Source organism: Copadichromis virginalis, linkage group LG16, assembly GCF_057382275.1.
Source record: "Copadichromis virginalis isolate Kocher_CV1m ecotype Utaka linkage group LG16, C_Virginalis_male_GT1.1, whole genome shotgun sequence".
Taxonomy (NCBI): domain Eukaryota; kingdom Metazoa; phylum Chordata; class Actinopteri; order Cichliformes; family Cichlidae; genus Copadichromis; species Copadichromis virginalis.
Genome location: NC_140633.1, coordinates 25,523,122 through 25,595,210, shown reverse-complemented (window position 1 = coordinate 25,595,210; position 72,089 = coordinate 25,523,122). Strand labels below are relative to the sequence as shown.

At 37.8% G+C, this 72,089-nt stretch overlaps 2 protein-coding genes across 8 annotated transcripts; both read right to left on the bottom strand.

Moving 5' to 3' along the window:
* Positions 1-23,634: 23,634 nt before the first annotated feature.
* Positions 23,635-45,444, bottom strand: grb14 (growth factor receptor-bound protein 14). 5 transcript variants are annotated; one of them, XM_085434070.1, is made up of 14 exons: positions 45,162-45,444; positions 44,186-44,303; positions 33,923-34,079; positions 32,471-32,592; positions 32,270-32,344; positions 32,009-32,146; positions 28,559-28,669; positions 28,340-28,435; positions 27,915-27,977; positions 26,355-26,471; positions 25,978-26,047; positions 25,816-25,903; positions 25,437-25,530; positions 23,635-24,887 (listed from the first exon to the last, which is right to left on the bottom strand). In XM_085434070.1, exons 1-14 carry the CDS (start codon positions 45,347-45,349, stop codon positions 24,741-24,743), a joined length of 1,584 nt encoding a protein of 527 aa, XP_085290196.1. In that variant the 5' UTR covers positions 45,350-45,444; the 3' UTR covers positions 23,635-24,740. The 5 variants fall into 5 exon arrangements, with proteins under 5 accessions (XP_085290196.1, XP_085290199.1, XP_085290198.1 ...); XM_085434073.1 differs by lacking the exons at positions 44,186-44,303; positions 45,162-45,444 and adding exons at positions 37,836-37,923; positions 38,103-38,247; XM_085434072.1 differs by lacking the exons at positions 44,186-44,303; positions 45,162-45,444 and adding an exon at positions 37,836-38,081.
* A 2,812-nt stretch (positions 45,445-48,256) lies between these two features.
* cobll1b (cordon-bleu WH2 repeat protein-like 1b) lies at positions 48,257-70,073 on the bottom strand. 3 transcript variants are annotated; one of them, XM_085434068.1, is made up of 14 exons: positions 69,676-70,073; positions 69,361-69,441; positions 57,260-57,448; positions 55,125-55,329; positions 54,814-55,039; positions 54,617-54,661; positions 54,422-54,516; positions 54,005-54,241; positions 53,746-53,875; positions 52,123-52,333; positions 51,953-52,038; positions 50,425-51,824; positions 48,807-48,950; positions 48,257-48,725 (listed from the first exon to the last, which is right to left on the bottom strand). In XM_085434068.1, the coding sequence occupies exons 1-13, from the start codon at positions 69,714-69,716 to the stop codon at positions 48,843-48,845; spliced, it is 3,054 nt and encodes a 1,017-aa protein (XP_085290194.1). In that variant the 5' UTR covers positions 69,717-70,073; the 3' UTR covers positions 48,257-48,725; positions 48,807-48,842. The 3 variants fall into 3 exon arrangements, with proteins under 3 accessions (XP_085290194.1, XP_085290193.1, XP_085290195.1); XM_085434067.1 differs by lacking the exon at positions 69,676-70,073 and having other exon boundaries at positions 52,123-52,330; positions 69,361-69,500; XM_085434069.1 differs by lacking the exons at positions 69,361-69,441; positions 69,676-70,073 and adding an exon at positions 63,319-63,401.
* Between the last annotated feature and the right edge of the window lie 2,016 nt (positions 70,074-72,089).

The window sequence follows — 72,089 nt, the reverse complement described above, 5'->3', positions numbered from 1 at the left end:
TTTTTTTCTTTCTGGGAAGGAAAAATGCTTTTCCACTTCTCGGCGCAGAAACAAAGTCTATGCAATGATTTAAGAAATTTAAAACAGCATTCCTTTGTTGCACACATTTTTAATTTACCATCATGCTGAGTAAAGACACCTGCAAGTTTTGTGTTGGGAATCTTTCTGTCTTTAACAGGCCACATGTAACAGCATTCATCCCTCTGTGGCTGACACCAGCCTTTCAGGGAGCAGGTGACTTGTTAGTACTCTAAGCAACAACGGGAACAGATGTGTCCCTGACAGTGGATGGATGGTCAGGGTCCATCTGGTCAGTGCAGCCCTGGACAGGAATGATGAATACAGCTTCATCAGTGAATAGCTGTCATCAATCGCATAGCGTAGCGATGGCCGGTGACAGCCACACGCCGGCCCTGGGCCCCAGGTGTGGTGAGGAGAGAGCTGGCTGGCTCTGGAATGCAGGTCAATCAGGCAAGTCTGAGCCAATGATACATATTGCAATGTAAAGTGCATGCATTACAAAGCGGATAAGTGCATTGCTTAGTTGGAGTGCAACGAATCTGCTAGTTCTTTGATGCATATAGGCAGACTGGGTCACAGATTTATTTCACCACAGGGCTGTTACTGAGCCATCGAGCTAAGGACGAGTACCAGGCGTCTAGACAAGTCATGGCTCTACATTGTCTTCCCTGGCGGTCCCAGATGAAATGTGCTGCATCCTTGTCTGCTTCAGCGCATAGACATGGAGAGGTACTAAAGCACTGACCTTGCTCCAGACCATTCTGAATATGTTATGGCTTTCGGTTCCCTTGAACTGTCACAACTTTAAATCGACCACTTCTAATGGTTTCATACACTGTATGGTAATATCCGAACAGAACTCGTACTGTACCTCCTTGCAGTGGTTTTAAAAAATAATTATGTAATAAATGATAGTTGTAAAAAAAATGTATCGAAAAATTGCAAACATACAGAGTGGATAATGTTTCCTACTTAAAGCACAAGGAAGTAAAGAATGAACACTGAACATAAAGAAAAGACCTGAAACAAATCCCTCTACACAGAAACTTGAATGCTCATTCATTTATTTATTTTTTTCAGTCACAGATTGATAGTTATCTTTACACAGCTGTCACTGATGTTAGATCTCAGTGTGAGGATATAAATAGCCTGGCCATGTGGCACACTGTCGAGGAGAGGGCCTAAACACAAGTGCACATATGAATGGCCTATTAGAGAGCAGAAGAGTAATACATATTTATTGGCACATTTCACCTTTACTCTTGCTGAACACAAGGCTCAGCTACTTCTAATGCCTTCACATGTGCTGAAAGGCTCAATCATTTTATCATAACCCAATTGACAGTTATACAGTTAAATCAATACAGACTTTAAAAAGCCTTTTTTCATATGTTGTTTGTTAATATTGAAACGTAAGCCTCTCTTGATCTTATGTATATGTGTATATGTATAAGGGCCTGGTTTGTTGATAATTGGGTTTTCTCAATTATCTAAGTATTTATTCATTTACCTAATGAGATTTGTGTTTAACACATGCACTGTCCGTTTTATTCCCAATGAAAATACTCAAAAACCACTTAACAGTAAAGCAATTGTCCGAAGCAACAGCACACTCTCTATTACATTACAGGGGGAACATATTTTCTCACAAATATAAGAATTTTACAATTAGAAACCAACAAAGCTGATATTAGCAGCAGTGACATAATTCATAGGATTTTCACCCAGGAGAACAGGGTTTGACTCCTATGGTGGTGGTTTTTCCACTTTTCAGCTACTTTAATGTTATTATAACATATACCAAATGAGGTCAGGTAACTGTTGCCCAATCCTGCTTTGAAATGCATGCTTGATGTTTTTTTTTTATCTTAACTGAATGATGTCAATATATAATACAGATGGCAAAATGCCTTAATAAATTACTGTTGTGTGATTACTAAATTATATAATGAAGACATTTGATTACAGTATAAAATACATTGCTTTGTAATGTTTTATGTCCATCGATAGATAGATAGATAGATAGATAGATAGATAGATAAATGACAGGGGGTTGCCCATCCTTTTTTATTCCCGTGGTTTGATTCTCTTTGAGCAAAGAAAGGTGGCGTAAGCCGGCAGAGAGCCTGTTTTGTACGTTTTAGCTGCCCTGTCCTTTCCTCAGCAGGGTGTCTCTTGGGAAAATCAAGGGGAGGAGAAGGCCATGGGGGAGGGAGAAAACATACACACAGGCATTACATCTCCAAAGCACATTGAGGTGTCGGTTGTCTGATGCCGCTTACATTTAATTAAACCCCTTCTCTTAACATGCTAGTTTGGTTATTATGCGGCTGATGTGTTGTATTGTCTTCCTCTGTTTTTCCCTTCCCTCTTACAGATGCTGCAGATGACCATCTCAACAAGAATCACTCTCATGTTTAAAGCTACACTTTGCTTTGTGAGGCTCCTTGGAACTGACATTAATCCACTTTTTCTTCTATAGACTGACAAGAGCATGGAATGGAGGTGTCACACTTGCAGACAGTGGAGGGGGCAGTTCAGCTTTGACGGCCCTGCTAAAGTACTGCAGCTGCCTGTAACAGTCAGAGCGCTGCAAATTGGAAATCCAGAGGAGATCATCTGTAAAGAACACGTCTACCAGTGGTGTAGGATACAGCCATATCAGAGAGGGAAGATGAGAAAAAGGCACAGCAAAGCAAGCAGGCTGTTATAAAACAAATAAAAGCATTCCGCTCATTCTTGCAGAATAGAAAAATAATTTTGCACATAAGTGACACTCAAGTCAAGTCAAGTCAAGTTTATTTATAGAGCACATTTAAAAACAACCAAGGCTGACCAAAGTGCTGTACAGTAAATACAGATAAAAATACAATAGAACACAATTTCGTAATAACACCTCGCTGATAAAAATAAAATAAAAATATATAAAACAAATAAATTAAACCTTTCTAAAAGCCAATGAAAAGAGGTGAGTTTTAAGAGCGGTTTTAAAAGTTTCTAGGCTTTTGGAGAGTCTGACGTGAGGAGGTAAACTGTTCCACAGTCTGGGTGCAGCCACAGCAAACGCCCTCTCTCCCTTTGTCTTTAATTTATACCTGGGAACATCTAAAAGCATCAGGTCGGCTGACCTCAAAGATCTCCTGGGGCGATAAGTTCTAAGGAGTTCTGACAGGTAAGAAGGTGCAGTGCCATTTAAAACCTTAAAAGCCAGCAATAAGATTTTAAAATCAATCCTAAAGGCAACTGGGAGCCAGTGGAGAGAGCAGAGAACCGGAGTGATGTGGTCTCTTTTTTTTTGAACCGGTCAACAGGCGAGCGGCAGCGTTCTGCACCAGTTGAAGGCGATGTAGACAGGAACGATCTAGGCCAGCATAGAGGGAATTGCAGTAGTCTAGCCGTGAAGTAATAAAAGCATGGACCACTCTTTCTAGATCGTTCCTGCAAAGGTAAGACTTGACTTTGGCTAAAATCCGCAAATGATAAAAAGATCCCTTAACTACAGAGCTAATTTGTTTATCAAGTTTAAAAGCATTGTCAAAAATAACACCAAGACTCTTAATGGAAGAAGTGCAATCGGAGGTTAGGGGTCCCAAAAAGTCAAGAGAGAAGTTGGGATCTTTAGGAAGCCCAAACACAATGACTTCAGTTTTGCTTTCATTAAGGTGTAAGAAGTTAAGAGTCATCCAAGTCTTAATGTCAGACAAGCAGGAGAGTAGCGGCTGCAAAGAAACATTGCAGTTCAACCTCAGAGGGAGGTAGATCTGAATATCATCGGCAAAGATGTGGAAGGACACATTATGTTTACGGAGCACATCGCCCAGGACCAGCCATTCTTGCGCTCATCAAGAATGTGCGGTTCACATCTTGCTGATCTTGACAAAGACATTTCTTACGTTCGCTGGAGTCTATAGTTTTGCCAGGATCCTCAAGTATTTATTGGAGCAAATAGAACATGTGGAGCAAATTGCATTACTTAAAGCAATTTGACCAGGTCAGATGCAAAGATTGACTACACGTATTAAAGTAATTCTTTTCTTTGGAAGGAACATATTGGCTTCTTAGCAGGAATGCTCGTTATGAGTTCATTCAATCACTGACCAGTACCTTGGGATTTCTGAGGCTTCACTTTTCTCTTACAGTATGTTATACAGCTTGTTGGCTTGATAACAGGGTCAAAAGTGTTGCTTATTCATACCTCACATCAGTAAAACACACTGCATGTTAGACTTGTTGAAAACAAAAGTGTAAAATTTTAAAAATTAAAAAAAAATAATTTTCATTCACGGATTTATAAAAATATTTAACAAACAACAATGACAGTTTCCAACAATTTCCATTAAATATTTACTTTAAAAACAATTTAAAAAAGTTTTCAATAGAGGAAATCCTTTGTTTCTAGCAAATCTATTCTGTGGTTTGATTCCCTGTGTCTTGTGGACCACCAGCTACAGTGACAGCTTTCGTCTGTGATCTAGGTCGAGATCTTTGCTGTTGGGTAGAATCAGTTGAATCATTTGGATGCCTTGCTTATCTAATGGTTTGGTGATGGCAGAAGCCTTCAGCTTGCATTAAAGTAGACATCAGCCTACAAGAGAGACTGGCCCGGGAGAGAGAACTACAGTACAAACTAACAATGGCAGCTCCAGTTTTTTTATATTTATAGCGCCCAGCAGGTGTCAGCCACAGCAGTCTCTCTGCCCCCTTTGACACCCCATGGCTGCTGTGTTCCACCATATGAAAGAAAAGCGAGGGGGAGGGTGGGCAGCTGCCGCCTGGGATTAGGTACCTGAATCCAATCTTGAGGAGCATTGGGCTCCAGTGGCGTTAAAGTGTTTTCTGGAGAATTTCTCATGTTCCCCACTAGCTGATTATTTCCAGATTTTAGTTCTGCCTCAACGGAGATGAGCTCCACACAGTTTTGCCAGTTGTGGTTAAGATGTAGCTTGACACTCACAGGGCACAATCAGATGAGTTGTGTAATCCCACTTAAGGAAGAACGTCCCACATGCAAAAAAAAGAAAACAAATCCTAATATTAGTATTTGTCAACACACCTGAGTACATTAAATGTTAATATTACATTTGAGGTATATATGAAATAAGTTAGCTTTTTTTTTTACCATTCATTTCTTCTCCAACCAAAACAAAAAACAAAAAACAAAGGCTTTCCTCTTCACCCCTCTTTGCCTTCGTCTTTCAGTGTCAGCACAGCTCTGTCTACTCTTGCTCATTAACCTTGCTTGTTCTTCCACTTCATAGCCCAGCTAATATGACCCCCCTCTCCCACCCCCTAACTCTTAGAAGACCCTCAAACCCTTTGAATAACCAAAGGAAAGGGGGTAGTTTTGCAGTATTTTGAAGCAACTTCTTTCTATGTTTTGTTTTAGTTTGATTTCATCCTGAAGTGTAATTACACAGGACCATTTCTGGGAATGTGTTTACATAGATTTGTTTAGCTAAAACTTGAATCATAAGACTGCATGTGCTGTGTGAACTGTATTTTGGCATTTCAATTACTGACATTATGGCAGATTGCATCCATTTGAAGAGGTATCTTTACATAGTATTTTTCAATACAACTGCAGACGTTTTCACGTGTTAAAGGATGAAAACCACAGCTATTAGCAATGTTAAGTGTCAAAGTGTTTGGAGTGTTAAAATTAGCTAGCAGAACTAGATTACCAAAATAGAAATACACAAATATCGATTAGAAGACATTTGCATTTTTGAAACCTTTTTGAAGCTTTTCAACTACATGATAACAAAATGTCTTATTTGAAGAGAGCTGAGCACATGTTGATGACAGTGCAGCCTTTTGTCATTTATCATTTTATCACTTACCATGTGGATTGACTTTATTATTTTACCGGTCTCATTTGATAACCAATCTTTCTAAAAATAGAACGAAAGTAACAAATAATTTTAAGCAGAGGTTTATGGCCCTACATCTATCAGTTTACCTCAGAATATATTTTGATATATGACAAATAATTACATTTGACCTTGGTAACTTGCCGCATTGATCAAAAGTTCGTGACCATTCGAGTGAACTGTGACTATCATTATCATTTTCTAATTTCCCCAATAACAAAATGTCTGTTTTTTGCTTGTCTGTTTTTCTAATTTTTATGTCTTTTTGTTTGTTTTATTTTGCATGAGCAAAATGTCCAACTAGGGTGAGCAGACAAAGAGTATAATGACACCTATAGGCAGTTAAACAGTTCTGTGTAATTGCCAAGCCAAGTGATTGTAAAGGAAACTCTAAGTAGGTGTAAAACGTCATTGCTCATGTGTTGGGTAGCATGGCAACTGCATAACCTAGACCTGGGAGCTGTCATTACAATTAACCTCTTTCAGCTTTTTACATTTAGAAAATTTCTTATTGTGTAATAAGCTATAGCCCTTTCACCTTTTGAATTCATTAGCATGTCTTTCATTTTTACATTTGGTTTGTTAGATTTACATACATGCTGTTGAAAGATCAGACACCTGGAATAGAAAATGTGACATACTCATGACACAATTAAACCTTGTTAGACCTTGTAGCTTTAAATTATTTCCATTACCTGAGTGTGACTGAAAGCAGAATAACAAAAACATTTTTTATACACAATTAATTTGGCAAAAAACATTGGTGATGATTGCTATAAATCCTAATTATTAGTAATACAATTATTTTTCATGACATCCTGGAATCTTCCTGTCCTCACTTTAGTGTCAGCTTCAGCTACCTGCAATTTCAGTCAAACAGAGAAAGTAAAACAGGCAAAATACCTTACTGGCACTCAAATTAAATATAATTATTGTAGCAGTGGGAAAACATTATATTAGCCCTGTTTAGCCAAGGCCAATTTTGTCTTGTACTACATTTACAATTCCTCTAGTTGCCAGTGTATTTTTGTATTTTTAATAAGTTTAATAATTTGTGATTTTAACATAAAACACAATCAGAAACCTTTAAACGCCTACAATTACTTTGGTCCAAGCCACAAACTAGAGAATGTGTTACAACACATCTATGGAATGAGCCATCGTTCTTGATGAGTGGTCACATTAATAAAATAGTTAGCCCCACTTGTACATTTCAAGTTGTACAATACATATTGCTGTAGTGTCTTACTTCTAATGAAATGAATTGAAGAAATGCTCAGTGATCTGTCCAAGTGCTAGACAGACCACCTTCGCATTCAACTGCCCAGTAAGGATAAGTTTAGCTCTAGCTTACTGGTTTTGTTTAGAAAATAGTTTTAAATCTACATCATTTGTATTCACATGCATTACTTCGCACTTACAGTTCATCATTCAAACATTGTATAAAATAACACTTAAAGAGCTCCCTGTCATTCTTTTAGAAATAGGAAAGCCTTGAGGAACATTTGTGTTATTAAAGGAGCTTTTCTCACTTTGGGGTTTCCCTGAGGAACGTTTAAGTCTCAATTTAGAAGAAAATATTACTGCGGAGCCTTTTTAAAAGGGGACTCTTAATAATTGCCAAAGTACACTTGTGTTTCATGGGTTTTTTTAAATTAAATTTTTGCTTTAGGCATTGAAGTATAAATAAATACCACAGTAATAACTATAGTGTTGAACCTATATGCATAACTGCTGTTTTTGACCGACAGGTGCAATCAGTAAAAAATTTCAAAAAGGTGTGCAGTGGGCGCATCATCCACTGTAGACGTACACAATAAGCAACAAGTGAACACAGTAAAGGGCTGAGATTCATCAAGTGGACAGAAATATGACTTTTATCTGCAAAAAAGCAACTATTTGCAAACTATTTCAGCACACCAGCTTAAAAGGTGCTAAAATACTGATCGCTTACTTCACATACTTGCAAGAATTTATAGTCTCATCTCACAAAAAAAAACCCACTTTGAAGAAACATTAACAATACTATTTTCTTCACACAGCTGGCTGACACAGTCAGTTATTTTACATATTTGCTGTAGAGCTGAACACTAATTTGATATCGCAGCTTTAGCGTTAACCATTTGATTTCCATGTCATATGTTCTTTTCCATGAGCCGTTGACTCCCACACATTGCTTCATTTTCTGTTGGTAAGTGTGCAGAAGATTTAATTGTTTGTTTGTTTTTAGTTTTTTCTGTCACCCATTAAGGCATGTATATATTGCATCAGATGTTTGTAAGACAAGTGGTGGAGAAAATGGATGGATGAATGCTTGGTTTTAGTGCAATTTAATGTAATATAACTTCAATGGTTCATTAGATTGAATATGTGGTGTATACAAGAATAATATTGACCTCGAACAGTGAACACCTAATAAATTCCAACAAGCTAACATTTATTTCAGTGTCAAAAAGGATAAAATGGAAATTTAAAGCCTGTGATTGCATTTTCATAACACATATATTTTGTGAACTCTATGTCTTTTGGGATTTTTTTTACTCACTGTGAGTGTAAATCTAGTTTATATTAATTCAGACTGAGTGCTAAACCTCATCAGCACGATTGAAGGTTTCCGTAACGAACATGTTAACATGTAACTGTTGTCTTATAAAAGAAGTTCTCCTCTTTGAGGTGTCTAGTTAAATGACTTGTCTGAACAATGACAAAAGAATGTAATTAGTAGGTACTGATTTGTGAAAGTCATATTGATACAGATGACTGAGTCAGAAATAAGATTAAGGAGGCCAAGACATCTATACAGAGCTTTAATTCTTGGCTTTCATGAGCATTAACAATATGAATGCCAAGAATTTAAGCTCTTTGATGTCACTCTTCATTGCAAGGTGGTGGCACATTCAACACAGTGAAGCATCAGTGTTCTTTCTAATGATGACAGAGGAGGCCAGGATGCCAACAAGATCCAGGGGAATTCAACAAAAATCCCCATTAAAAGGTCTAATAATTAAAATATTGATTAATTAGTCTTACATTGATTTACAGTCACACTATATCAAACCTTGAGTCTCTAATTACCGTGCCATTATGCCACAGGCTGACCTTCTCATTTTTTGTCACATGTAATGAAAAAGAACATTTTTTTAACTGCCTTTTAAATTTTTGACCTGTAAAATTTTAATGGGGAGTACAGTGGGTGTCGAATCTGGATTGGCAGTAAAGTCATGGGTGGCTAATGTCTGTGAGTCTGGTTAAGTGGCTGTACACACCGGGAGCTGAAACACCTCTCTAGAGGGATTGGTCAGGGTTACTCTGTTTAAACAAAATTGCATCCACCAGTCTCTGCAAAGGCACAATGAATAATTACACCAAACTTGACTTTTCTAGTGTTTCAGTGCACTTTTTTCCCAAAGCATTAAAACATCTATGAAATATTCCCCGAAATGTTTTTAAGAAGCATGGAAATGAAGTTATCAAAGTTCTTTGATACAAGCACTTTTTGTGGTTGGCATTTGGTGGTTATTTAATGAAGAGGTGTTGAACAGGAATTGAATCCTATTTTCCACTCCATAAAGTCAGAAAATGGTACTTCAGACACTTAGGAATCCTAATTTTCCTCCTGAAATTGGAAATGTGTAGACATGAGAGTGAGGTGCAAATCATCAACAAAGTTTTGGTTGACCAGTGGAAGGGTGCAGTGCTGGATTCAACTATCCTCAGTTCCATCTATCTATCGGTATGGGACAAGTAATGCTACGCAAAGTAATTTTCCCCAATCGGTATAAAATATCAGTGAAGTTTTGCTTGTTTCAGAGTGTACTCCACAGATTTAGCATTGCACTCCCATAACATTTGTGGACTCGGGGTGGATTTTATATTTAATTAATGTAGGAGAAGTGGAGTCATTTTTTATTCCTCATATTGTTCCATTTTATCAAAACTCTGCCGCTGGACCACCAACAGTTTGAGGTGAGATGCATCACAGTTGTGTATTCCTAGTAGTTACTGATGGAGCCATAATGCTTTTATACACTGCGTTGAAGTGTTTTACAGTAGAAATGAGGTCCAGCTACAAAGGTCTGCTAAACTTCCAGCTAAATTTTTTTAAATCCAAACTTTGACTTAAATCATTTACACAACATCCAATAATATTCAGAGTATTCAACATGAATATATTTGTCAAATGGGTGTTGTTGTTTAATACACCTTATTTCCTTTGACTTATGTTGGAGTTTCTCTGAAAAACTGCATTAAACTTCACAATGATTGTATTTTAAAAGTATATTTGGCATTTTTAGATTTTTACAGAGCAAAGCCATTTGAGAAAGAAGTAAAAAGGAATTACTTCAAGCGCCTCATGGTGGTAAGTGTTTGACACGTGAGTTCAAGACTAGAAGATCTTTTCAAAAAGCAAAAGGCTATAGCAACAATTGAACCACCATCAAAGCAGACAGCAAACCAAACATAGCGCAGAAGATAATCCTCACTCCAGTGAGCCATACAGGATTGCAAGACTTAAACGGAATCAAGGGGTGGTTGTTTATTTACCTTAATGTGACTTATCCACATGTTGTCAACTGTAAAAAAACAAAAAACAAAAACATAAATAAAAATTCTAGTCGTAACAGATTTTCATAACCACCCATTATGCTAATACATCAGGTCTCCCACCAACCTCCCATCCAACTTAAAATGCTTCAGAGCAGCCTGTTTATAAGAACCGCCAAAATACAGTTAGCTGTAACCTCAGATAAACAAAGCAAGAAAGGAAGATGGAAACATCTTTTTAATGTGACACACAAAATGTTCTCCTCTTTATAAAGGTTGATTTAAACAAACAACCAAAAAAAGTCAAATGACAAAACCCCTAAATCACATCAACTCCATAAAAAAAGACCGGGGTAACATAAATGATATTTTTTAAATATTTTAATGAGATGTGAACAGTCAGTAATACACCTCTATGATTTTGCTGAATCAGAACATATATCCTCCCTACCTTTGTTTGCACCCTGTATTTGCATTTCAAAGGGAGCCCCTGGGAAGCTGCTTTGCATATTTACATCTGATTAACAACTTTAAATTAACATGTCAAAATCTAAAGAAAAAAAATGTTCATCACTGACAGAAGACTGCACAGTTTTTGTACAAAATAATGGAACATAAGAATGAACACAAACTGTGATTATAGGCTGTATGGAATTAGTGTAAATGAAAACTAGAACTCCTAGCATTATATTAATTTTATATTTTTCTAGTAGAGTGTATATTTGAAAAAAAGAAAAAGAAAAGAAAATCAGACAAGAGTATTGTGGATGTTGAAATTTTGAACACTGCATGAAAGCAAGTAAGCAAAATGAAGTATGAATAGAAGGATAATATTGCTTTCTTGTGCAGTTGTTTATAAACTACAAATTTAAAACTGTAACTGAACTATTAACTATTGGAAACTACAAATCATGTGGAAAGGACTTAACCGCTCCAAAGATGGCTCTAAAGCAATGCTTTAATTATTTAGCTATATGTTTTATTTCATGACGTATTCCTCCAACACTCATTCAGATTTCATGACCATTCCTTAGTGGTCCCATTATTATGTATTTTTTACACATCTGCCCATAATGGTGAATTAAAAGGAGGGTGAAAGAATGGTCAAGCCACCACATCATTAAAAAAAAACCTTCAAAATCTAGCATTCAGAGGAAAGAAAAACACAAAGTTCACAGTGTTAAGGTAAAGCTTGGTCGTGGTTAGGAAAAAACAGGTTTTAAATTTCTTTGTTCTACTGAGCTCTCTATAAGATATAAAATATGAACTAACTATGTGATTATTAATTGGACCCATTGTAATTTGAGGATTCTGGACTGCATATTGTTGGCAGCTCTCCATGGGGTCTATCTGTGCAGGAACGTGTCGAGGGGGTACCAGCCAGGATGCCTCAGCCATTTAGAGAGCAGCTTGCCACTTGCGCATCAGCATACAAATGAGTGGGGTTAAAAAGGCACGGCTCCTCTCAGAGACAGCCCTCCTTCTCCAGCTCAGCTCCAAAGGGTCTCCATGGACTAATTTCCAAAACCATCTCTTAATGTGGGCTTGTGTCAATCACCTGAACAGACAGCTTTATCCCCTGATATGGAGTAGTCACGGAGTAGAGCCTAGCAGACCAAAGAAATACAGTATTGCTTTACAGTAGCAGTCAAATAAAAAATAAAGAAAAATATTTAATGCCAAATAGATTATTATTAAAAAACTATGTAAAAAAATTGTAAGAATATGAGCTCTTACTGCATAGTGCATACTATCATGTTTACAACAACATTTGTATCATAACTGTCTTCTGTACTAATATACATTTAGTCATTTTTGTCATAACTGGCTGTGTGATAACATGGACACGCAGTGCATCACAGTACAAAAGAGCTATACATAGAAGTCGACAGCAGTAGGCTGAATAGAGATACAGTTATCTTCCCTGATTCACAAACAGCAACACATGCCACTTAACTCCTAAATACAACTTATCTCACACTTCATCTGAAACCCTTTCACGCTCTGGCTTCAGTGAACATTGAATAGCCGAGAAACCGTCCCTCATACCGAGTTTTGCTTTTTGTGTTACAATCCAAGATGACATACGACACGAGAAATGATGAGAAAACTGTGGGGAGGCTTACTGTAGATTGATTCTCCCATTGCTTCATTCTTTTCTAGTTAGTCTTTTATTGGCTACAAAGGTAGAGTCGTTGTGAAGCTGAGTGAGAGAGGAGTGAACCAGCCTGCCCTGCTTAATCCATGGGGCATTGAAGGAGGGTGATCACTTCTTAAGAGCACAAAGGCCTACAAGGAAATCAGTGCAGTCTATGAGATCCCAAAGCTGATTTAAAGGGGAGATGTCCCAGCTTGGGCTCCAGGCCTTTAGCAAGAATAAGGCCATCCGGTACAATAACAATCCAGGGCTCCAGAGGGTAGCACTATTCATGGTCAAATAAGAAGATTTCAGGTATGGATGGAAACCCTGTGTCCCTTATAGAAATAAAGATGTTTGCTTCTTAAGAAAAGAAAAGTAGATCTGAATGATTCACTTGCAGCATCACACACAGCATTTCCAGATTTGCTTAAATCTGCTGAAGTAATGTAGTTAGATTATATGGATTTGGGGTGTATACTGCATAATACAAATTCAATTACATGTACAGTATGTTCAGGCAAGAGGCAAATTATGTGTAGTCATTTCTCTCTTTCTTATAAGGCGGATCAGGTCTATCTTTATCCAAGCATCAAAATGAAAACTTACATCTTCCATTTAGCAACAGAAGATAAGGTTTTTCTTTGTCTGACTGTATGATTAAGTGAAATACATGGCCTTCAGATGTAAAAAGATTAGTGACACAACTGTTAGCTTTACTGCCAGCGGCAGTTTTAGGAGATAATCATTACTCTGGGTTTTCCTGAGGCATTCCTGTTTTTATTTCAAAGGCACTGATTGCACTTCGGAACGTTTATCTACCTGATGATGTGTATTCATTCACACAAAGTTAACATTATCCCTGGTTTATCATCTATGTAATTTATTGAAACTAACCCATGTGGACAAAACCAGCTTTAAGGCAAACACACAACGAAGAGGACAAATTTAGTCCATTCTTTCACAGTTCTAAAGACCAAATTCAAAATTAATGAAGCAGATCTCTGATTTTTAGTCATTGTAAAAATGTCATTAATGTTATTATTCAGTCACCTCTGTGGTTCTGAATTTATATTATCGTCCCTTCATCTGTTGAATCTTGATAGTATGCATTTCCATTTTCGCCACACATCGTGGGACACTGAGAGCTGAGAGAGGGACACCCGGGATGCTCTGTATGGGAAAGGCATTAGTGAGATCAGTGCACTGCACAGGGTTTTCTTTTCTGTCTTTTATTCTACCCATGTAATCCAGAAATTTCTCTTTAACATGCTTTTGTTTGAATTCAATTTTGTTTGTCACAGTATTTGAAGTGGAAGCATTCACACTCCTTTACTTGTTGCATGCTTTCCCTTTCACACTTTTAGCACATAGTGGTAAACTGTAGAATGCACAATCTATATGATTAATGAAACTAGCATTTGGTGCTGTAAGAAAAATTTAGGAAAAGTATTTTTAAAAGCTATATAATCTCTTAAAACACTATTTAGTCACACATGTATTAAGACAGTAGCTTACACAAAAGTAATTTTTGAAAACATTTTCTGTATGAGAAGTGTTATGTGCTTAACATAACAATCCAAAAGCTGAAACCTTTAGAAACTCCAAGTGCAGCTGTTCAACACAACCTACTGCATCACCTTTAAACATCATTACTCGTCTGGCTCTCTACATGTCTCTTTATTACTTTACAGCTCACCATAGTTACCATCGGGACATTGTGTGGAGAACATCTAGTCCAAATGGCCTTATAAATTTGAATGAGGTAAATACTTATAGGTCAGGTGTTTGTTAAATGTTTCTCTTTTTGTTGAGTATGCATTTTTATCTTCTTTTTTTTTTATGTTTTCCAGGTTCTCCATCCTTTGTAAGTAGCAAGGTCACATTAATTTTAACTGTGAAGTGATGCACATTAGAAGAACTGAAAAGATTTTTTTCTTACAAATAAAGTATTTTTTAATATAAAAGGAAAAAAAATTATATCATCGGTGGAACTTCTTTGTAAGACACTTCACGGTGTCAAATGGACAATATTAGAAATGGATTATAGACTTTGTGCTAACAAAATTCTGGAATATACTCGGATATGCTGTAGGTTCACCTACTTTAGCTTTACTAAATAGCCCAAATCATTTTGTGACTCTGTAAGATGACCCCTTGAGCCAGTTTTTCACACTTTCAGGGTAAATCTCATTAAATCTTCTAAATATTAATTAATAAATTCTGCTCAGACAGGTGCAAAATTATTTGGAAGTTTGGTTGTTTTACTTCATTTGAAACATACATCGTCACCTTTTGAACAAATGAAAAAAAAAGTTGTGTTTGTAACCTCAGAGAACAAGCATACAAGAAGATCTGCATTTGCAAAGTATGACTGATACTAACTGAAATTTGACATTTGGCACAATTTGCAATTTACATGTAAGTAGTGCTTACACTTTATCTTTGTCAAAAAGGCCCCTGTGCAGCCAAAAACAGACCTGCATTAACTATCATTCTGAGTTCTCACGAGAAGCATTTGGGGTTTTAAGCTGTACGTTAAATGTAATAAATGAATCATTATCTTTGTAATACGTAGGCGTGCAGATGTGCAATACATGCATTTATTCTGATTTGTTCTGACTCAAACATAACAAAATATCAGCAATGGGTAAAACACGAATATGTTCACATACCATTATAATTTAAGGGATCATTTAGAAGTCCCTGCACTATCCAGTTTCCAATGAGTGGTATTTAACTTTGACAATGATTAAAATATTCAGGAGTGCCAGAAATCTACATTAAACACTTTAAATTTGAGGACTAATTCCTTTGGCAGTGCTAAAACGGCGCTATCCTAACCTCAGCTTGCTTATTTCAACTCAACAACTGCTTCATACAGCAGATGTGAGCATGAGAAACAACCTGCTGTGGAAAAAAACACAAACAAAAAGCATTAAATTATTAATTTTGTGGCTCTCCAACACCTATAGAAAAGGTAAAGAGTACCCATAGATACTTGATTGGATAGAAAAACCCACATTTTGTTTGTTACAATCTCATAATCTGCACATCTCAGAAGGTAAATTTAACAGCATAAAGTCATGAATTTGTCATCTGCCATAAAAATGCTGACCAGGCGTACAATTTTCAAAGTTCTGTATCAAGTTATTTTTGGTGTGTACAATACAGAGCTGGAAGGGAACAGCGCCCTATACATGAAACAGCTTTGTAGCCATACATAACTCTTGATATAGCAGCACCAAGAACACAGTACGTTGTACATTAATTGACGTGAACATCTCTATTTCCATGTTTTAAATAACACACAGTAGCCAAAAATTTCAAAAGCAGAAAGTCATTCCCATTTATTGTCATAGTTAACATTCACAATACGTTGTATTTCTCATCATGTTCTTTGCTCAAACCTGCAGCCTTTGGGTCCATTTAACTTTCAGGTAAATAGTACTTTGAGAAACTAAAAACAAACTATTATAGACTAGACCTCCGTCAGTTACACTGAGGGACACACAAACATGTATTGGCAAAGATTATAGCCAGTAAATTTTTATTGCCATATTTCAGCCGTTGCAGAAATATGAGAGCAATTACTCCACCACCATGTGAATTGACCACCTCTGCAATCCATTACATATAAATGTGTTGTGATCCCTGTGTTCAACAGCCTGTTATGGACAGAGATGCATTCCTTTCCTTCTAGTGTGCAGACATGTCTGAGGTCATGGCCATTTTGTCCATATCCCATTTCTTGGTGTATCTTTAGCAAGCAAAGCAAACCATGTGCTGTAGCTCAGATTGAAGCCTTTCTCTGTTCTTGGTATATATGGGTCAAAGAGGAATCTTTTGAAAAACAGGAAGATAGGAAAACTGCCCAGCACTAAATGAAAGGGGTTTACAAAGCGGGAACTATTCTTTTAAATGTCTGACCAGAGCGAACTGATAGTCAGAAGAAATACTCTAAGTGCAAATATTGCTACACCTGCTACATCACTTTTGTACCTTCATACACACAGAAGCATCTGGAAGGCAATACTGGACTGAGATTCAATTAACTTGTGTTATAATAAGGGGCAAAGACTGGGAGTTAGCAGTACACAACTAAGGTCCAGAGGTATGATTGACGTTCGCCTTCATTCAACCTCAGCGTGAAAGGAAGCGCTAAGTAAACAAATAGCATGCAATCAAAACATTTTCTGTGTATCAAATTGCCCAAAAAAACCCAAAGATTATTTGGAAACATGAAATGATGTTTGCACAGGATTATAAGGTACCGTTGCTGTCTGCAAGATCAGAGCTGGAATGTGTATGCATTGTGGTTTGTTGATGAATTGAATAAGTCTGCGAGCTGTGCTGTAAATCTTTGAGTTGAAGGACGAACAGTATCTCATAAGAGTACTGGCCGCTATCTGAGGGAAGAGAAAGCCTCTAGGCGATGATAGAGAGGTAGAGGGGGCAGTCGAGGGGACAACTGGTAATTTCAACAGTATCTTATTTTGAATATATTTCTTTATGGGGAAAAAACATTGCCCCTGTTGTCTTCTCTTATGGCTTATTATTTGCTTTTAAAATCAAAATCTGGTGAGGTATAGTGAGAAATTATGATGGCCTGTCATAGAATATAACCCAGTGAATTGCTGCTGATTTACTGTATTGTTGATCATTTTTGTTACAATAAATAGTGTAATTTACTCAGACAACAGTAAATGCTTACTTATCCAACTAATTACATCAAATAACAATTTTCATAGTTGCAGATGAAAACAAGCTTTTAGTTCCGGGCTTTCCGAGGGTCGTGCTAAGACCCCGACTACTTAGTTGCAACCCTTGCTAAATGACTGACAGTGTCAAATCCTGTCTTGAAGTTTTTATGTTTCACTTCACTGCACATATGTCAGAGAATATTTTGATCTTAACACCACTGCTAAGAGGAAACACTTTGCACACAGCATAATGAAAACTTTTAACAAAGCATCACTTGAACAGTAATTCCAGTGAAATTTCAGGCAATAATATTATGACAGCATTGCTTTCACTACTAAAAGGGTAGTAAAAAGTAAAAGGCAGCCACTAAGTGTGTAAAATAGATTCAAACACTATACCTCCATGACTTTAGCTTTAACAATAAAGCTGTCAGTCAGGTAGTGCAGGTATGCAGTGTAGGTCATAGCTAATCAGTGGGTCTGTGTTACATATATCAGTGCTACTTTAATTGTCCCAAATTGCTGTAGAGCTTATGGGAGAGCACCTACCCCAGGAAGTATTGATCAGCTTTAAAGTGGTGATTAGTCAGCAAAGTCTCAGCGCTGCAGACTAAAGGAATGGCATCACCAATTTAAATAGCATGACTCCTATTTAAGGTTTTATTGGAATTTATTTAATCTATAGTCAGTTACATCTTCATTTTATTTGTTTGTCCCTGTACAGCTTTTTCCCATATTTTAGCTTGAATTCCAAGAATTAAATATGATATATCTACTGAATCAATTCTCCAATACCATCTGGCCACTGTTGCTAATTTTAATCAGAAGTCACATTTATATTTACATGTATCATTTTAATGCCACTGACATTTTACAGATTGTTTTCATTTTGTTTCCAGTTAGACTTTGATCTTGTGAAAATATTTTTATTTTTGTCTGCTTTATTTGCCTGTTCTTTAATAAATATTATTTGAAATTAATACAGACACTAAATGAGTGTACTTGCATCTCATTATTATGATAGTAAACATTGATGGCATTATCATAAGTGTCTGCCTGTACTGATTAATAACATTTTCTTCACAGTACTACTATTGTACTCTCTGGAAAATAAGTAAATGTATAGAATAAATTATTTGGGAGTTTATCTAATAAATTTGAAATTTATTAGATTATGTACTTGGACACTTTCTGCCCTCTTGTGGTGGTATTTTGTAGAAAAAGGACTCAAATCTTCATCAGTTAGAAGATCTGAGCTACTAAAAATTAAATAACTAGCAGTATTTCTACACATGAGTATGAATGTATATATATATATATATTAGATGTATGAAAAATATAAAGAATTGAATAATTTTTTATCATGGAGTTTATATTTGTAAAAGGGGAATAAATACTGATGCATTACATAAAATCCATTTATAAATCCTATAGGCAGCTCTCTGTTTTATAGCACATGCACTGTTGTCCATTTAGTGTCAGTTTAATTTTTAGGTTCTTGTTTTGTCAAATTTGTGGTACACAACCCTGACTGTAAAACAAAAGATTTTAATAAAGACATCAAAGAAAAAGTATGAGCAGAATAGATTACCATAATTTAAAATCAACAACATGATATAGTAACACCAATCTTCCCTGACTCTGAGCCAGATTAAACAGAGAGTGAATCTGCTCACAAATGCCCAGCAAAAGGTCAGCACGGTATTGAATTTTTCAAAATACCTCCTGGCATTGCAAATATTTTTGACCACTGCGTAATACTTTGGGGAAGGATGAATCCCCACTCCTCCATGCCCCCATCTCTCCCTCTCTCTTACACACTCACACACTCACGCACATACACACGGATACCGCTACACAACGGCTGCCAGTCTGCACAGAAAAACACCGCTCTGGGTTATTCATCGATTGACCATTCAAATCCCAACATATGCTGCTCTGCCTCTATTCCACTGTGTTCTCAGAAATGGACGATTTCCTAATTCTTCCACAAGGCTTCCTACTCTGTTCAGGAGTCTCTCACACACCATGTAAATGAGAAAATGTAGGAAGGAATTTAAATTGATCCAGTACGTGTGCAAATGCGCTGGTGAACGTGTAAATGTGTATCTGTGTGTAGCACGGTGAACATTTTGGCCTATTTTGCAGAAAAAAATACTAGTACAATATATCATCCTAATTTGTGCCCTTGGAGTAAATTGTCCCGTGATATATATCACATGAATGGAATGAATGGAATGATAGCTAAAATAAGAAAGGGAACCTGAGAGTTTCGGTGTACTTTTTCAGTGTACAAAAATATTCACCCCAAGTGCTTGCACGGTCAAGCATATCAGCTGTACTTTGCTTTTCATGTCTTTCTAGCTTTAGTCCAAAATGTTTTCCTCTCCAAGACCCCCTCCTGGTTTTACCCCTGTCGTTTTCCTTTTCTTACCCATCCTTTTGATCACCTAAAACATCAGCCCATCACCACCAGAAGCTGTGGTTTATGTCTCCCTGCTGTCCAAAGCTTGCTGTCTGCCTTCCAGTGAGAGCTCCTCCCTGCTGAGCAGCTGCCCGTTTGCCAAACTCAAGAGTTTGTGGGAAAAGTGAGCAGGTTTTACATGGAGGACTGCCTTAATGTTGTTCAGTTGGTGGGAAGCCACACAGGGCGCTGCACTTCAGATTCTCTGTTTGTTCAACTGTGCAGGGCCAAACTCAGTCCCGCTCTCCCTCCTGCTCTCCACCTCACTCCCTGTTCACGAGCACTTTGTTCTGTCCCGTTGTACGTTAATCACAAAGAGATTAATGTAGATTAATGAGATCTGGATAAAACAGCCAGAATGAAATGTTTCATGTCGTGATATATGATGGGCTGTGTAGAGACACGAAACATTTTCATCTAAGTAAATGTTTCACATTTGGTGTACTTGGATAAGAAATACTTTTCATGTAAATACTTGACTTGCTGCATTGTTTCTGTTTTCTCTGAGCAGTAGAGGTATGCCTTTCAACTGGGGATTAGGAGGGGATGTGGCCTCTATAGGACTCCCTCAGAGCAAAGCCAGTCCTCCCATGTTAATTTCTCAAGGTCAAGAAGAACCTCTGCAATGTTTCAGCTTTGAAGGTGGACTGCATATACAATAACAGGAACCCTGCTGTATAGGAAAACAACAACAACAAAAAATGATTCAATACCACTATGTTCTTGTTTTTAAAGATCAAAAAGGCCACATTCAGAGGCGTTTCAGGCCTAAAAAGAAAGAAAAAAAAGATTTGTCTGCTGAATGCGAGTTCATATAGGACTTGGTGCTAAATGAAACTTCTGGCTTTGACATAATAAAAGTGGTAACTTTACTGTGCCGCAACATCTCTGTTCCGTTATGAAGAAGCATTAATATGACAATTTACCACACTGTTTCAGGAACAGAGCAATACACTGTCTATGTATAACTGGGCTACTTTACATTGTAATAAGGCAACAAAATTCAACACATTAAAGCACACTGTGTTCCCTTATGTATTTAAAAATAGGGCTTAGGAAAAAGCTACATAGTATGTGTCCCGCCTTTTGAGATTTAATGACTATCCTGTGACTCCACAGAGAATTACTGCCAGTAATTGATTATTAAAACTTGAAATTGCCAACCACATCCATTATTTGACAAGTGCATTTGTTATCCTTGTAATTAACAAAGCTTGGCACTTACCGTTTGCCAGTTCCAAGACCCCCAGAAAAATATATCAGAGGTTAGAAAGGCTACTTATAGAGCAAGCACTGTCTGAGCAATTATCTGAGACATAATACATTACCAAAGATGCTCAATACACCAAGAAATTGCGCCTCACACCACGGCACAAACCACGCTGTCAAATCTCACAGTCTGTAAGTATAGAAGATGCAAACTGGTATAGCAGCTACTGATTAACAACAAATTTATTCCCATTGTTGTTGCTGTGTTAATGTATACATTTAACAACCCACAAATTATAACTTATAAGTCTTATTAGTCTTAATTACTTGTTTGTTTGTTTTTTAATTAATTATCCAATGTTTGAGTCCAATGTTTGTTTTGTGAAATCATAATTCTAAACAAGAAATAAACAAAATACTGAATGACCTTTCAGACATACAAAGAACAAATACCATCTTAACAACTAATAATAAGTTAATAGAATTTAATCTAAAGCTGGTTACTATTTAAAACCATCTACATGAGCCAGTCTGCATACTCTCTAATAAACATATATAGCTTTATAGTTACCAGTCCTATCTTTTTGCATGACCCCAACAGCTTCTGATTTTATTTAAAATGACAATTATTTTATTTATTTTTACTAAGAATAATTTTCCTCTTCACAACATTAACATACAGAAAGAGCAAAAACACTAGAGACCAAATAACACTCAGTCTAAATATTGTAAATTATTCAATATAAGTAAAACAAGGAGTCCAACATATTTTAATATGTATTTTACCCTGTATCTGTAATAATGCCATATATTTCATAGTTTTTCTTTCAAACTGACCCATAATTATTGCTGCTTAAGTCCACTGTAGCCACCATAGTGCTTCTGGATTTGCTTCTAGCTTTAGATATTTATGATGGGAATTCCTTTTGCAAAAGAACAGTTAAAGCCTCTAACTGTTACGCATCCCTGAAACAAAACTATTTTCATTTCGTTATAGACTCTGCCTGGACTCAAAACCAAGCTGAGATAATGCCCTTTTGTTGATCAAGACCAAAGCAAACAGCAAGGTCTTCATTTCATTGGAGATAATCAGTAACTGGCTGAAATCAGATAATTGAATCCAGACTTGGGGAATGCAACATGAGGGTCATTTAAGAACAGAGCAAAGTTGACAGTTCTCAAGTACAAAACCTGAAGTCATAAGAGTAAAAGTGCACGCAGGAGTAAATTCAGTGCAGTAGCATGAAGTGTTAGGAACACTGGTGGTTGTCCATGAGGGCCAAGACATGGCAGAGAGGTTTTCTTTACTGGGAGAGATGGTGTATCCACAGGCCGTTTGGGCAGGATAGAGGAGGATGAATTCATTAAAGGAAGCGCAGTCTCTCCCAGCTGCCATCTCTCCCCCTCCAGCCAGACTCCGATCAATGGCAGGAATACATCCAAAACAACATTTAGCACAAGACCTCGGAAGCAGGGGTGCATTTAAGACTTCTCTGTGTGCACTCATCTCCCTTGGATGTGCGCACTGTTTCAAAATGTGCTACTGAAGTAGAACAGGGGAGGTATGGGGGCAATGTGTTTGTATCACAACAGAGAAGATTGTTTAACACAGATGCTTCGAGACAATTTTGTTCTGTTTCATTTACTGCACAGCCGTCGCGATCCCTTATCCTTTGCTAAATTTTTCTAATTCTATTAATCCTTTAAAGTCAATTGTAGGTGACATAATTACCTCAAATACATTACTTGAAACTGATATTAATTCACTAACCACTGGTGTATAAAGGCAGTCAGTGGCATCCAGTCAGTGTAAAATTCATTGAATTATTGCAATATATATCAACATTTCGATATTTCTTCATGCATTTTAGCATTATTAGCAGATTAATGCAATAACAGTTAATGATATTCAATAATTAAAGTGTCTTACTTCTATGTCTTAAGCAACTTTAATTTTACACAACCCCAAATAGCATCTTTATCACAAACTGTATATGTATTATGTAACTAGGATTGCACCTGACCTATTATTTCAAACATAAACTTCCACAAGCAAAAGTAAAATGCTTCTAGTACCATCTAGTGGTTGTAAAAATCAGCCAGTGCTGTTGAGAGAAAATAAATTACATATATATATATATATTGCCCCAAAAGTTCAATAATTAATTCCAGACAGTATTAGCCTGATGAGAGCCATATGCAGACTATATAGTGTGGCTAAATTTAACTCTGAGCTGGATTCCATTAGAAAATCACGATGTACGTTGGCACAATAAAAATCTTTCTGACCAGAGCAGCACCCCTCTGTGTGCTGATGAGCCGGCTCAGGAGGAATCTTATACTTTGCTCAAGTTTAACTGCATTTATATGATAACCCTGTATGCCCTATATTACTCAAAAAGACAATAATATATTGTTCCAGTGTACTGTCATATGTTACTGCTATTTAAAGAAAGGGTGAGTTTGTTAGCATAGTGGTTCCTGCACACAATACCAGATCTTATCTTTACAGGTATATGCATAGCCAGCAATAAAAATTATGTACAGACCATGTATAAACATTAAGTGAATTTCTAAGCATCAATTCGACCTACTTTATGGTGGTTTAACAAGCCATGTGTTTGCCTTGCAGCCTGTTGTTAAAACAACCAAAACAATCATACAAAAATCACACCTTACAACAGACAGGTTTATATGAGTTTATTTACAAAACTGCATTTCAATGCACTGTTGTCCAGCCACTGTGATTTAAAATACCTTGTTCTTACATTGTTGCTGTTACAAAAAAAAAAGATTGTATGAAGCTGAATGTCAATGTTAGAAGGACTAACATCATTTAAAAAAAAAAAGAAGTATCTGACACCGTATATCCACAGATGTGGCTATAACGTCAAAAAATACAATCAGCCCAGGTGTTGCAAATTGTCTGCCTGAATCTCGGGAAATTACAAAACCTAAATTTCAATTTACAGTGAATTCAAATATCAGTCATTTCTGATTACATGTAAAGAAAAAAAATCTTTAGCATTTATTTCATTGCTCTTACTTCAGGGGAACTTTTTCACTGATTCCATGGATACAAACAGTTCACTTAATCATAACTGTATCTATATAGTTTATGCAGTGCACAATGCAAAGTCAGTGAGGTTGGAACCTCTTCACCGGGGCATTACAGCTCTTTGCCAATCCCTTGTAAGGCATGCGCAGTGAAACTTGCTCAGAGGTAATTTTATCACTTCAAATTAAAAAAAGAAACAAACAAACAAAATGAGTAACTTTCTTAAAAAATACGAATACCTAGCAAAAAAAATAGCTTAGTATAATAATAGCTTAGTTGTTCCCAGACTTGACAGTGTAGAGCCATACTACAGGTTTCCACAAGCATGTCCTTGTAGGGATTCAGTCATCATTTACTTTTAACAGACCGTAAATGTCACATATTTACAGCACTTTTGCTCTATACATACTGCAGCACACGTTCTGCTGGATTATTTTCAATGAACACTCAAATTCCTGCTGCTGTATCTCAACTACTACCACCACATACTTACACCAATACATTAACGGGCCAAAACGTAATCCACATGATCTTCAGCACCAGTAGTTATTTATTTTATTGTGAAATTCACCTTTTTCTGAATAAGAAAAAATAAGGTTGAGTCATGTACCACATTATGAAAACAACTATTTATCTTTTTTTTTTCCAAGGCACAAAAACACCATTGTGTTTCTCCAGAAGAACCAGGAATTAAGGTGCATGTGGGACCTCAGCTGTCTTTTGGGTCCCTTGTTCACAGGGTTATCCGAGCACAGTGATGTCTGAGCTTGCATGGAAGCACCCCACGGTTTAGCTGGTAAAAATCCACCAACTGGATCAAGTCAGTGAACCGTGTTTGACCATCATCAAGACTGTAAAACAACTCTCCTTCATCGTCCACCTACAATGAAGCATACACACAGACATATACAAATCCATGTAGAAATGAATGACACACAAAAAACAGGTCACTTGGTGCAAATGAGTTTAAATATTTCAGATAATTTTTCAGAGATTAATGAAAAACATGCAAAAATACTATGTACTATGCAAAAGTTATAGGTAATTCAGTTGTTCCAGGTATAATCAGGTATCTTATCTGATTAGTCCAAAATTTATTCTGCTGTGCTATTCTACAGAGGATGCTAGTTGTTAATGTCCAGGAAAACACCGAGACAGCCTGACTCATCAGAAGAACTGTGGCAAGTTTTTGAGGATGCTTAAAATAACCCACGTGCCGAGTACTTTGAAACGGCTGTAAGTTTACCAAGGTACACTGCGTTTCGAATGCAAATATATTCAATACAGTTATCTCCTTTCTGTTGTATGAAGGTCATGAATGAATAAAGGGAAAAATATTTTAGGGGTTCTTTTTTTGTAATCAAGAACCACTTTATTTTTGAAGCTAAAACCATTGCACAGTAATTTTCAAATGGTTAATTATACTCACTGGTAATATTTGAAAATGTTTAATTTTTTGCATATAGCACAGTGAAAGTACAAATGTCTTAGGGTTGCTCTGGCTGTCCCTCAGAAGAAACACTCTGAAACAAAGAGAATAAAAAGTATAGCAGTCATTATAAAGACTTACCAACATTAAACGGACGGAGTGAACTGCCTCATATGGTAAATTACATCACATTAGAGAATATTGTGTTGCTTTGCTTTAGTGCAAACATGCTCATGTTGATGAAAAAATTATATATATATATATATATATATATATATATATATATATATATATATATATATATATATATATATATCTGCAAATCAAGTTTAATGTCTTAAATGAGCCAAAGCACAAATAGAAGTGTATAACTGTTTACCCATCAATAAGACCCTGTTGAGCAATTAGACGGTGAGACTCTTCACGAGACAGTTTGCCATGAAACCACGGCTGAGCCACGTGGATAGCTGAAGCAGAGATGCTACGTCAGAAAATATCTTTCAGTTGTACATTAAAAAAGTGAAATTGATGTTTCACACACCTATGTTTAGCACAGAGCTCTGGGCTGTGGAAGGGCTCCCATGACCACTCAAGCGGTGGCAGCTTTTCCTCTGTGGGCGAAGAGAATTACAACTAATGAGTGAAAATAATGTTAATACATAGTTAATTTATGATGTTTCATTTTGTATAACATTCTAGCTCATTTGCAAGTTGCTTGAGGCATTAAGATTTTCTCACGCTTGACAGTCGCATTTACTTTTGGGAAATATTATTAAATTTAACATATTATTTGAATATATTCAATGAATAAAACAACAGAAAGATGTTTAAACTAAAGTGAAGCATTATTAGTTATTAGCCTAAATTTTATGCTTTCTTTCTGTTAATAGAACCAGATTAAGAGACATTAAGACTTACCCTCCACGACAAGCCTTCCTCTACAGCTACTGAGAGCACCTCGGATGGGTTCTCGATCACCCGACTCTTTTGGCCAGAAAAGTCCATAGCCACCAGAGAGTTCTCTGATATGCTTCTCTGAAATGGCACAGTTTGCACTGATGTGTATTTTAAAAATATTAATACATTTTTTCAGGACTTTTCACACACCTGTATATGTGGTCACATAAAACTAAATTCAAGTCACATGATGTGTAATTCAAAATACCCCAAATTCTTGCTATTATTTTGGTTCACTCTCTATTTTGTACTATGAAAAGGGAGTAGATTTACTTCTGCTGCCTTGTGGTATTGCATTGCCATCTAGTGTTTGAGTAACATGACTCCATCTTCATGTTTTCTAGATGATTCCACACACACACACACACACACACACACACACACACACACACACACACACACACACACAAAACTCAACTGAAAAGGGATTAGAGAGGTTTTGAAAGGAATTACACTTGGGCACAAGTTAGACATTAAGCTGCAATATAGTGAGTGTCTCTAAATAAAACTGCAAACACACCTAAGAAAATTCTTCTTCAGGATTACAAAGAAATACTAGATTCATTCCCATGCTGGCCAGTAAGTTTGCAATTTAAGCAAGTAGCTAAAACAAAATTATTACTTTTAAAGCCCCTCCTATTAACAGTGCTGCACTTGAAATGATATAAAGATAAATCCTATTACTTATAAATGTGCTAATCAGCATAAGAGCAGGGCTTTGTTTTTAACTCAGTGCAATGAAGCAGTAATCTAGTATTCTAGTTTGTCTAAATAGCCTGACATTGCATTTAAGATATTCATTTATTCTCCTGTCTTTCTAGCAAATCCTCTCAGTAAAGTTATTGGCAACACATGACACTCCAACACTAGAGAAGAGGTGACAAGTTGTTAAATCTGTGGACAGCTGATCACTATGTATTTTTAGAAAGCGAGTAGTTCATGAACATGTTCATTACCCATAAATAGACTGTGTCTGCTGTTGCAAAAATACTCTCAGCACAGTCTAAGGCTATTCTGGGACACCGCAGATTCCTCATTTGCTCCATACAATTATATTGCTACACCACTATTTGCTGGCTCATGTTACTTTTGTGTCTTTCAAGCTACACCAGACAGAGGAGCATCATTTTGAAGATTTATATTTCACCAAATGAATGTATGTCCAGTGCACTTTATTTTTTAGCTTTCGTAGAATCTGATAACTTTTTACCTGCTAAATATAATACTGTACTTCCTAACTGTTTGCTAATGTTATCTGTTTGGTTACTGGGACACAAAATTGAAGTGAACCATTATTATTTCACCCGCTGTTTGCTTACTGTGACAAGTCAAAATGTCTGCAGTGAAAAGGTCCATGTAGGGTTGCCACACTAACCTGCTGGTTCACACAATCATTCAAGTTGTTGCTAACCAAAATTGTGTTTAAAGTAGCTTTAAAAACAGGTAAGTTGCCACATATGAGAAAAAATAATAAAATATAAAGCTAGTATAATTACTAAAACAAGAAAAACATTAACTAACCATTGGTGAGGCTTTTTGCTTCTGGTGTGGCTGAATGAAATTTTGGTAAAGTTGCATCCCAAACTAAAACACAGGAAAAAAGAAGTGATTAAAATTGTGCAATTTAATCCAAACATTTGTTGTGTGTTAACCCATAATCCTTCCAGACCAATGGTGTAGTGATTACAAATGGCAGGTACAAGTAAATATGTTGCAATGCACTGTGTATATAATTTGTGGACTAGCAGGGGTGAGTAATGCTCTAAATTGTATCCAGATTATATCCAGACAATGAACACATGCTGCTTCTATCAAGAGTGGGAGTGATCTTCCAGCATCACTCAAAAGCTTCCCTTGACCTCCTCCCAAAGCTAAATCTGATTCAAACACTGACTCAGCATTCCTACTCTTAGATATCACCCAGAGTTATTTATCAGCAAGCCAACCTTTAACAAGCGCATGGCTGTAATCCAGCAGGTCCTGGTCTGCTCGTCATCTGCACAAAGCAGCTTCAAGTCCCGGGCAGAACTGCATTTTGTGGACTGAGGTGAGAAGTTGGAAGAAAACAAAACAGCCCTGTGAATCAGCGTGCATCTGCTCCTTCTATACAGTTTTGGCATGTCTCTGTTTTATAGTAACAACATCAGTTACAGTACTGCTCTTACCTTCACACAGAAGCCAAATTCTGTAGGTGCCCCGTGTAGTTTTTTGGCTGCCAAAACAGTGTAGACATCACTGTCACTGAAGTCAGCAAAGAACTGGAGATGTCTTGGTTCCTGTTAAACACAGAGAGGTCATAATAAGACAAAGGTACAGAACAGGTATGGACTGGAGGTGTGAAGTATAAAACAGCACATGAAACAATCTTAAGCCTTCATGTCTATACCTGGAACACAGGAACATCTCAGGTGAGTGCTGAGTGTATCTGTATTTGAACATTTCTGTGGTTTTTTTGATGTGATCACAAATGCAAAAAAAATGAAATACTAAAATAATTGAAAATTACAAAATAATTAAAAGTCTTAAAAAGGAAAAACTTGTATATATTTAAAAATATTCACATTTTAAATTCCATGTCAGCAACACGAGTTTGGAAACTGAGATCATATTTGAAAAGCAAAATGTTTTTTCCACTCTGTCTTAATACAGAAAGTCAGCTACTCAAAAGCTTGCATCTGTGCCATATTTTCAGTATCATAATGCACCAAATGCTTTTAGTGGGTGGCAAGTCTGGATTGCAAGAAGGCCAGTCTAGCCTCTGGATGCTTCATGGTCCACTCTTACTTAACCCTTGGATACACAACCTACCAATACCTACACTCTTCCACGAGTGGGGTCAAAAATGACCCCAAATAGAAACAATGCATTTTGCTATAAACTCGGTTGTGATTTGTTTTCAGTCAGTAGGCTCTGGTCCTCTTGTCATCAAAGTGCAAGAAACGGCGAATATCTTTAAATCTTTGAATTGACATAGTGGCCTTGTACAATGGGTTATGCAGAGGACTCCCAAAACCACACCGACTGGTACATCCCAGTTCTTCTCACTTCCTGCAAGAATGGTCAATCAAATGAAGGCCAGGAGCTTTTGTTTGATTACATTTTTCCACTCTTTTCCCCTGTCGGTTGCTACTCTTCGTGCCTCCGTGTTTGTGCATGTCAGCACCTCTTCTATTATATTATCAGACATGAACATCTTCCACGCATCTATTGGGGAGACAGTACTAGACCCAGATGCAAGCCCTGGCCTACTAATTCAGAATATTGTGGCTAGAGCAGTAAGAGGGGCTCATTCTGTTAGACTCAATATCCATTTCCTCTTCAGAGGACTCATCAGAGGACTCCTCTGTATCTGACTGGCCTTGTTCAGAGGGGGGGACAATAGTCTGGGTCCTCTATATCTGAGATGTCAGATTCTGAGTCAATGCCACAGATGGGCTCTTCATCCCATCTGTCCTGGATCATTTGTAGGGCAAGGTCCACAGGGATCCTAGCTGGCCTCATAGCAGCCATGTTACTTTAAATATAAAAAATAAAAAAAACATCAGAAAGGACAATGTTTGAAATGCACAGGAAACTATAAACAGAGCTGCACATAAATGGTCCTCAGGTGCGCATTTGCTGTCAAAATAAAAGACGCGTACCAGATAAGAAGTTGGAACACTCGTTTGCGTACATTAGATGTTCTGGAGGAGGACGGACATTTGTTCAGAACTCTTAAAGATGTCGAAGAAGCAAGCTCGTAAGCAATTACTATCTCCACCACAAAAGAGGCACATATTCTCTGAATTTCCGGGAATACTTTTATTTTGACAGCGAATGCGCACCTGCGGACCACTTATGTGCAGCCCTGACTATAAATCATGTATGTTACTGTGTAAAAATTAATTCTTGATCCATCCATGTAAGTGGGACGGTTGGAGTTGCTAAGAATGAAAGTTTCATAAAAGATTCCATAGGAACTGCTTGGGGTCATTTTTGACCCCACTTGTGGAAGAGTGGGGTAGTGATACAAAAACTGCATTTTTTTTTTAATTAATGAAAAAATAAATAAAAATGCAAATGGCCTCATGTTACAAACATATTTTATGAGGAATACCTGGAATATGAATATATTACAACTTTGCATTTTAAAGATTTTGAAGAAAAACAACCCATGGGGTCATTTTTGTTTTTTATTCCTAGAGTTTCCAAGAGTAAACGTTCTTTGGGAGGTAGGGCCTTTAGTTATCAGACTCCACTCCTGAATCAGGTGACCCTGAATGACCTATTACTATGCTGTCATAGAATCCACATGCTGGGAACACTTCTTCTCATTTACCAAACAGATATTAACTTATTACATTGTTCTCCAGTAGTTTGAATTGTATGTTGTATCTATGATCTTCTTTGCAGTTGAGTTACATGGTTACCCATCCCTGAGCCTGCTTAGTTGTAGATTTTTTTCCAGTTAAACAGTAAAACAGAGTTCTTCCTCTTCACTGTTGCCAAGTGCTTGGTCATAGTGGATTTTGAGGAGTTCTCCTACAACATTGTAGGGTCTTTAATTTACAATATAAAGCTTCTCTGCAATATTGTTGTGGTGAACTGTCGTGTTGCTAGGGTTGATTTCAAAATGAGCTATTTTCCAAAGACAGGATTTAAGCAATTCATGTTATCTTTGGATTGCAATGTAATTAAAAGACCATAACATATTTGTTTTACAAGAGTAAACGATAAATGATATCTACATTTATGTCAAAGCATGCTTTGGATGATTGTATATGATGGGTAAACAGTACATTTTCATCTAATAATAACACATTATCAACCATTCTGGGTGTGGTTACTCTCTTAATGTAACCAAAAGATAAGGATAAATTTAGATATGTTGATAGCGGCTGTATTGAGATGGTATCAATAGCTATTTTGTTTCAAGGATAACTTTACAAAAAAAAAAAACCCTCACAGACTTTCATTGTCCTGCTTTCATGTGACTCACTATTCCTATGTCTTTTTTTAATGTTACGCCACAGTCATTAGTGTCTGTGGTAACTGACTAGCAAACATCTGACCAAAACCAAAGAAGAAGAGTAAACACGATAGACTAAAAGTGGGCGCCTTGCCAAGGTCAACCTGCACTTAACAACAAAAGGTCTACTGTTGTAGAAAATGAAAGGAGTTGAAAAGTAGATGTGTTGGCGTGCCTGGTGGCTAGGTATAAGCTTCAATTGTCAGCAGCATTGTGAGTACAGTTTCTGCATGGCTGCTGTGCCAGCTGACCTAATGAAAATCCAGCTCAACCTGTTTCACTCTCCTCTCACAACATGAGTGAGATGTAGCCAGAACATGAAGAGGTGGCCCAAAATGCACAAACAGAGGTCGTGTATCAATCCCTAGAAATTTAAACAACAGTATAGTTTTCCATTTGGAACAATGCATTTTTCATCCTATATCTTTCTTCTGTAAAGTACCCCTCGTCCAATGTACAGATGTGGATTTTTAGAAAATGAACTGGTGTAATGCAATAAGATTGGTTGTATGGAATAGCCCACTTAATAATATGTTTTTTTAAACAACCTGTGATTTTCCCATAATTCATAATACATTCTGTGGACAAGTTATTTTGTTCTACAAACCTTGGAAGTCCCCTTATTGGAGAAATAAAGCCCTGACCGCCGCAAAACAAAATAAGACTTCTTCCAAGACTTCCTGCTTTGCTCTTTGGCGTGAAGGTATCCATGGATCTCAGGACAAGTGCTGGAATTCAGAAAGGTCTGCGTTGGGTAGAGGAATATTTGTTCTTAGTTGGGTGTGTGCATTAAATAATCACAGTAACAATCTCCACTACAGGGCAGAGAGAGTGCAGTGCAAACATAAAGAACCTAAGAACCTGATACCTGTATAAGGTCACAGTGATCCACCATCCCATTGGTTTCACTCGATATGGAAACCATGTGATCTGGGAAAAAGTCCTATGAATATGAAAGAGACATCAGTTATTAACTTCTTCCACCCACATAATTTTGGGCTAGTACAAAGAGACTTGCTGTGTATGACTATAGATATATATACATAGAATTGTATAATTACTAACTCACCAGTGGTTTCCTAAAGAATTCATATTTAGCATAATTCTTCCTAAAATACAACCGGCTGTCTGTGTCCATCGCCCAGCTTGAAAGTACTTCCATAACGTACTCATGGTCTTCCAGAGCTCTTTCTAGTGAGAGCAAGAACAAAGAAATGACATGTTAACCTGTTTTGCTGTTGCTGTTTTTCCTGTTCTTTGTTTTCCCTCTTATTAAAATATACTATCTAGAATCAGGTCAAAGCAAGGTTGAGGACATGGAATTAAATGTTCTTGAAAAATAGAGTAATCTCTGAAAATGATTCCCCAGCAAAAGTTGCATTGAGGAAAAGAGTTTGATTATTAACCTTACATTAATGTGTAACCTCCAGCTATGGGCATGGCAAGAGGTACAAGAGGTACAACATAAACAGTTATTTCCTAGAACTTAATTATTTCCTAGAATTTTAACTGATTGTTGAATAACTGGAAGACATATTGCATTCAGCCAGCAGTGTAAGTTGAATAAATATCAGTGCAAGAAGGTTATCAGATGAATATACTTGTTACTGACAACAATCTTGATTTAATTCAGGTTAAAAAAATGCTTAATAAACAAAACCCACACTCACTGACAACATCTACAGAACAGATTACCAAATGATGAAACAAATGATGAAACTAGTTTGTCTAAAAATGGCTAAATATGTGTTCTCATCTACAGCAAATTAGGTGTATCCCTGGCAAATTCACATGTACACGCACACATAGATGGATAATTGTATATTGTATACAAATACAGTATCTAACAGTAAATAATAAAGTACCGTGTTATATAAATAATTACAGTTACAGTCATAGTCCATGGTTACATAACATTATTTATTCTGTGTCCTTCTTTCTGACAGCTTATCATAACTAGTGTTGAGACATTCAGGAATTTGTTGTTGTTTGTTTGTTGTAGCTCTTCTTTTTGACATCATAAGCATCATTTAACCTTGGCCTCATTCCCCAGTCACCAGTTTCCCACTTGTCCTTCCTTAGACCACTCTGGGTAGTTATTGCACACTGCAAAGTGTAAAAACAAAGACCTCCTGCTTTGGATATGTCCGGGTCTAGTTACCTAGACATGGCAATTTAGCCTTTATAAAAAGGTCCACTTACAACAAAACATATCAACAGGTTCCAATGTTAGTGGTTTTAGTGGTACGGCTTATTGGTGTATTTTTTCATCCTTCATTGTTAGAACTAAAGTGCTGAGATCAAGCTGATATTTGTGAGTTTTAACTGCATTGAAAAGCACAACTGATTTTTTCAAAACCTTGAAACGGAGTGTTAAAAAGAAAAAGAATCATTTTGATAGGATTATTGCAAGACTTATGGGTAAACTTGACTGAAAATGCTGCAAATAATTTTTTGCCATCATTGTTTTTAAATTTAGTATGATGTAAATAACTGGGTAGCTGTTACAGCATCATCTTACCTATTCCTAGATGGGAGAGGTGTTCAAAAAGTGTCCAGGCGTGATCATCAATGCAGTGATTCTTCAAGACAAACAGCTGACATACATCCTGGGCAGTTACATCAGAAGGAACTTCTACAGCTTTGCTGGTATTATCTTCACTATAAACTTTAATTACCTGAAGCAGAAACATTAAATTAACAACCATTTCAGGCAAGCAGTGAGAGACGTTAGTGACTTTTAAAGATACATAAGTTATGTTTTCAGATTGGACATACTGTAAAGGATTGTGTTATAAGTACCATACAACCCAATCAGTTTCACCTTCGTATAGTAAACAGGTAGCTCATTTGCCTATTTGAACAACATAATAGGTAAGAAAAAAAAGACACAACACAAATGTCCTACAAGGCAGAAAACAGAATATAAAGACTCAAGCCTGCAGAGAAACACAAAGAACACAAGACACATTAAACAGGAACTTACCCGCTTGTTTGGAGCCAAGCATAGTATTGAGTTTGGGCTAGTTCTGTAGCCAAAACATGGCTGAGTACAAAGCATCGCAAATGAGAGCTTTTGTGAGAAATATAAACACTCTCATCAGACAGCGCAGCAAGTGTCAGCTGTCACAAGCAGCCTTCCTCTCGCTCTCTCCTTATCTTGCTCTGTGCCACAGTGAAGCTGAAATTAGGCAATTAGATAAAACTCCCTCTCAGCAGATTTCTTTTCTGAATCCACATATGTGTATCACTGGTGCTCGATACCAAATCACCTGCCTCCTTTTCTCACCACTAAGAGTCAGGAAGCCAGAGATCAATCTGCTTATTTACTAGAGGGTGGAGAGAGAGAGTCACATGGCTCCAACCCCCTTAGAATTGACATGCACACACCCAAGGCAAGCAGATCTCCTACATAATGCCCTGTGTGAGCCCAAGAGCAATTACAAAGGTGCTGGTTCAAGTCAGTCTAAAGCTGTCAGAGGCAGGTATGGAAAGTGTAGGAGCAAAGACCAAATGGCTGTCTCTTTTCTCTGAGTGAGGTCAATTGGTAGCTTAAACCTGGACAGGAAAAGCCTGACACCTTTTCTGTAGAGATAGGTCAGAGCTTTTCAACAGGGCTGAGTGAGGTTCAGCAAATGGGCCCTCCACCTATGACATCACCTCTTAGTGTAAACCACTTTGTAATCAATCAGGTCACGAAGTGAGTATAAGAGAACTATCTTTTAAGAATGGTTTATTTCATCACTCATTGTTTAATGTAGTCATTGCTGCATATTAGCACTACAGGTTTGTTTTCTAAAATGGTTTTTACCTGAATAAAAGGAAAAGAGAAGAATTGATAATAAAGTGCAAAATCATACGCAACAAATTGATTTGTTCATTGTAGTTCATATATATATATAGTTCACTGATTTTAATAAGATGTGCATTTACTGCACTGCTGGAGGTGACTGTATCAGGGGCTTTAGCTGAGTTGCTTCAAGGATGTGGCTTTCTGAAAATTGGCCAAATCAAATCATCTGGGTATCAGATTTCACCGAGAACAGGGTAGGGTCTGTCAGAGGCGAAGGAGTCTTTGTGGGCCATTAGCATTGCAGATGTGCTTTATGTTTGCATTACTCAGCAGAAAGTTGCTTTCATGAACAGTTTAGGTTGGACGACAAGATGCAGTATATACAATGAGTAAATATACCCTTCAAAAGGGTAATTTTATCTGAACCATGAGACACAAAAAACAGTGGTTTTTTTTTAATTTAAAACAGAAAATAATTCATTAAATAATAACTCGTGCATTTAGTTTGACTACTATAAACTAATTATGTTGCATGATTTGCCAGTACCGTTAATCATTAGTAAAGTGTTTCCAATAAAAGACAAGGCCACACACCCTGCTGCAGGAGCCATTGATGCCTTTATCAGTAAACACAGAGTTGCAGCCATGAGCAGGTAACCTTGATGCAAAAGCCCACATGTTTTCATCTGGAAAACATTTATGTTTTCCTTCATGTCTGTCATGCCAATCAAGTACAACTTATGTGTTACAGTGTGCAAAAACAGAGAAAATTACCTGGAGAATATTTTTCTCCTATGGAAAATAAGAAAGTGCCACGACTGCCTAACTAAAAGTATCAATTTACTCAGTATAGCAAAAGTTATGGGTACAGTTATAAGGAGAGGAGATGCCAGTTAAAGTGATGCTATGAAAAGTGCAGCGATCAAAATATTTTCAGAAGTGCATTTACATGTGTGAAGACTTTGAGTTTGATCTTATATTTATCTGAATGAATTAAAGCTAAAAAAAACTGATGCTGCCACACAAAAACTGCTATCATGGTTTCCCTATATATAGTTCTGATTTATAAAAGTTAAATCCACATAAATGTGAATAACAGTAATAATGGTCATTGCTACTAACTTCAACTGCCAGTAGTCTGTCTGATCAGTGCATGTGGTGCACTGAGACAGCTATTTTCTTTTCAAGTTGGAATAGTAAAATTTTCAATTCACTTAAAAAATCTGCATAGTAAGTCCAAATTAAGGCAACCTTACTATTTATACACGTATATGTATACTTACTTACACATATGAATAGGTGGTGAGCCACTACTGATCCACCAAATTACTGTTGAGGATACACTGGCACAATTTCCCAATATAAGCTGCATTTATCAAACTATGATGGCAACAAGGCTGTTGATTTCAAGAGTTGTATCACAAGGGTGAGAACACATCGTGCTGTGTCATAAAGGTCTGTGATGAAAAGTAAAAAAGAAAAAAAAAGAGTCTGGAACAGGAAGACTAAGTCCAGATACTGGGTATGCAGCACTAAATATAGTCTTATTGAACATAAACTTCTCTATTAGACCTTCTTATCTCAAGGACAGGACAGAGTGATCCATTTTACCAATTAGCCTTCTCTGGTTAAACCTTGAAGTGCACTCCCACAGCTGCAGCTATATCACTGAGTGGTGGTAAAAAGTTGGCCTCCAGCCTCGTCTATATAAGAAAACGACAGAGAATAGTTCTCTTAGCTATCCACTAAAATAAAACTTGAAAATAAAGAGTTTTAAATTATTATAAAACCTCCTTTCTGGTAGGTAAACCTGTTTACAACTGGATCATCACTTATAAGATTACATATCCAAAACGTTACTATTGTCCCGAGACCTAGAAGGAATTAGATCATTTGGAAAGTATTTTTTAGACCGGTGGAGTCAGTGTGCAACAATAAGGAGATGAATTAGAACACTAGCCAAATGTTATCAGCCAACACTGATAAGCCTGCTGGGAAGCTGTAGTTGCTACTTTGTAAATTACAGTGGCTGCTAGAGGACTGGGCTCAGGTATTTCACATTAAACTTAAAAATATGTAATTGTGGTTTTGCTTGTGAACAGTCTACATTTTAATTAGATACATCCTATAAGATACTGAAACACTTTGTACTGATGTCTAAATTAAAGTATGAACATCCCTGCTTTCCCTTGTTCAGCACTGATATTCCATATTAAAGAAAAGTGACACTTCACCAGATTCCATTTGTGATATGAAAGTGCAGGCTACTTTCTGCTTTTAATACATCTTAACATCTTCAAAAGGCTACTGTAGTATTGATGTATAATTAATAGCAAGAATGTGTTTTATGGTACAATTATTTTTTTTAACAAAGTACTGCAAATATCTCAATTTAAATAAGTAACAATAGCACAGCCGAAGCACTGTGAACACCATATGTGAGCAGAACATTTATGAAGATTAAATCTTTGAGAAGTTTTAAACATTGTAAGCCTTTACATAGTGGTCACGGGAGACCAGATCTAATCCAGCACCATCTGGAAAAACAGCTTAAATTTAGAACACTAAACAGAAACAAAAAGCAGCCCTTCGCTAACAGGGAGGGAGACAATACAAAAACAAATCCATATAAGATTCCTACCCGCTTCTGCAGACAAAGAGGTGTGATGGCAGGCAACGTGACTCTTCTTGCATGGAAATTCATGCTTCTGCCTTACCTGCACAATTAACTATGAAAAGAAATATCCATGCATAGTAATTGAAAGTAAGGCTAATGTATAAATTATAGTTGGATATAATATGATAGTATTAAAAATAGTTTATATATATTTCTTTTCTGAGCCGTTCCAGTGCTAACAGTGTGATTCATCAAATTGCAAGTGTTAGAAACCAAATGTTGTTTCCTCACCACAGCACAAACTCCTCCTCTGTCCTTGGGGATGTAAAATCTCTTTCCTTTTCTTTCCTTTTAGAAAGGGAGTTTCTCAAAGTAAAAAGTTTCTCATGGTGAACACAGTTAAAATATACAGCCCAAGGCCAAAGAAACGTTAAATATTTATTTTTAAAAAGAGCAATTTTAGCCTAGCGATAATGTAAAACCAAAACAAGAAGCTGAAGAATTTCCCAGAAAGCACATGTATCATATTTTTTCATTCTTACTTTGTAGCCAGACACTACACTGCTATTTTTAGTCTCTGATCCACTTTTTTTTTTATAGAGAACATTCACAAGCATGAATATATTCTTGCTAATTATCAATGTTCAGTTTCCTTCTGAGACAAGGAATTTGGAAATGAGTAGCTATCAAAACCACAAAACTACAAAAACAAGCTCATAAAAACTAGGTTAATGTAGATCCATAAAAGTACATCAGATCTCAAATTAGTTGTTTTCTCATTTTAAAATGTTGAAAACTGTTAAAATCTGTGAATAACATTTATAACCTGCCTGGTGACTTTAAATGACTCTGAATGTCACATTGTTATTGGTGTGAGACTGGCTGCTATAAGTAGTTAAGAAACTGCTGATCTACTGGGCTTTTACAAAAAAACCACAGCTAAAGTTTAGAGAGAGTGGTCCGATACGAAAATAGCCAGTGGGCAGAAGTTCTCCAGGAGAAAGTGCCTTGATGATATCAAAGATTAGAGGAGAGTGGCAGACTGCTTCAAGCAGACAGGAAAGCAAAGAATCACTGGTTATAAAACAAGTATGCAGAACAGCATCTCTGAATGCACAACAATGTTAAACCATAAGGCAGAGGGGCGCCAGCAGCAGAAGAGCACATCAAATGGCAAAGTGTCAGTAGTTCAGACTGCTGTAATGGCATGGGATACATTTCTTAACTTTGGGCAAGATAAGGATCATTGAAACTCATTTCATCAAACCCAACTGAGTATTTTGCTGACCGTGTCCATCCCTTTATGACCACAGTGATCACAATTCTTGAACGTGATAAATTCACTGTACTCAAATGTGACAAGATCTCAATCTAAAAGGCTAGATGTGAAGTCGACTAATCTGCAGCTTTCTAATGCTATTAAGTCAAAATATTACATTTTGAGGAATGTTTCTGGCATCTGTGCCATGAGTAATTCAGGCAGTTTTGAAGGCCAAAGCCTCCAACCCACTACAAGCAAGGTGTGCCTAAAAAAAAGTGGCCAGTGAGTACATAACTAGACTCTATTAGACTTTTCATTTCACAAATTACACCCACTATGATTTGTGCATTCATCTGAAAGGAGGAAACAGTTGCAAACTTCCAGGATGCTGGAATTCATTATCTGATAAAAGTCACACACATACTGATGTGTTATTGTTGGATATCTGGTCAACTTCAAGGTAATGTGTGGATTCATGATTAAATACAGTTTATGTTTCATTAAAAAAAAACCTCTGACCTTGAGACCCTGCCTGCCTACCTGGAGGGGCGATGACATTATGCCATCAGCCTTTTACAGCTAAGGGGTAAAACTGATAAAATACTTTTTTAAAATGGTAGTTTTAGGTATAGTTCTCTGCGTGACACAACCTGGGAGCTTCTCCTACACTGAGATAAAGCTGTGACTTCTTAAATCCTTGAAAAAGAATTTAATTTTCTGCATCTACAATAAATTTCTTGTATCTCTTCTCATCGCTATATTTCATCACATTTACCCTCATAGCATGAAACATGGCGGTTTGGCTAAAGTTACTGTACTCTCACGCTCTCACGAGAACACACAGGAAAAGAAGAACCGGCAACAACAGACTTCATGTTTATCTGGAAACACAGTACATTGACTTGTGAGAGCACAGACAAGCAGACGCTGCTAGTTATCACGCTGCTAAAATGAATTGGAATTAATGGACCCAGAATGATAACAGAGTCGCCACAACTCCCATAACAAAGCTAGCGCCAGACACATTGTCCTTGACCATAGCTGTTTCAGACAAGACCCCTTGCAGGCTCTGTCAGAGTAAGACAACAGCCAGCGATGCAGCAGGCCAGTGGTGCATATATGAAGGTATATAGTGCATTTTCTGCATCTACAATAAATCTGGGAAGGGAGATTTTTAGTGCAAAGCAAGGACCCCGCTGTCCATGTTTCATCGCTATGTTACTTTGTTACTTGTTAGGTTGCAAGGAAAAAGGAACAGCTTCTGCTTTTTTACATTTTATTTTATTTTTTGGATCCATCCATCCATTCATTACCTTCTGTTTATCCAGTTCAGAGTTCTGGTGGGGCTGGAGCACATTGCAGCTGTCAGGGCGAGGGACAGGCAACACCCTCAACATGCTGCAAATCTATCACACATTCATGCTATGAACTATATGTCAGAAACTGCTGAGGCAGCATAGGAAATTTGCACACCATTATAAACATTAGTCCAAGAAATCACAAGGTAAACAATATTTTCGTATTACCTGTCACGGTTCTGGGTCAGTTTGACCCAGTATTTTGAGTTGTTATGTTTTTGGTGTGTTTTTGCATTTTGGATTCTTTTCTTATTATGATGATAATGATGATTATGACTCTATGTTTCGGTTATTCTTGTTTAGGGATTAGTTCATAGGTTTTTGTGTTCTCATGTTTATTGCAGGTTTAGTTCAGTGTCTAGTCTGTCTCTCTGTCGTGTCTGCGTGTTTGTTTAGTGGTGTCTTGTTTCCTGTTTTACTCTGAAGGTTCATGTTCCCGTCTTATGTCAGTGTTTCTAGCTTTGTTCCCCCTGTCTCATTAGGTCTTATTCCTCCCAGCTGTGTTCCCCTTCTGTCTCTAATTCCTTGATGACTTCCTCAGTGTATTTAAGCCCAGTGTGTCTTTGTGTCAGTGTCAGATCGTCTGTTATCCTCACCTTGTATTTTCGTAGTTTCCCTTATTGTGACACTGTGTTTCATAGCCTGCTTAGTTACTCTGTGTTTATAGTTTTTTCCATAGTTCCTTCACAGAGTGTCTTAGCCTTTTTAGTTTACACAGTGTTCTCTGTCTTCTTAGTTTTCCCAGTTTCAGTGTTCCCTAGTGTTTTTGTCATGCCTTCAGCCACAATAAAGGCTTGCCTTATTTTGGAAACCTAGTTCTGTCTCCACCGTGTCTGCTCTTGGGTCTACCTCATTCTTCACACCGGCGCACCCCGCCGTGACATTACCTCTGTAATTCATTCATTTACAACTCTATTTCTTTCTTGTGGAGTCATAATCAATTTTTTGCTTGTTTTTTAAAATACAATGAAAGTACAACAGCAGTGCTAAACAAAGCGATGTCAAGCATTGGGTCTTGCCACAATTCTGCAAAACCATTCAATTAAGAGAAAATGTGGTAAGTTAGAGAAGTACCACAATGGCGAGACTCAGTATCAGTTTCCTTGGCTGCCTGTTTTATAATCGAATGCCATCTCTAGAGGAATATTATTATCTTTAGATAATTATGATTGATGATAAAAATTACTACCCAGAAAGGCTCACTGGGAAGCCAAATGGACAATTTTGCGGGTGAATGGTGGATGAGGGGACAAGTGCAGCACAGTTGGAACAATGATGTCATTGGCTTTTTGAGTGCCTCTAAAAGGAGGTCACCATGCTGTGCCATTAGGACAGTGACATAAAAACAGCTGTTCAGCCTAACATACTGTCTTTATCTTCCCAAGGATCCTGGTGAGACTAAGAATAAGCACATGGATATACTGCTGGTGTTACACTATTGGCCAAGTTTTAAATAATGAGGCCAGTGTAAGCAAAACCTAAGAACTGACACTTCTTTAAACATTTGGTTTCCAACAATTTCTCTCTACTCTTGAATCTATTTAATGCCAATGCGAGGATGTCCTTATAGCTTTGATGGAAAAATAAAAGAATGAAAATATGGTCTTGAAAATGACTACAACAGGTTCCCTTTAACTTGATTTGCAGAGAGCGAACTGTTTCTCTCTCTCGCTCTGATAAAATAATTTTATTTTCAGTCTAATAATGGCATCCTTCACTTTCATTAACATGTCTTTGAAACTCATATTGAGAACACCAGTGAACAGCTATCAAATTTAAATTCCTTATTTTTGAGTCAACTCCTGATCTTTTATCTGTTTAATGTGTCACATAATAATGAGGAAACAGGTTTCACCTGTCCATGAAACTGCTTAACTCAGTTGCCCAATTAATCTGAAAATAGGGAACTATGTAGAAAAAAATGGACTGAAACAGTTGACCCAGTAAAGCCTGAACTATGAAATAATTCCCAGACACAAGTGTTTATTTGACCTTCGGACAATTTTGTAATAAATAAATAAATTAGTAATTTGAATATATGAGCTTGAATTTGTATCACATTTAATATGCTGATGACGTAGTCTCAAAAACTCATGCATCATTTACAATACTCTAGGCATTAAGTGCTTAATGCAGTGCAATGCCTGCACTTCAATCATATATTCACAGTTTTTTTTAAACAATTCACTTGCAGCACCATTGTCCCAATATTAACTCTAGACACTTAGCTTAAAAGACTAAACCATGCATTTCTGTGCATATATTTCATCAACGGCAACAGACACATAAACACATAGATAAAGGGCTCACACTTACCAGCAGCTATGCTGCTGATAGCTGCTGGTGAGTGCACAGTGCTATAATTTTTATGTTTTCCGATGAGTCATTGCTGTGAGGCGACCCCCGCTGCTACACACACACACACACACACACACACACACACACACACACACACACACACACACACACACACACACACCACAATGATAATGAGAAACAGTCAACTCCAGCTTAGAGTATAGGGGCTTTTGGTTGGCAAACCAAACTAATTTAACAGCCCTGGAAAATATATAGGCAAACTCACTTCACATTTGAGGCAGACCAATGATTGCTAGCTTCCCAAAGCAATGAATGTGCTCTTGTTTCTGAATGTGCCAGTGAGTTTTAAAAATGCATAGTCAACAACAAATCAATTTTTGCTTTGCTTGATAAAAAAAAAGTTTTCTGCTGAGTTGTATGAACTGACTAAAAAAGAGGAGAAAAGAAAGTCTTCATAAGCTATCAATTCCTTGCATCTGTACAATTTGTTGTAGCTTGTTTGTAGTGTTAACAAGGCAAAAATACTTTAATTATGGGGAAAAAATGGTCATTGTCTATACGTAGTCTCAGTAGTCATCCAAATAGCCTGTGAGACTAAAGTGGGGGAAAATCTGAGAGGAATAAACGTTAAAATTGCAGAAAAATACTTTAAGGATTTTTACTGACAGAAAAAAAGTCCTGCCAGCATAATTCTGCTGTCCTACAATAAGCTGCAAATAAACTATGTACATCTATCTTGCTCACTATATAAAACAACTTAAATCCACAACTTAATGCACTATATTATAATGCAGCACTTCACATTACATTATTTTAGGCCATGGTTCTTTGCATAAGACTAACAACATTTTCAAACTAGTCAAGAATTCTATGCTACCAACACACAAGTTTTAACTACTGAGTTTTTCAGCATCAGTAGGTACTTCCTGATTTTCAGTGCAAAGTAATCACACACCCTGTGCTAAAACAAACAATAGCGCTGTTAGGCTCCAGACCTGATAATTGTAAACCATAAAAGTTCTTCTGAAAAATCTAAAGGTGATGTAAAACACCCATTGTCCATTTTGTGGTGGCTGCTGCTTTCAAATACTACGGTATAAAAACCTGAGATTGAAAACATAAAATCACAGACTTTGTGGCTTATCTAAGCATGCTGACACAGCATTTTTAACTCCTGACAGCAACTAATTTCCTTACTCACATAACCGGTTGGACCATTCATATGGTGCTAAGGTCAGATGACTTCAGCAAGCTAAATATTGCATTTTTTTCAATTATTCAACTTTAACAAAATGTTGTGCAATTTTGTTTTCTGACATTTGATCCACTTAAAAATCAGCATTAAGTGAGTACGTGAAATAAAACATCTAAGTGGACATGACACAGGTCTTGTATCATGATAATCATGGACCAAAAACTGTCAATATGACACTAACCTGAGATGTACAGCTTTTGGTCCATGGTAATAAACATTCAGAAACAAGAGGGTTCAGGGTTGAGGTGAGAAGCTCAGGAAGAGGGGAAGAGAATGATGCCTCGCTCTCTTTAGTGCTCCTGAAGGACAAAAACAAAGAAACAAGAGACAGAAACAAACTTCAATGAAGCAAAACTGTGTAAATTTTCAGGCAACAAGCATATTTTGATGACTCAGCCAGCCATAATATAAAACAGCTTCACAGAAGAGTTGTATGAAGCACATGTTATCTGTCATATAACAGATGCTTCAACATTGTAATGAGTCATTTCTTGGGTGAAGGCATAGGGAGATCTGACCAAAACAAAAGGCATGGCTCCATTCTCCTCTAACAAACGTAATTCACATTTTTTACTACCGGGTGCCTGCTTTCACCACATCACCAAAACTCACATTCAAAGGTTTATTTCTAAGCCTTATGTGTACTGTTGACATCATTTTGAGGTCATAAAGGAGTGAAATATCCCCCACAAGAGGAAGAAACCCCCATAAAGAGACCACCCTTAGGACATATAACTCCACCCCACCTGTTTGAAGTAGTTCAGATTAAAGGATGTGACAAGACATGCATACAAAGAGTTCTTTTTTAATGACTAAATGCTATGATAAAGTAAGAATAAATTAGATTTCAGTATGGTTGCATGGTATGAGGTGTATTTTAACATACATTTCTTTAGTACAAAATAGTTAACAATTATTATGTTATCATCTTATCTCTCTTAAAGTTAATATTAAATGTTGCACTGCACTACACATTGCAGCTTTTAAACAGAGATCTACCTCTTCTGCAAATAAGACTGTGCTATTCTTGTGCAAGGCAGCTTACACTGTAAAGTGTAGAGTAGAATACACTTCTTGTGGTTTAGTGCAAATTAAACCAGCCTGATTAAATTTTATAAACAAACTTCTTGTCAAGCATAAAGGAAAATGAGACCTACCTGTTCCCCCTGCAGAGTTTAATGCTGATCTTCTGTTTATTTGGTGTTATTAAAGGCTCTTGCAACGGGAAGAGTTCTGCGCTGGGAAAGCCACTCACATTACCCTTGTCACTCTGAAAAATCTCTGCTTTCTGTCCGAGGCTTTGAGAAGTGTGTATCTCGTCCAGTGCCTTATTCATATCACTCATGTGGGCCAGCTAAATCCAAGGCATCATCTGGAGCAAATAGAAGAGACAAGCTTTTAGACTGGAGTATGTGCAGACCACAGTTGGAGCAAGCTGCCTGGCGGGGCTCATCTGCTCACAGCTCAGCAGAGCACACACATACATACACACAAGTCTCATCTGCTGCCCACAGGGCTGGCCCAGTGGGGCAAAACGATCCCTCCTACCCAAACATGATCCACCACATAAAGATATTTTTAACACAATGACTCCCGAAACAATCATCCTCGCTCTGATGCAGTCAAGTATTATCAATCATTAAAATTTGCTCTGCCACCTGTTTTTTGTTTTTTTCTTTTTATTGCTTGCCTTTGATAATGTTTATATGCACACTGGAAAGCAATAAATTACCACACAAAGCAGACTCTCACAAAAAGAGGTTGGTATTGAGTACAGGTGGGTTATGACTAGAGATGGCACGATACCACTTTTTTATGTCCGATACCGATATCATATATTTGGATATCTGCCGATACTGATATGAATCCGATATAGTGTGTTTTTAATCAATAAAACTGTTTTTTTTAAATATCTTGCTGCATTTTGTATAAGTTCAGACAAGTCTCGCACGCCACGGCCGCTCTATCACGCGACGCATACTGCTCCAACGTGCTGAGTTACGCCATGTCGCAAGTTTTGTGAGGTGCTTTCATGATATTTAATGGATCGGATTACATTTTTTATTTATCTCCAATATCTGATCCAGTAATTTAGGTCAGTATCGGACCGATACCGATGCGTGATATCGGATCGGTCCATCTCTAGTTATGACTACTATAAAATGAACTGCTCTTTTGTTATGGACTTTGCACAAAGATTGCATAACATAGTACACTGCGGAATGCCTGTGGTTGTAAAGAGTAGCCAGCCCAACAGAATGGCTGTGTGGTTGGAAGTGTCATTCAGAGACTGGCTCTGTGTGGGGGATGGTGGGGATGATAACATCATTCTCAAAGGTAATGTGTAACAGAGTTTGACCAAGGGAGGACAGGCTACTGAAGGAACTTACTAACAGGCAGCATGGGGAAAGCAATAACTCACCACCCAAGGCTTACTTAATAATGTCAGAACCTAGTTTTGTTTTTTTAAAGGAAGAAATACAGAAAATGTAGAATATAGTATAATGCTCCACCTCAAAATGATAAGGGACCAAGGGGAAAGTTTTTACTAGACTGATTGTTTTACCTGTCTGGCTCCAATCTTACGATCTACCTCAGCATCCGTTACAATAACCCACTATACATGCTTGTTTTTTATATTATGCCAGTAGGCTGTCACCATGGTGTCCTGTAGATACCCATTAATCGACTGCACTTATCTGAATGTTTGTATACCAATTTATTACAAGTGGCAACTTTATGAAAACATATAACATAAATGAACTTTATATGAACCCGCCCCCCACCCCGGCCTCACTGTGGTCATAAAGTGATGCCCAACAGATTCTTCTTCTGTTGGTGAGCTTGTGTGAATTAAAGTTGGTGCCATTCCCTTTAGCTGAAAGGAGTGGCACCAACTGAATTTGTGGTCTTGTCCAGGTGCTGTAGCCCATCGGCTTCACAGTTCATGTGTTGTGCACATTCAGAGATTCTCTTCTGCATACTGTGGTTGCAGCCAGTGGCTCTTTGAGTTACTGTTGCCTTCCTATCAGCTCAATGCAGTCTGGCCATTCTCCTCTGTCATCTCGTATCAACAGGGTGTTTTCTCCCAGAAAATGCTGCTCACTGGATATTTTTTCTTCTTCTAGCTATCACTAAACGCCTAGTAGCAGCAACCCCAGTTTGAAGTTTGCTCAGTTTGAACTGCACCAGGTCATCTTAACCATGTCTATACACCCAAATCTTGGAAGCTGTTGCCATATGATAGGCTGATTCTTCAGCCACTCCTACATTTGAGAGTGCTGCAGCCTACTTAAAATACAGAAAATCCTAATTTTAATTTTTACTATGATTAAAATATTTTTTCCTTAATAATATAATTTAAAAAACAAATGACACAGTCCGTTAGCTATAAATTGCTAATGCTACCAAGTCATATGTAAAGAGTTAAAACCAACATGTGACCCACCTACCACTGGGACACAAAAAAAATCAATACAATAGCAGTGAATTTAGCTCAAAGTGGTGAGCAATACCACAAAAAAAAAAAAATCCACCCCTATTACAAGTTTTAATTTGCTTTTTATATTAATAAACATGTTTCAATAAACACTTAACTGTACATACTTAGGAGTAATTTCAAACGGAGTTTCTGCTATTACTGCTGCCCACCAGGGGGCCCCAGCCCACACTTTGGAAGTCATTGAGATATTTGTATTACGCTGAACAGGTGTGCCTAACAAAGTGGCCGTTAGGCATATGTTCACATGGATTCTAGTAGTAAAATGCTTTTTTCTTAAATATTTGCTCTGATAGCACTGGAGAAAATCATTAGCCACATAGTCCAAGGTTTAATTTCTAAAGAAATCGTATTTGTTAATTCTGAAGATCTTCTTCTTTTAAGTAAATAAGTATAATTGCTTTGTCCACAAAGCAACACTTCAAACTTATGGAGCAGGGTGATTCTTTCTGCTTTTCCTGCGCCCTGTACACTAGTATGAAGAGACATAAGTTTAGAAGGGTTACCTTTATACCTCCTTAAATGGGGCTGATAATGCAAGCATTCAAGCAGGTCCCAGTATCCCAGCAAGGAATGAAACTCACTGGACTCACATGTAAGAGAAGCTACAGGTAAAGTACAAGCTGCTTTAAGTCATGAAGTGGGATCCGGTTTTACCTGTTGTGAGCGAGTGACTGTTTTCAGTCGGATCCAATTTCGCTCTGCATCATGTGTGCAGAAATCAAAGCAATGATTATAATAATAAAGGCAACCGGCTTGATAAAAGCTTTATTCATAACACTGCTTGCCAATGACAATAAGTGTACTGTACACATCAGTGTCTTTCTGCATATAGATTAAACAAAACTCTGTAATACTTAAATATAGACAGGTCTGGTCTAAACATCCAGTATTATTTAGATAATACATTTTCTTAATACACCCAATAATATTACAACTCAGGAAATCACTAATAATTTATCGAATTGTTCTTATTTATCATCTCTGAGCACTCGAGTGAAAACAAAATAAAAATAGAATCATTAAAATGTGCAGCCGGGGTTATATCGCTTAATGATATGAGAAAATAAACCAAAATTTAGCAATTGTTAATTAACAAAATATATGATTTTATGTATGCTGTTGGAAACTACTAAAGAAAAAAAAAAAAAAAGGGGGGGGGGGCTTTCTTCTTCTTTGTCCTGGGATAAAGGACTCCAGAGAAGTCAAAGACAAGTTTCTCCTGAAAGAGAAAAATATGTTTCATTCAAGTGTTGTGGAAACATTCAAGAACTTCTATTGTCAAGTGTTGGTTTCTGCTTACTGTAAATGATATGCAGTCAGAAGAATTAAGGCACTGCTATGGACCAGACTCTCCCGTTTGAACATTGTCACTATTAGATGGCGGTTCACCCTCTTCGCTCTGTAAAGTAGAGCCATTGCTATCCACCTCGCTATGTTCACAGTCCTGTAATGCACAGAAAAGAAACAAACTGCAATCACTGGATTTCACTGCTATTTCAGACAATATAAAAGAGGTAAAAGACTGCAATATCTTTTAAGGTATTTCCTTAAGATGTGGGCTACAAGTGGGATTTGTTGTAGAGAGGGGAAAAGGATCATCCCTACACAGTATAATACAAAAAAAGTCATACCAGCCATTATGTCTTTTAAGTATAGCTATATACATCGTTGAAGAAAGAAAGCACACAACACTGCACCATTAAAATGTGGACTATTTCCTGAGGGTTTGAAATTGTTACATGCTTCACTGAGTTAATTAGAATTAACCTTGATTTTTCATCTACGCACAATAGTCCTTTTTATTTACTGCCTATTGAGAAAAGTTAAAGATTAAAAAGGAATTCACAACTTAACTCTGTTCAGGATGCATAATCTGATTTGTGAATTACCAGCAATATATCCAAACATTTCTATCATGTGGCATGCAAAAAAACAAATAAATGTATTAAATTTATTTACTTTGTTATTTGCCTAATAAATCTTTTTTTTTTTTTTTTCCAATTTCAAACTAAACTTGAAAGTTTTTGACAGATTTCTAGGATGTTTTCCTATTTTTATGAAAGGCAGAAAAATAAATTTGTTAGTTACATACTGGTTAGTATTAACTGATTATGTGTGCTTTTAATGTACTGGGAGTGACAAACAAACCAAATTCTATATTTGTTGCTCAGTTATTAGAAAATTGTTGTCTTAGGCCACAGTTACAAATCACACTGATCAAAACTCAGACAGCATGCGGTTATGAAACATGCAGTCTCATCATGTCCACAACATCCCGCACAAATAATTAAGAAACCGTAAAGTGGCTTGAATTGTTTAGTTATTCATTGCCAGTGGATTGCGCCACTCACTCATCCTCGTCTCGCTCACAGCTTCTCTTATCATTTCCTGAAATTAACTATTAACATACAAAATGCTACACCACAACCTTACTGATCTTTAATTTCAACAGGACAAGATAAACATTCAGTCAGGTAAAAACACGCAAATCCCTATGCTTTGCCTTTAAAGGCTTTGGGAATATAGCAGGTAATCTATATTAAAACCAAAATTGAGTTTTAAAAATGGGTCACATGAACTATATAACAGTATTCCATTATTCATCAGAGGTTATAATATTTCTGAGACTCCCCACGGGCCAAAGCGTAACAGCCTTGCACAATACCAAACCAAAAAGCCCAACAGCATTTGGAAAACAATATTGTTATAAGACGAATGTCTTGACACTCTTGTCTACATCTGTAAACCTCTTAATGGAAAACCAAGTGGATGTGTTAACCATCATAAAAGGAGGCTATATGTAGTATAAACAAGCTACAAATAATAACTGTAGTCACGTAAGTAGATGATAAATTTATTTTACTTTAACTTTTTACTTACATATTTTAATGTCAGTGTGAAGCACTATGAACACTAACCTTGAGTTTAGATAACTGCTTTGACTCTGTGACAGATGAGAGACTTGGAGTTGGAGAGACAGGTGGTAACACGGGTGAGAGAGGTGGCTTTGGCCGATAGGTAACAGAATGACTCCTTTTCACAGCCGAGGACACTGCCTGAGCAAAGCGGGACGGGGTGGCAGGAGAATAAGGCCTGGGTGCTGCAAAGCTTCGAAATTTTTCCAAGCTTAGCCCAGTGCTTGGCTCTCTAGCTGGCAGACTACTTTGCCTTGTCATTCTCATGAGGGGCACATTCCTGTTGACCTGTTTAGGGGTCAGCTGAATATTAGCGGCCCCTGTTGTCTCCTCGTCACACTGCGCAGGAGGAGGAAGAGGAGGGGGTGGTAAGTTTGCTCTTTCTGCACTTCCTTGAACGTCCCTCAGGCCAGAGCTAGAGTTGGCGCCAAGACTCTTCTCTGCTGCTGAAGTTACATAATACCCAGGTGTTTTTTTGTGCTGTGACAAGCGGAAAGAGGCAGGCTTAGGTTTCGTTGCAGGTGGAATTTTCATTTCCTTGACCTCTGCTGGGGACCCAGCTGGAGATGCCCCAACTGAGGATGACACCTTGTCTGTGTTACATAAACTTGTCGGTGATGACAACTGAGTAGATTCAGGTATACCTCCATTAACAGTGTGTTGATTAGTAGCAGTGTTAGGCAGTCCATCTTCCCTGTGTAAAGTAGAATGCAGCTCACTTTTTTCCTTTGAGACTTCCTGTTCCATCTGTCTTGTGCTCTCATCTGAATGAGCAGAATCAGTATTGAGTACCTGTTGTGAGGCTTCAGTAGGCGTCTCCAGTGTCAATGCAACTTCAAAATATCTCAGTTTCTCCTGAGATTTCGGAGGCACAATAGTATACGTCGTCATCCCCACCTTGGGGATGTAGTCCCTTGTAAGTTCGTTGGAAGGCTTAGGCTTTGGCTCAGAGTCTGTGGCATACATAGGTGGCACTTTTGCTGTGACAGGGGCACTTGGTGTTGAATCTTGGCGTAATGAGGTCTCCGAGGTGGGGGGTAATGCTTGCTCAAGCTCAGGAGGTCCCAGATCCTCCGTCAAAGTGGCCATATCTTTTTTCCCGGGTGATTCACAGACGGGGGCAATTGCTGGTGAGGAATCTTCATCCGCGTGTTCCGGCAGGGGCACGGGGAGCTGTGTGAAATTTGATTGCACTTGAGCATCTTCTCCAGTGGAGCATGATGTGCTGGTGGCCACCGAATTCTCCCTGAGGCTTTCAGCGTTTGCTTGAACAGAGGCCTGTGTCTCCGCATCCAGCATTACAGGCGGTGGGAGGCTGCTAGTTGTAGTACTGCATTCGGTTTCAACACTGTGAGTTGCAGACTCCTGACAGATGGAATTTTCAACTTGAAGTGGGACACAATCTGTAGAAAAGGGAGAATTTTTCATGTGAAACAGGCATTTTGACCTTCTTTAAGAGCAGACTTGCTTAATTAAGGCAAAATGTAGAAGAAAAAAAAAAGTAGAAAACAATATTGCAGTGCAAACCCACTAGTATCTGCCAGTTCAGATGAGTCTGCGCCATCAGTTTTCCTCACAGTCTGAGTTACAGAATCATTCACTGTGCTCTGCTGTTGACTGGGAAAATAAAACAAAGAATTAAAGGTATTGCTAATGCAAACATGTCAGACTTGAGTTTCATTACTAGAGTTCATTTCGTACTTGCCATCTGAAGACAGATCAGGGGACTGATCTTCCACTGACATCATGCTCTGTATCTCAACATCTGGGGACGGGGAATGTGGCGAAACATCAGATGACGTGTTGAGGCTGTCGTCTACTCCTTGCATTTTACTAGCAGTTGCAGACATTACAGATGCAGTCATCTCCTCTTGCTCCCTTATTTCTTCCAGTCTGTGAGCAGCATCACCTGCTGGAAAGCATGATAAAATAAAAAGCAAGGTCAGTCAAAGGCCTATTCTAATACAGAAAGGACTCTAGTAGCGTATCCAACATCATATATTTATAAAACAATATTTGGCCAAAGGGATGTGTTGGCTGTAAATTACACACAATTTTTAATACAACTAATGCTATTATAAACTAAATCTGCCACAAGGAAGGTGCCAAGTTTCTAATTTAAATGGTTCTGATAAATAAACTCCACTGAACGATCCTTTACGCTTCATTCTCCCTTCTCCAGTTCTTAATTTAGCGCTACGGGAAGCACTCGCACAGGGGCGCTGAGCTAAAGGAATTTCAAGGCCATTTAAACAAAGCTTACTGTTCTCACCCTCTGATCTCAGCAGCCACTGAGCCACACTAAGCTACGGAGCAGACGACCTCTCTCTGTGAAGTTAGCGCTGGGAAAGATCAAGAGCAGCCAGTGGATGAAATGATAAAATGTTTAGAAGGAGAAAGCAGTGACTGTGCATTCTGTAGCTGTGAGTTATGACTGGGGGATAAGTGACGAGTGAAGGGATTTTGGATAATAATAAAAAAAAGGAGTTCTGAGACTTTTTAACGTCAAAGTAAAAGTAAAGAAAACAAAAAGAATCACAAAACTTACTTTAATAAAAGCACACCACTAGATATCACCAAAATATGGAAGCTAGAAAACAAGCTGTGATCTTCGTTCTGTCTTTAACTGAAGAATATAAGCCAACCTTTTTTTCCCTCAACGTCAAATAACAATATTTTTAGGTTTTGCTTTAAATTGATCTATATACAGGACGGGCGGAGTTTCCCCTCACAGGACAAATACAGCAAAGGTTCACTGTGTCTACACAATCGCAGGAAAGTATTTCTCAACCAAGAGAAAAAATGTTAAAGAATTCAAAACCTGCAGAGATTTGGAAAATAAGAAAAAAGCTTCCTTGTGTATTTTCAAAATATACATGCTTTGATATTTTCAAAAAGGAATTTACAGGTGTTTGAGGACAAAATACTAAATATAGTCAGGAAAACAGGGAGAATAAGCTCAAGAGCAAAAACACTAAACCACAGTAGAAGGGCAGAGATTGTGCAAGCAACACCATACTGGCACAAACTCTTGTTCACAAATGAAAAATAAGACATGCCAAAAGAGCCACTTTTAGTGTGTAATTGTGCATGCTCTGAGCAGTGTATACAGAGGTTCTCGGGATGTAAAATGAAGCACTTTGCAATTAACACCACTAGGAGGCACACAAACCAAATGAACAAAAAACAAGCTTTAGCAAAATTCACTGTTGAGCCCTTCGCACACATGCCAAAATGTCACACATTTAATCCAAATCTACACTACAAAGTCACTTTTATTTATTTTTCATTATCACTCAATGTAATGTAAATAAAAGACCAAACCTTGCACATTTTCATCTGGAAAAACAGGTTCTTGAGCAACTGCACTTGGAGATGCAGGAGGAGGCGGCGCCTTGCGTTTGGTTCTCTTCAGTGAAGACTCTGCTGACGACCCACGACTCAGGCCACACACCTACATAAAAAACATTTTTATTTTAATCAGCGCTCAAAAATAAAAGACGTCGCCTTTTATCTTGTCAGTTTCGAATTTTGTCAGAGGTTTGCTCAGATATCAGACACACCATGTTAACAGTGGCCTCACCTGATCGCCGTGCAGTCGAACATTCGGTTCAGAGTAGAGCCTCTGGCGAGTCCTAGGGTCAGAGGTGCAGCTCTGAGATACGAGGATCGGAGGCTGGGGTGCACGCCTCTTCTTTGGCGCATCAGTCGAGATTGTCGGAGAGCCGAGCGGAGACGAGTTGGAGCTGGGCAAAGCCATACTGAGTGGTCGAGGCTTGCTCACGAGAACAGGAGAAGCTGGGGCACTGGCTGTCGTTGGCTTTAAAGAACAAACATCCAATCAGAACATGATAAGAAACCTGTTTCCAAACAACACAGTGAACATTAACTAATAGCAAACCAAAGTAAACAAACCTCCCTCTAAAGATTTCAATGTACTTTGTGATACAGCAACATCCCAATTAGTAAAATTAAGATACTTTTTCTAAGTCACATTTACCTGGTCAGATTTTTTCTTGCTTTTTCTGAACACGCCAAAGAGGCCTTTATTTTCCTTTTCTTTTTGAGTTTTATCTTTGCCCGGTGTGACTGTTCCTGAGAAACAAAGAACAACCCCCAAAAAACATGCTGTTGTAAAAACAGAGAGACATGTGATGACTCTGTTGGTGGCGATCGTGTGGTGAAACTGAAATACCTGCATAACTCGGTGAGTCTGGACACACAGGCGTAGCAGGTTGTGCTGTCGAGTCAAAAAGCATGAGGTTTAGTGCAGAACGTGAAACACACAACAATGACACACAACAAGCAAGCTGGAGAGGTAGAGCAAGAAACACATGGGATAGCCAATATGCAAAACCAGTGAGTTTGGCCTTTTACTATAGTAGCACTCACCTTGTGTGTCTCTTGCATAAACCTCCCGTATTGCATAATCATTAAGAGAATTGGACAAGTTTAAAGGGGTCCTTGATTGGACATCTTTCAACAGGATTGTTGTCTCTACATCAAATTCGCATTTCTCACAGATTGCTGGTAATAGTTCAGCAAGGGGGACTCGAGGATTTACTCGCAATATAGTTTTCTGGGTCTTTTTGTAGTTTATCACCATCCGAACAGTTGCCTGGAGAACACAGAAGGAGACAGGTTGATAATCTGTTGTGGTGTTTACTGTGTGTGAGACTATAACGTTCAATGTATTCATGTACCTCGGGCATCTGAGGACCTGTCTTCTTATTTTTATCCTCCCCTTTAGGTTTAAGTATGATCTTCTCTGCATCTAAAGTTCCTATGAGAGCACTGGGTTTGAGCTTGATGTTGTTCTTGTTGGAAGTAATCAGCTCTAAAGTGTGACTTGAGGGGTTCAAGCGATACTTTGCACAGAGTGTCACCAGAAGATCCATTAGGGGTTCGCTGAAAGATACACAGAAATAAATATGTATGATTAGTTCAACATAAGGAAAAGGAGACATATCATAAAGAAGCAAATGAAAGTTCATTTGAAAAAATGTGACATAAAGTCTCAAAAAAAAGTAATGAAAACTATTTTTAAATCAATTTTTTTTCCACTGTAAGTCCTTTAAATTGCTTTAAAAAAAAATATCAGAAAAAACATTTAAATCCCTTATTGAAAAGGTTACTAAAATTTGAAGATGATCATCTAATAATCTGTTTACCACGGCAGATTCAAATCATCCATGTAAAAAAATAAACAAACAAACAACAAAACTTATGTCACGCAGTGACAGAACTGATTAAAAAGCTGCAAGAAACAGTGCAATGGAGAAATACAGGGATTTAAGTCAGCAACAGCCATGCAACATTGTAGCTTTACTGACACTGTCAATATTGTCACAATGTAACAATGTACCTTGAAAATAACCTCTGTTGTGTAGCAACTCTAAAGAGGCTTAGACACAGGAAAAAAAGGTCAATTTAATCTGATCACACTGGATTAGTTTCGGTCATTTCTCAACACACAGTGCGAAGTGCAAAAGATAACTCTGAAAGAATATTTATAAACTGTGTGCATTGTGAGAAAGATAGTGATAGCTTAAGTAAACGCTTGACTAAAAGTTTGACACACATGTGATTACAATCATGCAAGTCAGACTTAAGAGTCTGAATTTAGGTGTATTTAAATGCTGCATGGTGCTATTCAATACCAACTCATCCAGGACCACAAAACTACGCTTTTGAGGGAAAAAATATTACATTAAAGCAAAAAATTAATGAGGAAACACTGCATCTTAATTTAACTGGACAAAACCGGATCCTTTATATTTACATGAAGATTGTGTTTCTTTCTCGCAACCAAACTTTCAGTCACAGAGCTCACTTTTTAAAATAGTCAATGACGATTTGAATTTCCAATTTTTAGGAAAGGGTTAACACTCACTGAAGGATGTAAAAACCTTAAAAATATCATCATTTAATCATTTTACAAAATAGCCTTTTTTTGGTAAGTGGATTTGTATATTGCTTTTCTACTCTGACTGAGTACTTTTGTAATGTAGTACTTCTATTAACCGATTCAAAACATACAAAAAAACCACATTGTACAGTGTAATATTTTATGTCACATTTAACCATCACACACACACACACACACACACACACACACTGAGCTATTTAAGGGTCAGTCTCTTGCACAAGGACACTTTATAAACTGAAGGTGCCTGGGATCAAACCACCAGCCTTCAGTTTAGAAAACCTCACATACTTCCTGAGCTACAGCCTCACCAGAGAGTGCATTTCACTCTCTGTAATATGTATTCCTTTGATTTCTATTTGGTAGGCATTTGCACTCTTTTGACTTCATGGGTTTGGATCTCAAGGCAATACCTATTGAGTCAGTTTTTTATTGGGTTCTAGAAATTTGCAAGTTACAGCTTGCAATGCTGCCGTTTGTTTCTAATTAGATGATGTCATCTTGTTCCATGTATCTGCACAAAATCTCATCTCATTTTATTAGCTCAGCACGCATACGGCACATCATTTCGCAATTTTAATTGAATCTTTTTTACGAATTTCTCACATAATTGCCTACAGGCATTAGTAAACCACGCAGTATGCAAAAAAACAACACTCCAGTATATTGAGTTAATCCAGACTGATGTCTGAATAAAAATAAAGAGACACAAACATGCCGTCTAAAACCACAACCTGCAGCTATCCCACCTGTTTGACTCATAGACTTCATGCACTGACTTAGTTTACATCAGTGTCACGATTTAGTGCTTAATGTTTTGAGTATTAACACACACCACGTGGAAGCAAATAACAAAAATCATCCTTTACACGCACACTAAGTATATACAGATATAGATAAAGTGATCTGTACCTTCCATGAACTATGGCCGTTGTTTCCACTCCACCAGGCAGAACCACGGTCAGAGAGAGTTCTTTATCAATAAGGTTCTCCTTCTGGTCCATCTTTAAATAAGGGTTTCCTGGGTACCGCTGGGAGAAACCTGGGGACTCCAGCCTCTTTAATCCAGGCGGGGATGGTGCTTTGCTTTTGGTCGACACCCTGAAGTTGGACAAGAAACAGTAAATTATTTTCAGGATGGCTTCATTATTCATAAAAAGTCTGGCTTCTGCTCTGACAAAGCCAGACAAATGAACATTTTAGAGTTTACTGGGATTGCTTTCCCTACTTGTGTGTGCATTATAAGAAATGTCATTAAATGGTTTCTGGGACTTCAGACAATATTCTGATTGAAAATCAAAATGCACTAGACAGAATGAAAAATCTTTCTTCCTCAGGTTTTCACTAAGCAATGAGGGTAATACATGAAAGAGATCAAGTTCACTTTGCAAACAAGTCACAAGACAACCAAGTGAACAGATTTACTCATTGAGCCTGAAGAAATGGCTCTGAATGGACAGACATGTGAGAGACTGATAAAAAGATCCAAGCTACAGAGCTCAATTTCAGTCACAGAAACCGTGCAAGGGAAAATGTAGTTTTATAGTGAAGTGCTGTTCCGTGTGTACAAGACTGTGCATTAGTGTACAGCACTTGGTACAGTTAGAAAATTTCTCTCCAATGTGTGCAAATATGACAAACACAATTTGAGTGTTTGTCAAGGCTCAACATTCCTGAAAACTATGTAAATAAAGTGTGGTAGAGAGCAGTAGCAGTTATCTGAGCTTTACAGGCTGATCTGGCTGCCACACATGCACACACCCACACACACCTTTTATTCAAAGACTTTCTGTCAGCTGGCCATCTGTTAGACATATTTAAAACATCTGTGACAAGTAGAATTTCAAATAATGACACCGTTTCCACAAAGCTTTTGACTATAAATTAAAATGTTTTGATTTGTCATTATAAGGTTTAAAGATTAACTGTTACACATTTTGTTTTGTATTGCCTTTTGTCTGAAGAGAAAAAAACAAAAAAAAAACAAACAGCGGATGCTGTCATAAGAAAGTCGAATAAACGGCACATCTAATCAGTGAGTCAGTCAAGATTCGCTAACTTTAGAAACTTCCAGGTGTCATTTTTTTTATTCAGTTGGCGTAAGCGTAGATTAACACAAAGTTCTGCAGACCAAGCGCTGTGAATTACAGCCTGCAAAGTCTTACGTGGGGGCACGTCTTATTCAAACAAAGGAATCCAAGCAATGCAAGGTCACTTGCTCCACTCAGCCGAGTCTACCAAAGGACTATTAGTATCGCTCTGGGGGTGGATGTCCTTAAACACTATGACATTTATATACACCACAAACACACACAAAAAAAAAAAAAAAAAAAAAAAAAAATACAAGAGTAATGATACTATTCAGACACTATAAATCATAAAGTAACATATAGGACTTTACTTATACTAAGTTGTATATTATGAAGTGCAGAATCTTTAGAATGAAATTTTAAAAAGAATACATTGAAAATGAAACATGCTAGTAAACAGCGCTGCAAACATATGCTACATGACTATGATTATGAGCCTACTGTTCTAAGACTGGGAAGCTGGAAAAATGCATCTGCAGCCAGGGGCTAAGAAAACTAATTTTTAATATAGTAGATACCAAGACCTCCAGGACTGATGACTGAAAATATTCAAAGTTTACAGAATCCTGCGTATGCCTGCTATGTAGTGTTGCTCAAATTCTCCAGTTATCAAAATTGCCACAATGCACTGTAAAAAGAAATCAGAAAGTGATGGTTACTGACAACATGGCTGATAGGATTTGCTTGCCTTCAAGCCTTCCAGGCAGGAAGATTCCTTTTCTTTTATATTATTCTTGGTTTTCAGCTGCAGTTGTGTTAGGTTTAGGAAAAGATCATGATTTGGGTTGAAACACACCCTTTAAACAATGTTTATCACCCCCCAGAGAGCCTGCCTGGCATGAAAGCCTTCAAGGCAAACTTCTCCCATGTGCAAAAACCCTACCATCACAGTGAGTGCTTTTGAAAACTGACAACACATTGCATGCTTTACTAGTGAATACTGCGCAGCATTTACAGCATTATTGTTTAATAGTTCCAAAAGCATACACTTGACAGGATGTATTACCTTTAAAACTGAAAGGAACAAATAAATTCTGAGTGAACAAAACAAGAAGGTCAACTGCAAACCTCACTCAAACCAACATCCATAATGTAATCCATTAGTTTGTGTGCAAAGTCCTTTTCTGACCTCTTGGAATTGCTAACCAGTTTCAAACTTGTAATTGACATCAAATACATTATTAAAATATAACCTTGAGATAATGCCAATCAAAGTCGTTATTTAGTCTTAGCATTGCTGTCAATGTACAGCGTGTATTATGAGGGGGAAAAAAAAAAAAAAGCTCCCTTGTGCATCATCACTAAACAGCTATTTTATGTCCTGTTAGATATCTCCACCACCGCTTTGCCTCTTAAATCTTCAGCTGATTCAGTTACTGTAACAGTTTGTACCTATATCAGACTCATTAAAACTTTGTCCATTAGAAAGTTGTGCACATATAGACTTTACATTAAGGCCAAACTTGTACTTAAGAGAATAACATAACAGTAAATCCTCTCAAATATAGTTTTAGAGCAGGGGTGGGCAACTCCAGGCCTCGAGGGCCGGTGTACTACAGGTTTTAGATGTGTCCTTGAACCAACACAGCTGATTTAAATGGCTAAATGACCTCCTCAACATTTCCTGAAGTTCTTCAGAGGACTGGTAATGAACTAATCATGTGATTCAGGTGTGCTGACCAAGCGTGATATCTAAAACCTGCAGGACACCGGCCCTCGAGGACTGGAGTTGCCCACCAGTGTTTTAGAGTCTTGAAATAAACATGTGATCTGCACTTCAACCAGACTTGAATACCATCGTCTAACTTGCTTTCACAATACACATCTGAAAATGTTAACATCTAAGTAGGCGAAGGGCCTTTTTAACAACACAGTGAAAGAGTTTGGCGATGTTGTGACATGAAGTTCTCTTGCTGTCCTGACTTTGCCTGTATTTCCACAACACACATTTAACTGCACTGAATTACATTGATGTCATAATGTTCACCAAATAAAATCTGGAAAAACCTGTTCCAGTGACTATGCAGCCTTTTAAAATCCATAGACCAGAGCACAGAAAGAAATCTTAAGTAAGAACCAAATTAGATTTACTTTTTTACACTTTTAGACCTCTTCTACTTTGAGAAAAGAAAAAGAAGGGTTTACTAAATTAAGTGTTTGACCTTTGACCAAAATTCCTATTAGAAAACAACAATGCATCAGTCTTATATTAGAATGAGTCAATTAAAAGCTACAATGTCTTCAAATGTTTTAATCACTGACTGTTTGGATTTTAACCAGACAAATCAATACAGTTCAAAGTTCAGAGGTGTAGTCTGCTGATTTCAAAGCTTTGTGTCGACACCATTTTTCTAAACACGCTTATCCTCCCCATCTTTGTGTGTTTGGTCACATTAGAATTGTGATTTTGTTGTGAGTAAATCTCCGATAATTGTACAAATTTGCCACGCACACCAGTTCCTCTGCATGTTTCTAAACTGACAGGTACATGCGTCGCAGTGGAGGCAAACTGTCGCTTCTGCAGCACCTGGAGCAAAAGCATTTGTCACACTCCTTTTGCATGAATATTGCCATCTTTACTTTGGGTTTTGCAGGACGAAGAGCAGTAATGAACAGTGTTAGATGAAAAATAATAAGCAGGCTACAAAGATGGTCCCGGATCACCACGTATAACTCAGGAAATCCCTACAAATGACAATAGAAATTCTAGACGCTGTTCTCTGCTCTGTGTACAAAGTGCTGATTCCATTAGTTGGGGTTACTCATTTGGCAAAACATTTGGAGGATAATCTAAACCTTTTTTAGATACCCTGTAAATGAACCCAATAGCAAGATAACTAGTTTTACTCATATGCTTTGTTCAGTGGAAAAAATGCATCATGTGATATTTGACTGAATGCGCCAAACAGAAGCAATTAATAAACCCCTATGGAAAAATACACAACAGCTTTGCATCGGTTCCAGAGTCAGCTCGGTTTATACAGCTGTGTCATCAGTGATCTTTATCATCACATATTAGGTAGGTGACAAACCCAAGACACACAAGCTGGTTGGTTTGTGCCATCCCAGCCTGTGTTGATGAGTGGCTGAATGAGACGGAGACATGTTGAAGCTTGACTGTGCTGTTTCATTTACAGGTTTCTCTGGGAGGTCCAGCACTCAAAAACAAGCCCATTTAGCATCTGAGAACAAGCCTAATGGACATGATCACAGACTACCAGGAAATAATAGAAACCTGTTGCTGCTGTGCCATGTCTTCTACTTTATCATAAGATAGTCTTGTAAACTTTAACAGCAAAAGCAAATGAACTGGAACATTCACTATGATGCCTTGCCTTCTTTCTCGATATAATGGCAACAAATTTGCAAACTGGAATGTGTGCAACATTAAAACAGATAAAGACAGACACGTGGCAAATTAAAATAAATAACAACACAAACTATCTTAATGAGGTGTAGGCCACCATCTGCCACTAATAACACAAACTAATTCTTCCTTGGCTTTGACTCTGAGTTTCTTGATCTCCACTGACAGGATATTCTGTCATTTGGTGTTGTGATGACGGTGTTGGTGAAGAAGAAGTTGAAAATCTCCCTATTGTTCAACTAGGTTTTTATCTGGGGATTTGGAGAGTCATAGCACATGATTCACTCATGGATGGACACGCACTCATCTTAGAAGAAATCACTCCCATTTGGCAGTCTTTCAATTATAATACAAAAAGGTAATCACTCAAAACTCCTTTTTTACTGACTTACAGTACAATACAGTCTTCAAGCATGATAAAGTCATCAAAACCCCTCAAAGGTTTCCAGTTCTATATGTCAATAACAGACATAAAAAGTTACGGTTAGAGGTCTTTTCGCCATGTTTCACACAAGATATCTGGTGCTAGATCACAGGAAAGATGCATAAATTTATATCTCCTTGATCAGATTTGGGAAAACAATAAAGAGAGATGTAGGCATAGAATAAAATCTTAATTAAATCTGTCATGCAAGTGCTTCTACAAATTGTTCTGCATGTCATATATGGAAAATATTTTTTAAAAGACAGACATCAGATAAGAAAGATCGTGTATATAGACACTTAGCTGTGCTTTACAATAAACAGCCAAACATGAAAAACATAATCTGACCATCAGCAGGAGCAAACCAAAGGATACCCAGATCCCCCACATAACATACATGCTAGGCCACACTTTTACCAGGAAAAAAAAAATGTAATTGCATATGTATATTTGTTTTCTACTAAAGTCAGTTAAATGGAAGAAGGATCAAATAGGACTAACTCTGAAGAAACTAAACCAAGAATAATCTAAAACACAAACACAAAAACATATAATGATAATGAAAATAATAATAAAAGACTACTGTGCTGTACTAGCAGCTGCTGGGTAGCTGGATGGCCCCTTAGGGAATGATGGGTTCATGCACGAGGAAACAAACAGTTTCTCTTTTTTTTTTTTTCTTCTTTTTCATAGAAGCCCTTTGGTCACACTATCAGACAACACCCTGCTTATTTTAAGAAGCAAGAGCAACAATTCAATGCTCCAATGACCAAAACACCCCAGATCTCAACCAGCAGTAGCTTACTAGCAGTCAAGAGTACAGGCTCAAACATGCCACAATGCAGGAAGTCCCACACACCCTCAACTTCAAGTCAGAACACACATACTGCTAATAGTCTGAATGCAAAAACAGTGAGTACACAAAAGCCTTTCAGGGTCCTCTCCAACGCCCTAAGAACACTTAAGTAGCAGCAGTGTTACGGTGTACAGATAATCACACAGACGGAGCAATGAGAAGCAGAAATTAGAAGAGCAGGTGAGAGACCTGCTTTTCCTCTCAGTGTGCCAGCAGTTCATTCCAGGCTCTTACCTCTTCACCTAAAGTTGTTCCCGCTCAAATAACTTCCATTCTGCTGTGTGTCTCCCATGAGTAGTCAGACAGACTAAAATCTAACAGTATAGCTTTAAAGGGCCCACCTTAAAGCCACGCCCAAAGCTGTGACATCAGAAATCTGCCTCCTGTACCCAAATCCTATCAGCCCTCTTGCTGTGCCTCTGAGAGTTTTAGCACTCTCCCAGTGGCCATGAGCAGAAAGGTAAGCAGCTTTGCCTCCCTGGGCAGAATCCGTGGGCGGAGCCAATGGACAGTCTACTGGCACACGCTGCAGCATGTGTGCTCACAGTGCACTTGGTAAATATGCTGAATTGTCATGTGTTTTAATCATGAATGATCTACTCATGATGGCAATGATGCAATTATGGCAGTAAACAAACGAGAGAAGTCAAAGGGATTGCATGCTAATTTATTTTATCTTCTCACTGGGGCTTAAACCCATCCTGGAAATTTTCCTGCTCACTAACTTCCTCAGGTGGTGCTGCTGTGTTTACTTTTCATTAAGACATTGCCAACTCTTCAAAACCACACCTTACTTCTGCAGAACTGACTCACTCCCAAACCATGTTAGATGAGTTGACAGTTACGCAAAACAATAATGATAGTGCTACTTGATAATCAAAGGTATGAAAATAACATGTACTTTGTAACAGCATGTAGTTCCTCTTCATAAAACCGAGAAGCCCGGGATTTGGATTGCGTTGAAGCATTAAGTTCTGAAGTTTCACCTAATTTTCCTCACTTCAAGAAGAAAACTCTGAACACACACTAAGTATACAACACTAGAACTAACAATATTCTAAAATAAATAGAGATTTCCTGTGTTAATTTGCTCCAAACACTGTGACCGACTTGAAACTCTTTATTTTTAATTTTTTTTGCTTTATTTAGGAAACTGTACACTGTCTGGTACGGAATACATTTGATTTTCTATTGTGAAATGAGTGCTTATTGCCAGTGCTTTATCAGCAGGTCTACACTTTCACTTTAGAATGTGCAATCCACTCTACAAACACCACCACCAAATACCATCGAATGATAAGGAGGATAAAAGATGAATGGAGATGTTGGTATGTAGCAGACTGGAAGGACAGAGTTAGGGAGTTAGCAAAAAGATTAGTTGCTGCATCTGAGAATCTCAATCTAATTACATCATCAATCCATCAATACTCCTACACTTACATAACCCATATACAGTCACACAAGTGATTCTCTTTAAACCCTAACCTATTATGACAAACTTGTCCCATTTTCAAGATTTCCCACCCTCATTTCTGCCTTCTTTACTCTATGTTTTGTCTCCCAGTCACTCAAGGACAGCCTAATAGATGTTGGGGCTCCCCCACAGTCAAGCTGTCTGTTGACTGCCACTAAAATATTTCATTACTAGAGAAGGCAAACACAGTGGGCCACCTCTGCAGATGGCGGCTAGGTGACCTAGCCACCACATTCAGTGTCCTCGCCGTGAAGGAAAAATCCCTCCTTAGTGGGGTGGCAGCTCCCCCATGCTGGATTTTCAGCCAATTTGTTAAAGACGGTCTGATTTATTCCTGCGCACTGCAATCCTAATATAGCCAACCCCCATCTGTTACCTGCAATTTGTGACTTTGAGCTTCACCTTCCTGCACCACCCCATTTTTCAGCCCACATTAAACAGAATCCCTTATCTTCATCCGCTTCATCTCCCCTATTCCCCCTTCACAGAGAAATCATGACAACTGCATTCACCCATTCAAAAGACCACACCTACACTTACCTCCTTGCTCAAAATATATTTTTATCACTTGTATAACAATTTTTTTAATCGCAAAAAAAGTTATAGAGGCGCATAGCTGGAGAGACGGCGGTTCCCGAAGAAAGACAAAACACAGGGCCAGAGCCGCAGCTGGTAATTTGGTAAGAGGTCACTCACTGTAAACACAAGCTTTTTAAGGAGGGTCTGGAAAGGCCATTACTTCCTAAGCAACGTGGGATGGAAAGAAATTAGGAGGAAAAAGAGCACATGGACCCTATGAGAACTCGCCACCTCCTATGTGTATCGTTTATTACTGCAAGCAAAACAAAAACTTGTTCCCACAGCGCTTTTTTATATCACCTGATCTAACTCAAATTCTCCAGTGTCATTAACATAAATTTGCAAACTTCTAAAAATATCTAAAGACCGATCTTGTGACATTATTAGCATTTTGCTGTAGTGTATAATATCCGCTTGTCACAATCTGCCTTAGGCAGTTTGCATGTTCACCCTGTGCCTAATGCTACTGCAGAGCCAGAGTAAGCTTGCGGGTCAGTTAGATAATGACATCTGGGTCCATTCAGTGCGATTTCTCGACATAATTCCAGCAGTGAACTGGACCTGCTATGGTACATTACCCTCACTTTATCACTAAGCAGCTCAAATATTTTCACACCAAACATTGCACCATAACAAAGCCACGGCTATGTAAAGAAAAATATGTGTGCCAACCATAAAAGAAAGAACGCAGAGCTTTTTTTTCAGGCTGTCTGTGTTTAAATGAATATATTTCAATTTAATAAATCTGTCAGAAAGGTGAACACGAAAGAAGTCGACTGGGCTGCCAGGAATTCTTTTCAAGATACACATAATAGCCCCACTCTGGAAACTGCACAGAAAAGATAAGGCCCAGTAATTATTACTTCAGTCTCTGTAGATTTCACTAAACACAGATTTATTATTTTTGTTTTTTAAAGGGACACTTTAAATAAAGTTACTTAGCGAGAGAGCAAACATCCCCCTCGAGTCATAATTTCAGCTATCACACGGTGTCCTCTTTTCTGAAACAATGCAGCGTTGTTTTCAGTGGGGGGATCTTTCAAAAGCACGGCATGCATTTGATTTTTTGCTGATCACATTAACTGAGACTCTTTACAGCATGGAGTAATACACTATGTCTAACTGCAGTTTTTACAAAACCATGCCACAAAAAGCACCACAGCTGGAACAGCCACACTGCCTGGATCCACACTCCAAAGTATTTCAACTTCCTGCTCAGTTTCAGTGTGAATGCCCTCGCTGAAACTGCTTACGTGCCTGTTTGTGTCACCCTGCGGTTCATTAAGTTGCTACACTGTATGTTAGCAGATGATAAGGCTCACAAGAATATCAATTCATGAGCAGTCTGACAACTAGTAAAATTCAACATAGGAACTGTGTAGTGCTTCAACGCGCATATGCATGACAAACATACTGTATGCACAGTGATAGTGCCCTCTAGAGAAATATATCATGGTGTACAACTTCATATTACACCTGCCTTTTATTGTCCTGATGCCAGTTTAAGCTTGTCACTGGGAGAATGTCTTGTTAAACAGATCTGCAGTAAACTTAACTCACGCCTGTTGTGATTTGCTGGCCTTTTTCTATATCTCATCTAAACAACACAAACACTGATAATGAAGGTCATGCAAATGAAGGGAAATTGTTCTTTGTGACATAAAATGTCTGAATGTTGTTGGAGATATGTAAAAGTTTCTATTGAGGCCACACAAAGGCCTGATTCATGCGAGGTCACCCTGAATGTTACACAGGCTGAGAGTGGGAGGCATCCAACTGTTATGCCCTGGAAAAGTGCATAACAGAAACAAAGAGGGGCTACATGCAGGCAAGATCTGTGCACTAAACTCACTTAAACAGGTTGGTGTGAACCTCAGCGTTTTAAAACTAGAAAAATATTTGGGGGGTTTTTTTTTTTAAAGAGAAGAAGAAAAAATTTGAACTAATATTCTTGTCTGTTTATTAAGAAGTTTTGCTGGTATTTACGGTCAGTGCGTTGGATTCAGTCTGGTAACAAAGACGAGCCATTCTTCCCCATTTTCTGGATGATAGCCATTTTGACTGGTTTAGCCTCTTCAGTCTGAAAGCATCCATGAGATAAAACACCCAGTATTCAAACACACACTAACTCATTACCCGTAACAGCTTGTCGTTTTCTCATTTTCCTCTTGCTTCATTGCATCTAGTGGGTGGACATCTTTAAATCACACCCTTTGCCTTGCCGTTTGAGCACACAGAATCTGAGTGGGACTTCTGATGGCACCATGCTGTAGGCCAAATTATAGATTTTTCTAAAAGACGACAGACTTGTTGTCTCTAGGTATAATTTCAACAAAGAAAGGGGAAAGACTCTAGCCTATTTGAGGCCCTGTGTTTTCTGTACCTTTACTTTGGTCACTGTGTTTCAAATTCCACATGCCTGCATTCTTCAAGGGTCTCAGTTTGATCTGTCAGTCTTGTCATAGTTTTCATCTGTAACTCGTGTGAGCAGCTGTGCCCTATGACTGCCTGCACGTCAGGGAAACAGCTGTGGCGATTCCCAATACCTTAACTAATTCCACATTTTACCCCCGAGGGAAGCCAGCCATGTGAGATCATGGTTTAAGGTGTGTCCAATTAGTGGGGCCAGCTCCAAGCAGTCCACTGCTGGAGTAGGTAGGAATTAAAAAGCCTTCTTACTGGACATAATAGTGATGATTACAGTTAGAAATGGTTTTCAAAACTGTGTTACTGAAATGCTAAAAGAAGACACTAAGAACTGAAGGAGGAAAGAAACACTACCTATTGTCAAAATAACATATGTGTATGTGCTAGCAACATCTCTGCTTGAAAACAAATGACACATAGGTTTTGAGGTCAGTGCAGTCACACATAAATCTTCATGTATGACTGCGTTTCAAAAAGCAAGAAGCAGTGGGTTAAGTCACCCCAATTCTAATAAGCCAGAAATAAGACAGGGAACACATGTCTTCATCTACACCCCAGCAGCTTATGGAGGAGTGTGGTTTACTTTTCCAAATAATACTCAAACCACAGAGAGATTTAGGTAGTCTGCTACTCCCCGTTGCCAGGGAGTGTGGCTGTGCTCTCAGATGACACAATACTTATGAAATATGAATAAAAGTCAGACTGAAAGAGCTGTGTTTTTTTTTTGCTTTTTTTCAGTGAACTATAATGTGCTGGAATGCTATTTTAACAAATGAGGAAATCACAGTATGCAGGGCAGGACTGGAAACTTTGTATAGCTATCGTGGAAGACTGAATTGGAAACTGTCATATGCTCAAATTCTCCATCTCACCTCTAATTTCAATCTGAAAATCTCGGCAGATCGCCTCTGAATGCCAAAAGAGTGAGGAGCGGCTATAAAAAAAGCTCTGGAAACTCACTCTACCCTTTTAATGATTCCAACCACTGGAATACAAGCAGCTGACATCATCTCCAAGGCTATGAACCAAAAGCTGATGGGAAATTCCATCCTGTCATATATGCACAGCATTTTTTAACTGCAATTCAAACGTAACAAATCAGTGTTTGCATTACAGAATATCAGTTTCAACCCCAACACACACACACACACACAGGAAAAAAAAAAAAAAAACCCACAAAAAAAAATGCCACCAGGCTCATCACAGAGACAGGGGGCAGAATGTTTTGCCTGCAAAATAGTTCCCATGACCTCTGCATATGGTCAAGGCAATTTCTCAGTAAAACTCAGAGAGCAGGAAATGAAGAGAGTTCAAAGGTTGAAACATCTACAACAACTGACTCTGCTAAGATGTACTGAGTGATAGGAATGTTAGCTGAAAGTTTCTTATGCAGATGCATTAATTTACTGGTTGTTAAAAAACAGCTGGCCATGAGCAGCCAGTTGTTGTCAGAACCCCATTTGCTAGCGTTAGGTGGAAGGGTATCACTGTGATATTATATTTCTCCACAATGGGAAAACTGATACACAATTCCATGTCATTATTTCAGTCTTTCCTACTTCTGTTTTCTTTATTCATTATTTTTATTATTATTATTATTATTATTATTATTATTATTAGTTTTTTTTGCAGATCAGCACCACGGAGATTGTTCAGTTAAAAAAAACAAAAAAACAATAAAACATGATTAATGGGCATAACACTTCTGCTGGAACACGTTAGATCCTAATGATTTCTGTGTTGGCTGACAGATAAAAGTTATTACAGCTGGCAATCCAAATGACTGCTCTACATACCTCAAATCAGAGCTCCGTGGATGAGACTGGGATCCATGATCATCCATTACTAAATTCATTGGTTTGACAAACTCTCCCGGACTAGTCAAACACAAACAAAAAGCACAATTCATTTTTAGTGGGAGCAAGCATACTAAACGTTGTACCAGTTTGTCAAACCTGCTGCTTTCAAGTGATGCAATCGGGCAAATACTGAAATATGGGCGAATCCCACATGAGGTCATCAAATTATCATTCGCATCCAGTCGTTTTCCTCCTTTCTTTGTATACAGAAAATGGCATTATGATTTAAACTGATTACTAATCACGCCTTACCATGAATGCAGCTGGTTTTCTAAGCAGCTTCCAACTTCCATCGGTGTTCCAAAAAAAAAAAAAAAAGTTAACCTTAGTTGTGGAGTCCTACTGTCTCGATAAGAGATCCATGACCCCGTTTTGCAGTGCGGTCGTTCATTTTTCTGCGGACCATCCTAGAGTAGTTTATCCTCCTCCGTCCCTCCCTATGAACCACATGCAGTCATATATGTGTGTCTATTGACACACTGCACAACTCTGCCAACTTTTCTGTGTACATGACGCTGCATCGCAACACTGAAGCGCAAAAACGGGGCGTTTCTCTCATTTGCTCCCTAGTACTAATGTGGCTTTCAGAATATAACGGCAGCGCATTCAACTTACAACTTGGCATGAACACGTGAAAAAACAACCCAGCACGACCATCCCGTAATAAAATCCACAAGCGTAGCCCGTCAAAAGACTCAAGAAGCCTAGTTGTTTTTTTACTTCCTTTTAATAAACGCTTTATTTGTCTGCAGCGACATCATGAGGGTAAATGTGGAAGCCAACAATCCCCCATCCATGCATATAATAAAGTTAAAAGTTCCAGTCTGTTAAGTCTTAAAAATAAATAAATACATAAACACTGTAAAGCGTATCTTGGAAAATATATGGCGTGTTCAGTTTCTGAAAGATCTTGACTGCAAATAACATTAAATCACACCTGAAAAATAAATGAGAGTATTGTATTTAAATCTATGCATTTTCCAGGGCTCCTAAAAACAAACAAACAAAACAAAACAATATTTCATAGACGTTGCTTGTCTTCCTTTCTCCAGTCTTCCTGGAGCATTTGGGTGCAAAGTGTCTAAAACCTTTAGAATATCACTCCCCAGCATATGTAATCATTTAAATATTATTTTTTTCTGACTGATGAAGCATGGAGCTTCATCTGGAGCTTCATCAGTAGAAGCTCCATGCACACAAACTCAACAAAAAAACATTACACATAATGCAAATGTCCATCAAGAATCAAGAATCCAGGATTCTTGATATACACTTAGAAAAGAGATCACAGGGCACTGCATCCATTAAACACACGAATAACAAACAACAGCACTAAAAAAGCCCATGTTGTTAGGAATGAAAGCAACAAGAGAAATAACAAAATAGAAAAAGATATACCACGCATTAATTATTTATGTCTTACTGATCGACCTACTTGATACCCACAGTAATTCCCACCATGATAATTTCTAGCATCTCTGTCCTTATTAGCTACTTGAGAAGATTCCCGTAACCACTTCAGTACAGTACTCCCTCCGGCACGCTGGGGCAGACACAGTCTCTTTCTCTCTCTCAGGATTTTCCAACAGGAATCTGTGCCAGAAGAAGCGTGAAGCATCATAATCGGACAGAAAGGCTTATTTTAAATCATTTTTAAAAGAAAAAGAAAAAAGTTCTGCTTTTTCAAGTAATTTTCGAAGTGAAGTCTGCACCTGTTGAGGATGGAAAACTAATGGTGAGTTGAAATCACAGTGACTTTTTGTCCAAAAAAAACCAAAAGAAAAACAAAACAACTTTCCAAGCGGTCTCCTGTAGTTAGACTCATAGAAGAACTCACCTGCTTCTTCAGATATTAGTGGGGCTGGCTCAGTGTCAGGAGTGCATGGGGAGATGAGAGTGGGACAGCTAAGCCTGAGCCAGTCTGTTTGGCCTGACAGCAGGTCAAGTGATTTATTTTACAGCTGTACAAAAGGGTCTGCTTGCACCAATTACATCATGGCTAAAATAAAACAAACACATTATTTTTGTTAGAAATGAAGTAAGTTTCTTTTTGCTCTCTCTCCTTTTGCTGTCTTCCTAAAAGTCTTTCTCCTTCTGTAGTTTAAACCAAAAGATTACATAATCTGTCTGTACAGTAAACATTCCTTATATCAGCTTTTATGACAGTAACAGCTTTGGAAGGCCTGGGGGATGGAGGGGAGATGCTGAGAAGTCAGTGTTACATTTAAGAGACCCTTTCTTGGTATTTTAATCTAAATTTATTGTTCATATGTGCACATGATTTTTCAACCTTGGCAGTGCAGCAGTCTTCATAGCTACATACACATTATCGATATCAGTTTTTATGACAGTAAACGCATCGGAAGCTCTGTATAGAAAAACACGATGGGCAACAACTAGAGTGCAGATTGTGGTTCACAATATATTACAAAAGCAAATGGGCATGGCAGCATTTACTCATTTCATCTTAGATGACTTCCTGTTTGCCTCACTGTTCATGCCATTATTAGATTGTTGTCAGTTAGAGATGGGAGTGTCCTATTTGGTCTTATCCACACTGTATTGCAGTCTGGCAGTTTTTTCATGAAAGCATTTAACATTTAAGCTGGAAGAATATATTATTTGAATGTAATGAAATTATATGAATCACTAACCTCATTGTAGTC

Bases quoted from the DNA above. Each gene is read 5' to 3' on its own strand.
- grb14 (XM_085434070.1), bottom strand. From the start codon at position 45,349: ATGAGTGATATGAATAAGGCACTGGACGAGATACACACTTCTCAAAGC. The intron at 32,593-33,922 runs GTAAGATGATGC...TGCTCTCACTAG, and splicing joins CCTCTCCCATCTAGGAATAG to AAAGAGCTCTGGAAGACCAT. The intron at 32,345-32,470 runs GTGAGTTAGTAA...TCATATTCATAG, and splicing joins AATTCTTTAGGAAACCACTG to GACTTTTTCCCAGATCACAT.
- cobll1b (XM_085434068.1), bottom strand. From the start codon at position 69,716: ATGGAAGTTGGAAGCTGCTTAGAAAACCAGCTGCATTCATG. The intron at 54,242-54,421 runs GTAAATGTGACT...TGTTCTTTAAAG, and splicing joins GCAAGAAAAAATCTGACCAG to CCAACGACAGCCAGTGCCCC. The intron at 48,951-50,424 runs GTTAGTGTTCAT...TGTGCATTACAG, and splicing joins AGCAGTTATCTAAACTCAAG to GACTGTGAACATAGCGAGGT.